This window comes from Prunus mume, linkage group LG1 (genome assembly GCF_029339155.1).
Source record: "Prunus mume cultivar Tortuosa linkage group LG1, ASM2933915v1, whole genome shotgun sequence".
NCBI lineage: Eukaryota > Viridiplantae > Streptophyta > Magnoliopsida > Rosales > Rosaceae > Prunus > Prunus mume.
Window position 1 is genome coordinate 1,081,777 of NC_142698.1, and position 70,038 is coordinate 1,151,814.

Sequence of the window (70,038 nt, forward strand, 5' to 3'; positions counted from 1 at the left end):
ACATTAAAACCAAACTGAAACTGAGGGAGAAGGTGCTTACCTGAACCTTTTACGAAAGATTGAAGAAAGTAAGCCTTCTTAGGAGATATTCTTGAACCAAAGTCTGCAAAGGTATCTTCTAAACTTCGGGCACTTTTGCCAAAGCCAAAGAATGCAGTTAAGACATTGTCACCCAAGTCTGCAAAGCTACCTTCTACACTTTCAGCTTTAGTCTCAGCTTCATACTTGAGTTCCAAGGGATTGCCAAAAGCATCATGATAACACACATCGGACAATGACTTAGCACAAGCACTCTTTGGATTCTCAGCTTGTTGCTTTTCAGCTTCCACATTCTTATCTTTAGCAGTCTCAGCTTCATCCTCAGTTGAAGGTAGCTTTGTAGAACTCTTTGGCTTCTCAGCTTGTTCCACATTCTCATTTTTAAGAGATTTCTGAGAAGACTAAGAAGAAGAAACTGCTGAGGATATTTGTTGGAAGCTCGGTTGGTGACCTTGGCCCTCTTCTTGAAGCAGAAATAGGGATTGTCATCAATCTCGATCATGCCTTTACAGTAGGCTATCAATTTGGGGTGACTTTTATGCCACTGTTGTGGGCAATCATTCAGAAAAGCAAACAAATGAGAGAAGGTATAGGTCCCTTTGGAAATCAAAGACTAGGACCCTTTATCTTGTCGACGGTTGGCATGAGATAATTACGTTTATCTTTGGAGCTTGTGGTGCTAGGAATGAAAAGCCACCTGACGATAAGAAGCCATCTCATGGCAATATTCTTGAATCTAAGTCTGCAAAGCCAAAGAATGATGGTGTTAAGACATTGTTAGATTCTCAGTTGTATTTTGATGGTTGTAGTGATATTTTTGAACCTAAGTCTGCAAAGCTATCTTTTGCACTTTTGGCACTTTTGCCAAAGCCAAAGAGTGCTGCAAAGCTACCTTTAGCTGAGAATGAAGATACATTTGCAGACTTTAGTTTAAGAATATCGCAGTGAGACGGCTTAGCACAAGCACTCTTTGGCTTCTCATCTTGTGAGATCTCAGCCACTCTTTGGCTTTGGCAAAAGTGCCAAAGTATGAATAACTTTGAAGGACTTAGGTTCAAAAATGTCACTACAGCCATCAAAATACAACCGAGAATCGACAATGTCTTAACCATCATTCTTTATCTTTGCAGACTTAGGTTCAAGAATATCACCAGGTGGCTTCTTATTCCTAACCACATGCTCCAAAGACAAGCGTAATTATCTCATGCCAATGTCGACAAGATAAAGGTCGATCTTTGATTTCCAAAGGATCCTACCTTCTACGTTTGTTTGCTTTTCTAAATATTGCCACACAAGATTGCATAAAGTCACCCCAAATTCATAGCCTACAGTCAAAGGTGATAGCAATTGATGACAATCCCTATTTTGCTTCGAGAAGAGGCCGAGTCACCGAGCTTCCAACAAATATCCTCCACAATTTCTTCTTCTTACTCTTCTCAGAAATCTCATTAGAAAGGTCCAATTTTATTTCAAAATCTGCAAATTGAGATAAGACTTCCTGTACATTTTTATGTACAAATCCCACTGCAAAAGAAAGGAAACACAAGTCAAAACTACACTTTTAATAGGTATGTCAATCATCAAATCTTTGGTGTAAGAATCACAGCAGGAGAAACTCAACCCACATGCAATAAGGAGGAGCTCTCTTCTAGTATCACACTCGTCCTTGATTACAGGAACTATGGGGAATTGATCAGCAATGACTTGCCGGCTGAAAAAAGCTATTGCTAGTTCCATGGAAATTCTATATCGTGGTTAAACAAACTGAAGGTGGGCATCCCTTGTCAAAGAGCAGCATAAATGATTGAGCACCCTCTCCTTATGGACATAATGTGCCTGGAATAAACACAGATATTTTAAAAATAAGACATAATGTGCAGATTCAAATTGTTTTCCTTGACAACAAATAGATGAAGTTTGCCTACAAAAAATAAAAAATAAAAATAAAAAATGAACAAACTCGATAATTGAGCTGTTTTAAAAGTAAGCATGATCAACAATACTTGATAATGATTGGATGAATATTTTTCAACCCATTGGTGAAATCTGACATCTTTTTTTACAAAATTCTTCAACTTCTCAGCTAGGTAGTAACTGAGAGTAATGAAAGGGGTATTCCCTGCAAATGCAAAAGTAGCGTTCACATTCGAGGGGCCTGTTTCGTAACAAAGCCATACTTCACGGCTTATGATAGGACCCGCCGAAATCCTCGAAGCTGGGCCGGATCCCGTCTTGTCATGACATTCACCGATGCCGGGACACATACTAAAAAATAAAACCGAGACTTTCTACAAAATTTTTGCAGTCACCCCTGTAAATTGTACAAACCCAACAAAATTCAACCTGCATAACATACAATAATAAAGATACCAACCAGCAGCATGCTTTCAACACTCAACAATAGAAAGTAAATGGCCTCCGGCCTCAAATAAGAACCTAACATGGGTAATAACAAAGCATCTAACAAATTTAGTTCAAAACAGTTCGAGCCTCAAACACAACTTGCACGTTTCCTAGAGCCACTACTGTATGGGGGACGCAAAATAGAAAACATGAGTGGACAAAAACAAAGCTTGCATTTAAAATAACATAATAACCCCACCGTGTAAAAATAATGCTCAAGACATGCAGGTTCATAATTCATAAACAATATTTCTCTAAAACCCATTGAACCCAAAATCTCAAACCACAAACTCCATTCCCAAAATTATACTGCTCTTACCAACCCACTACATATATATATATATACATATATATATATATACATATATAAATAAATACATCTGTAAATATCCATAATACTCCTCACAATCTAACCGCAGATTGTTGGCTAGCTCGCAGGATTTTCCTGGTGCTATCCTGCGTCTAGGGATAAGCGGTCCAGCAGAGGGGATGAAACTTCATAGCTCACATGCCGGAAATACCAGCGCCCGTGTAGCTCACATACTAAGTCCTACGTCGTAGACCATCATCACACACCAGAACTCACAGATGCGCGTGTAGCTCACATACTCTTCCCATACGCCGGAACTACCAATGCCACGTGTGAGACGAATAATCACATGTTAATCCCACACGCCGGAACTACCAGCGCCACGTGTGAAGTCTAGTAACTGGGGGTGGTACTTCCATAGTGTAATCATACGTTTTCTCTCTACAACCCCTCATACTCAAATCCTTCTACAATCTCACCTCAACAACTCACATACCCCACACATAAACCATATAGACAATATAGATAGTATTTCCCAAAATCCATACAAACATACTCTCAATACTCAAATATGTCAAGCCCACAATATATTGCCAAAGCGCTATACGAACATCAAATTCCAAATTTGAATATTAATACATCCAATATACCATTTAAAACATTATGCATAAATCTTTCATCAATAAAACCATGCGTATTATTGAAAACAAAGTCCACTCACAAATAGTCCCAAGCTGCCCGACCCTGAGAGGGTTCGCCTGCTAGTCGATCGGCGGAGCACCTATTCCGAGATACGAACCCTTAATTAATATTAAAGCACTTCGAAACGGAAATCACAAATTAAATACTTAAATCCCCAAGTTCTCAATGCGTGTACATAGAACGAGATATCCTAAAGTCCGGTTACAGGTTTAGGAATCGCTCACAATTGGACGATTATCGCTAACCCACAAACTTTGAATTATTGAATTGGAACATCCGGGGGTCCGATTCACGATCCGCGAAATCCTACATGATTCTAGGACTACCTAGATCAACATATTTTAATTGGGAAACGATCCAACGGTCAGAACCTATTGAACCCGGATAATGCACAATATGCGAAATCCGTTCGATACTCAAACAACTTCCGAAGTGAAATCCAAGCACACCTATGCGCTCGGGACAACACAAGGATTACAACAGGATAAAAATGTGGCCTCACCACCTTGCCCACGCGCCGGCAGCGCATGGGTGTGTCGAGTAAATTTCCGGCGACGGAAAAACTCCACACCCCCACTCACCCTTCCTATCCAAGATACTTCTCGAGGCAAGGATCACTTCATTCAACTACGGGAAGGTCCAATTTGGACGGCAACCGGCCGGAATTTCACTTTGAAATCCGACCAAAACCTAGATTCCAAAATCGGTATCCTAGACTCAAAATCGATCCAATCGTATGCAACAGACAGCTAGATCTCGGAAAATAGATTAGAATCCATACCTCACCCGTCGGAATTGTTGGCCGGAGGAGAGAGATCGAGCGGTGAGAAGTTCTGTCAAAACCGGCTTCGTTTTCTGCAAATTACGGACAATACCGGCGGTGCCAGTGGCTGGGACCAGTCGAGGAAGGAAGGCGGGAGTGGCCCGGTTCGTTTGGAACCGGTGCCGTCAATCGGGGTGGCCGGAGATGACGGTGGTGTGGGTTATTCTGTTCGGATGAACAGTAATCGGGGAGGGGAGCTCGCGGGAGAGAGAGAAGACGCACGGAGGAGAGAGAGAGAGTGAGGTGGAAAGTGAAAAATCAGATTTTTACTCTAACCCTTTTTGAAATATTTACAATTTTGCCACTGGAAGTAATTTGATCGCCATTTCTTTGTTACAACTCCAATTCAAGCCTACCGCATGTCTACGGATTCATCTCAGTACGACCTACATAACCATACCACTCATTGTCCCCAAATCCTTTCGGAATGTTACATCATGCTATCTCATCATCCACAATTTCATCCTCAAATGTATTGACTGTTGTCTCATCATCCACCGTATCATCATCCAATGTAGACCTGACAAAAGGAACAAGAAGGATGAAAGAAATTTTTGAAAGAAAACGATATCCTCAAATACAATATTAAAAAAGATGCTGTGGAGATGGCAAAGATGGCTCCTCCATTTCACTAATTGGATGGTATAATCTGACCAATATGGGCTCAACGACATGGGCTGGTCCTAGGCAATATAACCACTAACTCAATTCCACTTGAAGTTGTGTATTGTATTTTGACCAGTATACAAAAGTAACAAAAGTTGGGCCTTTGAAGGAAGTGGACCGGGACTCATAAGCCCCATAAGAAAAGGCAATATAATAAAGTTTAGAAATCCAATGGTTGTTATAAAACTAAAGAGATTGTGGAGACAATATAGAGAAATTAAGTTGTAATAGAAATCTGATGTTTTATTGAAACTTTTTCTGTATATTACAATGAAGGGAGGAAGTCCACTTATAGGCAAAGTCTCTTCGCTTTCCGTGGATGTGCAACCATGTCTTCTAATATGTGGATTTCACTTCCACAACACTTTCATCATGATATTCTTCATTATTTCCAAATGTGTGGGCTCCACTCAAGACTTTAAAACACTCTCCTGATTTGTACCACTTTGCAAAGCCCAAGCGAAGGTGTTGTATAGCAGTATAGCTCAGAAGTCCAAGTGTCGTATCCACAGAGAGTAGTGTAAAGAAAACAATAGAGTTGAGATAAAACAATTAAGATTGAGAAGTAGAATTATGCAAGATTTGATTTAGAGAAAATTCAATTGATTAAAACACTAAGGCATTGGGGTTCCACTTTTAACATAAGCATGCAACTCTTATTAATTTGATCTACAAAACATTTCCCAATTGTAGTTGTTCAAAATAATTAAAACTCTTTTTAATTTCCTTTAGAAGTATTCTACATAACTTGTACCATTGGCAACAAACTATCAAAAAATAATCTTCATCAAAATTATATCTATCTTAGTAATTATCTCATCTTTTAAAAGCATGAAAGTTTTTACTACATAATGCGAAAAACATTATTGAACCCATGAAATAGATTATCAAACATTCATCAATTAATTAAAAAGAAAAACTACAAATTCCACTTGAACAAAACTCAAATTCACATTAAAGCTTAAGTTTGGATCAAACTAATAAAAATTATATACTCATATTAAAAGCTTTCCCCCTAGCCTTAGCTAGGGAGTTAGTTCTGTTGGAAAATTTAATATTAACTAATATTGATTTCCTTATTTGAATGGAAATTAATAAAATCCATTGGGTTAAAGACATGACCCTTGGGTTAAAGACATCTTCACATGGGGGGTGACACCTCTTCAAACCAAGGGATGCATTGTTTGGGGTGACAACTATTCAAACCAAGGGATGCATTATTTGCCTTTTCAGATAGGGATATCTTTTTGGAAAGGGTATTTCATCATCTATAAATAGAGCAATCCTCCTGCAGTTTTAAAAATTCAGTTTAATTCTCTACATACAGACTTTCACATATAGAAAGCATTAGAGTTTTCATAAAGAGAGGTTCCTGCATAATTTGGTTCAAAGTTCCTTGTGAATTGCAGGTGTTTCTTTCACAATGAGGGGAGTCGTTGTATCCTGGGAGGCAAACACTAGTGAACCATAAGCACCAGGTGTGGGCGTAATTCGTCTTAAGGTCAGAGTGTCCAACACTTGCCTCGACTCAATTAAGGTTCTTCTAATTCAATTCTCCTTTCGTAAAAATATGTTTTATGTGCAGTATTTATTTTATAGCAATTTAGCACTCATATTTCCAACAATCTTAAGACGAATTATATGTGTTAATTGCTATATACATTAATCTGTGTTTAATTGCCATATACTTTAATTTGTGTTTGTGCATTTAAATGTTAACGTTGCAAATAAGACGACGTTTTTTTATTTGTGTGCGTCGTTATAAAAAATATTCAACAGTACCTCCGTTTTTTAGTTGTTTAAGTCACTTATCCACGATGGTTTTTTGTTACTGTCGTCTTTTTAAATACAATGACGGTTTTTTCTTCTGCCGTCGTCTTTTACTGCGTCTTTTTCACTTTTTGTAGTAGTGCTTGGTTTGAAGAGTTGTCCCCCATGTGAAGATGTCTTTAACCCAAGGGTCATGTCCTCAACCCAATGGATTTTATTAATTTCCATTCAAATAGGAAAATTAATGTTAGTTAATATTAAATTTCCAACACAATCTTCTATGATGCTAGATATCTCATAATAGTTGACGTAAATTGTGCATATTATCATAGCATTCACAGCAGGCGAAATCCACATGAATCGAAATTAATGAATATGGCTTTCGTATACATGCAGGTAGCTGCAGGAAAATATTCTTGATCACAATCCTTACAATTGTGTCAGCATGCCTGGCAATACTACTTTCGGGTTCCTGTGTCTATCTTGCAGTGACAAAAAGAAATAAAGAAGGTAGTTATGCTTAATTATGAAGAAAAAAAAAAATTTACTTCAAACCTTACCTTACATTCCTAATTGTTTTCTTAAAGCAGTTGGTTTTTTTTTCAGGAAGAAATTATCGAAAAGCTCAGGACCCCTATATCAGTTTGGCAGCTATACATGCAGCTACTTCCAACTTCTCTGATTCAAATAAGCTTGGAGAAAGCTTGCACATGTGCTTGCTTAGTATTTTATGTGACTCGAAAGAGAATCTGGTGGTAATTTCTCAGGGTATACTAAATGACGGAAGGGAAGTGGCAATCAAGAGGCCTGACTTCTTTTCTTATGAGAATCCAATCCAACCTAGTTAGTTTCATATTTATTTTGCTCATACAGGTATTTGTAATTAAGAAAGATACGAACATTTTAAGTTATTTGATGGAATTATGTTTAATATGAGTCATGTTCTCTTGGACCCTATGATTCAAGAAAATTGTGGTCAACCACCCTTAGATCTAATCTAAAGATTCTGAAAAAAAAAACAAAAAAACAAAAAAAACTGATTTAAAAATTATAATATCATCATTTTTTTACTCTGTATCAAAACACTATTTTGGTTATTAAAAATAAATTTTAAAAAACCCAAACAACAAACGCCATCACCAGATTAAAATAGTTATTCTATTTTGTATCAAAACACTATGTAGTGTACATTGGTGCGGAAAAATGGATGTTACCCAAAAAAAAGTACAATCTTGTTTTAGTTTTGTGAAACACAACGTTCAACTTCAAATTTTGTTTGATTTCTTGTTTCAATATATTTCTCCTTTCTCATTGGGTTTGGCCATTGTAATCTCTTGACCCATTTTTCCTTGCCACCAGTGGTACTATACTTTTGGACGAATCTTGTTGGAATTACTATTTCAGAAACGATGTTTCAAGTGCGATGTTTACTTTCGCTACTCCTTGTGCCCCGCAAATAGAGTTTGTATTGGACTTTCCACGCCCAATATATTAAAGGAGTGTCTTATATGCGTATTGCGGGCATAGATACCGGTGTCCAAATTGACCTTTCTTTTAGTAGTGTCTTAGAAATAAATAAAAAAATTAAAGATTGTGCACGTGACAATATTTATCCTTAAACTAATTGTTTTAAGCTATCGCCCACTTAATGAGAATTGTAAGGAATAAATATGAACTTTTTTGTAAATTAGGGGCAGGTATTTGAATTATGTAAGACTTTCCCACTGTGAGAATTTGATGCGAAACCAAGAAAGGCTTAACATGTATTCGCCGATGATTTCTTTGTCCCTTGAACTTCCTTCTTCTTCCTCCTCGATCCTTGCAGAATAGACCGGAGTAAATTGACCACACCCAGGGGGCGTTGGCCAAAGACCCTCCGATGCCTAAGTCGGGCTTAATTGGATCTTGAAAGATCACACAAAGTAACGAAAATGATGGAGGTCTTCTCTCAGGGAGAGCGGATGGCTGGAGCCGTGTGAGAGAGAGAGAGTGAGAAGGGGGGGCGCGGCAAGAGAGAGAGGTGTGACATCAATTTTGTTAGGGATCTAGAATTACCTTTTGTGTGTTGTATAGCCATGTATTTTTAGACTTCTTGAAGGTTAGGGTTTGAAGAATAATTCTTTATTTAATTAGGATCATTCTTATCCAAAAATAGAGATTGGAATTATCAATGAGATTTGGTGGAATCTCAACCTTGATTTGGGGAGATATTCCCATTAATTATGGTAATTAGTTGACCTAAGGAATATTCCTCTTCCATGTGTCGCCCATTTATTGGTTGCTGAAATATATGCTCTCGCACGTCCTATCTCAACTGTATCGCACACCTTTAATATCAACTTCTTTTATTAAATGATGTACATACGAAGAAGACACGTCTCCAATAAGTTTATATCTACACTGCTCCTGGTTATGTAAACGAAACTTTATAAAATAAAAAATGTGATCATGCTCACTTGAGGGAGAAACACTCTCATGCAACGGGGATTACACTTATTGCTATTCCCAACCAAAAACGTAACGGCATGTGGGTTAACTTTTCATGTATCATTGAGTTATTGGCCTGGGATAACAAAACAGTGTTATCCCCATTACAAGAATATTTTTTTTGCATTTGTGGGGTAGAAGAAAATTGGCAGAAAGCAAGAAAAAAAAAAAAAAAAGGAGAAAGAGAGAGAATGGGAAAACTATGGGAAAATAGAGAAACAGAGAGAGAAGGAAATAAAGAAGAAGAAGAAAAAAAAAAAAGAGAAGGAAAGAAAAAGGAATAATAAAATAAAGATGAGAGAATAGTGAACTCGGAGAGAGGAAGAAAGAATAAGAAAATATTGTCTTATTGAACTATTCTCTAATATTATATGCAGCTGTCCACAACACATATGGCTATTTTTTTGGAACATTTTTGGGTAGGTAACAACCTACCTTGCCCTAACGCAAGGGCTGACCTTGGGTGGTGCAAGTGCGCACTTACGAGGCCCCCTGAAAAAATTTATTTATATTATATTATAGGGAGTTTCACTAAAACACCCAAAATGGGGGCTGAAATTATAAAAAAACCTAACACCCAAAACACTTTATAAACACACCCAAAACCTATCATTACACAACTCAAAACCCATTTATAAACACACCCAAAAAATATACAATTGTTGATTTTGGGGTTGATTTTGGGTGTGTTTCTATGTTTATATAGTGTTTGGATTTTTTTATAAATACATGTCTAGGATTAGGTTTATTTATAAATTTGTATTATATATATTAATATTGTAAGCATTGTATATATAGTACAAAGTGCTAGATATTTGCACACGAATATGTCTGGTGGAGTTGGCTCCAGCGCTGTCTATTTAACGAAGTGCTAGAGTTTGAATCTTATTGATGTTGGTTTATTTTGCCTGTTTTTATATTATTTTTGAGTTATAACTAAAATTTTTACGTAATTATTAAAATTACCAAAAAAAAACCAGAAAGCCTTTAAATAAAAGGAAACATCGAAGTGGTTATATTATTTTTGCATTATAACTAAAAAATTTACATAATTATTAAAATTCCCAAAAAAAAAATAGAAAACCTTTAAATAAAAGGAAACATCGAAGTGGTTATATTATTTTTGCATTATAACTAAAAACTTTACATAATTATTAAAATTACCAAAAAAAAAAAAAAAAAACAGAAAGCCTTCAAATAAAAGGAAACATCAAAGTTAACCACAAGAGGCCTGGGAAGAGTTTATATATTCCCCCAAACACTTTCTACTCCTTACCTATCGTTCTTTTAAAATAAAATAAAAAATAAAAAAGTTTTCTCCTATAAGAAAAGTACTTTCTTCATTCAAAACAAAAAAAAAAAAAAAAAAAACTTCATGGCTTATTCTTTCTCTTAATTTGTGATTGACATTTGTGTGCAACTACTCTTTAATTTGTGATTGCCAATTTTTTTTCCTATTAAACAAGGGACCTTATAGGGGCATAAGGAGCTTATTTTTGTACCAAACATTTAATTTTATCAAATGGAAACATTTAAATTTTTATGAATTTGATATTATCATTACATACATATTGATGGTGACTTTTAGTTATAAAAAAAATGTTATGACATTAAGTTATGGCAAATTTTTATTTATAGTATTTTCGTATTAGATTATGTGATGCCCCAATTTAAGTTTCAGCATGTGCCCTCAAAATCTCGCAGAGACGACCTGCTTTAAGCGCACGACCACCACCGCCATTGAGTTCAAGATATAGTCATAACTTGTTGCATTATATTTGTTCTAACTACAATATTTATATCCTATAACTTGAATTCGAAAGGCAGTCGCATGTGTGAAAAATAAAGGGAGATTTACTATTATACCCAATATAGGAGCTCAAATTAGTTTAAAAAACCATATATGAAATAGACTTTAGAAACACACCCAAACTTCATTTATAACATAACAAAAAGACTTTTAACTTCTTTTAAATTACAAAACTGCAATTAATTTCTTAAAACAAACTCAACCTCAAAACCTTATAAAAAAAAAAGTCCAAAACACTCAATAGGGCATCAAAGTAATTTAATAATTAAAATTAAATTCAATATGGCCAGCTATCATTTTTTTTGTTTTTTTTTTGGATTTGTTTATAGAAATTAAATGGTGTAGAGTTTATTTACAATTTTAGTGCTAAAAATAGGTGTATTACTAAATATCTTAAAAATAAAACCGAGAAGAAACTGATAGTAGAAACTAATACTTGTTTTGAGCCAACCATGTTTAATAAAAATGATATATATATATATATATATATATTGGCTGACTAGTGTTATAAAAAAGCGATCCAATGATACACATTTATTTTTAAAAATTAAATTCACTAAAAACAAAAAGGCAAAATCGAATCTTTGTGTAAAAAGAAAAAATAACTAAAAAAACTTAGAATGACTAGCTGTGCTAAATGTGTAAAGCTTAGAAATTGGGGTCGAATAGGGTCCTGAGAATCCAAGTTTAAAAACTAACAACTGAATTTCTGAGTGCACTGAAATTGAGCATATAAAACGTCAGCATAATGGAACCAAAAAATTACTGAAGTCAAATATACGTAAAACATAAAACTAATTAAAGAAAACAACACAAGAAATAAGAAAGACTTGCCTACTTAGCGTAGTCTTTAAATGAAAATCCAAAGTTGACATGTATTTGTTTTTTATTATTATAATTTTTTTACAAACAAAAAACTTTACAATGAAGATCGTCGAGAGATCTTTATACCATACAAATCAAAATATAATCTATATAACACTCTTTCAGGAAAATAACACGGAACTCGTATAAGCATGCCCATATTTTGCTAGAATATTAGGCCGCGTTCGGTATCGTTTTCACGGCCCGTTTTCTGTTTTCATTTTCTGTTTTCTGGCAAAAACCTGTTCGGTTGGAACGTTTTTGTTTTCCCTAAAAATATTTTCCAAAAACAAATCCAATTCATGAACAAAAGTTGAAAACGAAATTATGTTGTTTTCGTTTTCAACGTTTTCATTTTCAGTCCATACTATAATTCATTTTTTCCATCTCTCTTTCTCCAATCAACATCGATTCTTGTCTTTGAAATTCTCCATAGCTATTCTTCTTCTTCTAAAATCTCTGAGATCGTGATTTACTTATCAAGCACCAGACCCAAAAAAAAAAAAAATCAACTGAGGAGCACCACTGTGGAAACCCATCTCCCCCGATCCAGACCCATCGTCTAGTTTGCCGCACCGGCACCTCCAAAGCACGATCACCACCAAAGCAATCGAACCATAACTGCCACAAACCCAGTTGAACCACTATCACCACCCAATCGAACCACCACCAACCATTAACAAATGAAAACAGAGAGAGGATGGGTATGAAGAGAGAAGAAGAACAGGAAGAATCAGAGAGAGGAAGAAGAAAATAAAAAATAAGAGAGGAAGATGAAGAGAAAGAATCATATAGAGGAAGAAGAAGAGAAGAGAAAACAGAGAAAAAGGAAGAAAGAAAAAAGAAAGTCTGGGAAGGAATAGAAGAAGAAAAAAGGAAAAGAGAAAGAAAGAGAAAAAAGAAGGGCACGGGCCTGGGAAGGAAGGAAAGGAAGAAAGATAAAGAGAAAAAAGAAATGAGATAAGATAGTTTGTCTTAAAAAAAACATTAGAATTTTTTATTTGTTAAATTATACATTTTTTTTATTGTTTATAAATTTTTGTCTTCGAAAAATAGCAGATTTTTTTTATTAAAAAAAACTGAAATTAGCAAAAATACAATTGAAAATAAGTCACATATTATTATTTTCAAATTATACTACCACATTTTCATGCTTTTGTTTTCAAGATGTTTCTAATTAATCTACAGACGCATTTTCATTTAAACGCAAATCTTTTATTCTTGTTTGCAGATTCTCTCAAAATATTCTCGAAAACACTTCTCAAAACGTACCGCACTGACTACTTAGCCACTTGATTTGTTTCCTGACATGCATGACACAAAGAGAATGAGTTAAAATTTTGAAGCGGCTTCTTTGGACCAGTGTGCGAAGCGTTCAAGGAGTGACATGCATCTGTTTCTATTTTTGCTTTGAATTCATTTCTCTTTGTAAGCGAGCACGGATGGAATTGGAAAACTCATCTAGGCTTTTGGTTTGGACATGTAAGCCTTTCTTTCTATGCTTAAACACATGCACAAAGACACCTGTTTGCTATCAAAAATTGAAGCTGGCAAAATTCATCATCCAACCTAACTGGCACTCACATTTTCTATCCTTAAGAAGCACAATAAAAATTAAGCTTCCTCTATCCAATCTATCAAAACCATGGCTTCTTCTTCATCTTCTATGCTGCTCTCTCTCTCTCTACTTCTCCTTCTACCGTATATTACTTCTTCCAATATTATCATCATACCCATCTCACATTTACCCAAAAACCCACATCCAGATCCTTACCAGCACCTCAGCTACTTAGCAAATTCCTCTTTGAAAAGAGCCTACCACCTCAAAAATCCCCAAACTACCCCTCCTCATACCAACCCCAAAATCCCACTTTTCTCCCACGGCTATGGAAGCTACTTCTCCATTCCCCTGAGCTTTGGCACCCTTCCCCAAACCCTCCCCTTCATCCTGGACACTGGTAGTGATTTAACTTGGTTCCCTTGCGGCAAAAACTACCAGTGCGTCAATTGCTCCACTCACCTCAACAACACCGCCAAAGTCAAATCTTTTATTCCCAAATTGTCCTCATCTTCCAAAACCCTCGCCTGCTTGAACCCCAAATGCGCTATGGTTTTCCCGAAAATTCAATGCCCATATTGCAAACTTGGTTCGAAAAACTGTACCCGGAGATGCCCTTGGTACACATACCCCTACGGCTCTGGCGACACAGGTGGAAGTCTACTCTCTGAAACGCTGCACCTCCCGAACCGACGCGTACCCGATTTCCTTGTGGGCTGCTCCATTCGCGCTTCCGACCAACCCGCCGCTGGCATTGCCGGGTTTGGCCGCGGCCCAGCTTCTCTCCCCTCCCAATTGGCCATCAAAAAATTCTCCTACTGCCTTCTCTCTCACCTCTTCGCCGACACTAACAAAAGCAGCTCACTGGTCCTCGTCGGCGGAAAGGACTCCGTAAAGAAAACTAAAGGCGTCAGCTACACGCCGTTTGTGAAAAACCCAGAAGTCCCCGGAAGGGGGCATTTCCTCACCTATTACTATGTCGGCCTCCGCCGCATCACTGTGGGAGGGCGGAGCGTGAAGATTCCTTACAGGTACCTAAGGCCTGACAAGAACGGCTCCGGCGGGACCATAGTCGATTCCGGGACCACCTACACGCATATGGCGCCTGAGGTGTTCGAGCGCGTGGCGGGAGAGTTCGAGAAGCTGACGAAGGGCTACAAGAGGGCGGAGGAAGTGGAGGCTTTGACTAGGTTGAGGCCGTGCTATAATGTTTCCGGGATCGAAACGCCGACGTTTCCAAGCGTGACGTTTCACTTCAAGGGAGGGGCTGAGATGGCACTGCCGGAGGAGAATTACTTGGTGCCGGCCGGTTGGGAGGTGCTGTGCTTGACGATTCGGGGTGATAATTTGCCTATGATCTCGTCTGGGCCTTCTATAATTCTGGGGAGTTTCCAAATGCAGAATTACCATGTGGAGTATGATTTGCAGAATGAGAGGTTTGGGTTCAAGCAACAGCAATGCAACTGATGTCTTTTCTTCTTCTTTTGTTTTTTTTCTATCGAAGAATAAATCTGTGCAGAATGAGAGAACCAACCCACCTGGTTCATAAAGTACGTGAATAATAAAAATAAACATCATTTGCACTCCACAATCATCCTCCACTTTTATATTTCATTATTTCAAGAGAGCTGTGAATCGGTTCGGTAGAGACCTCAATCCGTTAATCGTAACAAACTTTCGATAGGACAAAACCTATAAGAATTATTTATCATGTAGCATTCCACCAATGACTCCTTATTCAACCAATCAGATGTTGACATGTCTATTAATAACTAATAAATTTATTGTGTCAATAGTAATTCTATTTTGTATGGTATCGGACAATTGTTGTCTAATTCACCATTATCAATCTAATCAAGAAATAATGCGCTGTGAAGAGAGAATGCAACTGTGGTTGTATGGTATCCAGGGACGGACCGTCGTTACAATTAACCTGGGCTATAGCCCAGGCAAATTTTTTTTAAAATAGTATAAAATAGAAAACCCAGCACACCTCCCCCAAGTTCCAATCTACCCATGTAAATAAATGGACCCCAACTGACCGATTTCCCCCAAGTTCCAATTAATCCATGTAAATGGATCCCAACGGACAGATTTACTGCATTGATTTGGTGGAGTTGCGAGTGAGGCACCTTCCCTTTTTAGTTCACCCCATGTTCAACCACACTTTCTAATTTTATTAACATTTAACACTTCACATAAATAAAAACAAACAAAAAATCTTCACATACAGAAATAATTAACATTAAAAACCACACTTCCCCGTTAAATTTCTGTTTAAATTAAAATCACACCCCATTTCTCAGCTTTAAAGTTGTAATAATTTTTTGTTTAATATTGTAAAATTAACATCAACAAGAATTTTGAAAAATTATTTGAGTATGAGATGTACATGAATTATTCTATTTTAGAGGGGAAATTTTTGGGTTTAAGTTATTTGATATGGACTTAATAGGTTTGTATGCAAGGTAAATTTAGCCCACCCTATTTTGAATGGGTCCGTCCCTGTAGTATCGTAATTCATTAACGATATCATCAACATCTGGGGTGAAAGCACGGAGGGATATTCCATTCATGTCAACATAAAAGTTATCAAACTCCATGTGGTTTGACTTTGGTATGCTCATCTCTCTCTACCATAACTTTGGCCACCATTTTAGGGTACTTGTTAGCCAACCAACGAAAAAAAGATGGCACTCCTATCTCCCTCGCTACCTCTTTTTGATTTCTCAGGAGTAAGGTCATAAATATCGAGGGTTTAAATATCGGTGGTTCAAAAACACGGAAATATTGATGGAAATATCGGGAAAATATCAATATCGATAAAAATTGGATAAAAACCACGAAAATTATGATAAATACATGGAAATTTTTAATGAAACTTTGTAAAAAGTTTATTTAGTTAATCATCTATTATTTTAACACAAAAGATTAGAAGGAAATACTAAATATCCTAAGTCCAACTAGCCAACAAGCCCAACAAGCCATACTAATAATATCCCAAGCCCAACAAACCATACTAAAATACTAATATCCTAAACCTATCTATCTAATCTCATCCATCAACATCAGTCACTTTATTCCTTTCTTTCTTTTCTTTTTCTCACTTCACTCTCTCTTTCTTTCTCTCATTCTTTCCGTTTCCACCTCTTTTCCTCTGAGTTTTTTTTGTTCTGGCACTTTCCTCCCATTTCTTTCTCTCCTCTCATTTCTTCTTCGTTTTCTTTTTCTCTCTTATTCTTTCTCTTTTCTTTCTTCTTCCTCTCTTTCTCTGATTTTCTAGTACTCTGATTTTTTGTTCTCTCGGTTCTATGTTTCTATCTCTCCCTCTATATCTCTTTTTTTGCAGATCTGGGTTCTTGAATATCTTGGGTTAAGTTCTTGAATATGATTTTTTTATTGTTCGAATATGGAATCTGATTTTTCATGCAAATTTAAAGCTCAGTTGAGGTTCAGATATGTTTTGCTAGATAGTTTTTTATTTATTATCTTTTAAGGTTCATAACTTCATATCTGGTTTTCCTTGTATGGACTCATCGATTGGTTACATTGATGTTTCTAAAAATATCAATTAGAAGTTGGAAGCCAGGAGGGGTTCGAACCCCTGTGTGAGACGTTCAAGAGAATTATTTCATTTTTGAAAGTTCATATCAGGATATTATCAATAATATCGCGATATGTTGACCGTTTGCAGCTGCCATTTGAACAAAAATATTGGTACCAAAATTATCGAGAAAATTATCGATAAATTGACGATAAATAAATGGAAACATACTAAAATATCGCTGCCCCTTAAAAACGATAATTTCGCAAGAAATATCGACGAAATTATCAATATTTTATTCTCTGCTCAGGAGAGTTAGCTCAATAGTTTCAATTCTTTGTGTCTTTTTCGTTCTAAGCTTTTAACTTGCTTATATAGTAGCATGCATGTTTCAATTCTCTCCTCATCTCCCTTTCTCATTTCCTAGTTTTCTTCCCCTTTCATCTTCTCTCCCCATATTCGTTTGGATTTCAGGTCCTCTTGTTCAGATCTATCTAGATCTTGTCTTTTGTTTGTTTGTTTGTTTGTGTGTTTTCTGTTATAGGCCCTTGGTGACTTTTGTTGTTCTTGGATGTGTCTTGCTGCCGCTGGGATGGCTGAGGTGTGGTGTTGTCAACCTAGCTTTTTTCTTTATTTTTTGTTGTGTTTTTGAAGCAAGTACTACAATCCACTATAGACACCATCATTTTATTGCAGCTTTTGGTCCACTCACATGGATTTTGCTCCAGTTCAATGTCTGGAGTTGGAAAAGTGATTGTTGCCGGTTTGTGTGGGATCCGGTTTTGCTTATGCAAAATAAGAGGTTTAGTCATGATGGTGTTACGAGTCTCTTTGGTTTGCTGGAGAGGATGTGGTGCAGTGTCCTTGTTTCTGTGTTTATTTTAGTCTAGTAATTCTCATAAACTCAATAGGAGTTTGTTGATATTTGTATTTAGTGTTTGACTTTTTGATGTGGATTTGCCGTTACTAAAAGTTCTTTTGTTTGCCGAATTAGAGGTTTTAGGTTTTTCTGGCATGCGTAATTCTCCCAGATCAAACTAATTTATTTTTGTGTTTGGTCACTGGAGATGTTGTACTCATATTTGGCATTATGACTACTCTGTACTTTTTTTTGTGTTATCAATAAAATTACTATCACTTTTAATATTTTTTAAAAAAAAAGAATTACAGTATATCATTAAATGTAGTCTTTTATTATTTAATTGCATATGGGTATAATTGAAAAATTAAACAAACTTTGTTTTGTGATAACTCAACCTGATAGTTTCGTTAACTCCATGAAACGTTTTGTGATAAAAGCCATTCAATAAACTTCGCATAAACCAGAATTTGACCTTTCACAAATTCAGCTCCAAACATTTGCACATTTTGGCACCAATATAGCCGTAATTAGGTTTGATGAAGACAACAATAATAAAATAATTTATTTGTATACCACTAATAACTACCTGAGTAGAACCTTTAGATAAATTAAATTCATATTCAAAATCTGCCTCTTGTCACTTTTTAAAGAAAACTACATTTTTTTTATACAGCTGGACTTTTACATCCAATTTTACCATTTACAACAAAATTAATAAAAGAAAAACTACAAAGAAGAAAATTGCACCAGACTCCCACCCGACTGAAATTACCAATTCCCGTTTGCCGCTTCCTTTCTCCGAGTTTCTAATCCTCCTTCCATCTCTCTCTACAGTACCAGCAACTATTTTATCTTACATTTGTTGTTTATTCCCACATTGAAATTCTGCCCATTTATTCATCTCCCTCAAAATAAAAAGAATAAAAAATTGAAAAAACTAGAATATTGTACACCAACCACTGCACTCAGCTTTGCCTCCCCTGGCCATCACCCCCGCTCACTCAGTCTCTTTCTCTCATTTAGAAGAATGAGATCTGTGTATTCCAATTGATCCCAAGTCAGCTTTTGGGTAAGTCATATTCAATTGAATGAGATCTGCATATTCAATTAAAAAGTGTAAAGTTTTCTCATATGTTATCGAGAGAGGACAGAAAGATGTAGGGAAGAGAGTGAAAGAGTAGGGTGCGGCAGCAGAGGGAGATAGTTTTGGTTACTCATTCTCTATTTTTCTTTTTTCCATTTTTAAGATTTTATTTGAAAGGGTAAAAGTATAATTTCATATCCAGCTGTAATTAATTTTAACTTTTAAATATAAAAATAGACAAATGGCAGATTTTGAATTGGAGTATCACCAAATGTGGTGATACCATACCATTCTATAATTTCTCCTTAATTTCTTAAAAAAGCAAAAAAAAAATGAGACCCACACATTTGCCACATAACAATTAACAGACTTATTAACGATTTGAGTAATGAAGATTCTTATTTGTAAGATTTCCATAAATTTGAGTACCAGTTAAACGGATCTTTAAAAATTGAGTATGAGTTTGTAATGACCCCATAATTTGGGTAATTTACGATAATTGATCCGATACATACTAATGAAAATGCTGCTCCTTCTATAACTTATATGTTATTGGTTACAGAGCAGGTAGAAGTACTAGTTTGTATATGAAAGACGAAATTAGATGAAATGGAGCTAAATTAAATGCATCAAGTATCAAATCTAATTAAATCGGTTGTTGTCCAAAATGTGAATTTAGAGCTAGATTTACATTATCGCACTCCCAATATAGTTCTCTACTTCGATATGTTTTTCATTCAATTTTTACAAATCAATTTATTCTCATTCTTCATATCCTAATTACGATCCTTATCATACTATGTTTTCAACACGTGACAATCATGCCTTTGTGATACAAGATATTCTTTTTACGATTACGAGAAAGGGATGAAATCACAACGAGTACAAAAAACAAATTATTTGATAGTGAAAGCAAATGAGTGGTCCGTAATATCTAAAGAAACTTCAAAACTTTACCATCACCACATCAAAGTATTTGTGCTTAATTTGAATTCTCATCATAATGAGACGTGCAAAAAGTTCAAAGTGGGAGTCATAGAAGAAAAGCAATCTCTGTACTTATGTGGCTTGATCATCATAGACTGCAGAGGATACTGCCAATGGAAATTAAACTGACCAAGGCAACCACATGCAGATGCAGGCAATATCTCCTTGTCATTGGGTAATATTGTCTCGTAATTAAGTTTAAGTTACAAAAGGTAATACAAATTGAGTGCTAATATTTTCACACGTATCCTATTTTCCCACTCACTTTATCTTTAAAATTTTTATAGGAGATATTTCTACCTGTGACAAAAGACCCCTTGGGCTAGAAAAACTCATTCCACCAATCAATTGTAGCCCGGGTAGGAGGCGGGCTCTACCAAGACTGGATAGGTCCAAAGGCAAGAACAGCTCGAGCTGTTGCCTGAGGGCGCTGATGCCATCCTAACGTCAGCAAAGATATAAAATGGAAAAATAGCAAAAAAATCATAATTTTTTTAAATATGTATATATACCTAGCAATTTTTTCTTTATTAATGTCATATGTATAAATAAAATTAATCCCATGTGAATAGTAATTGTTGCTTTGAATGCAATGATAGGCCCATCATCACTTGCCTCTTTCCGAGGCCCCACCCAACAAGCCACCACCCAAATAACACCAGCCACCTAGCAACCACCATCTACCCACAACCCCAACATCACGAGAAAGACTTCCATGACATTGGAATAGTACTATTTTTCTACTCTTGCCAATAACGCTATGACACGCTTAATAACTTCCACGTGTCATGATTATTGGCACTGGGATAACAAAATAGTATTATCATTTTGCCCATGCATTTAAAAGAAAAGTTAACAAAATTGATGGCATGACCATTTGTCATAATGCTACTAAAATTGAAGGACCACGAGAACGATTTTGGTAATTAAAGGACTCAAATGCAAATCGGGTCTAAGTTCAGGGACTAATAAAACGAATAACCATTTTTTCAAATTTACATAGTGGTTGGGGAAATAGGACAGAGGGTGGAAATAACAACACCCTACAAATTTAACCTACAAAACAGTGTACATCGAACATCGATCATAGTATATATCAACTTCTAAGCAAATAATTAACCAATTAACACACAATTAATGAATCCAAGAATACTTTCAAGAAGAGATGAGATGAGATGAGATGAATCGAAGAATATATATAACCCAAATTGGGCTAAATAAGTCTGCCAATGAATTAATTAAGGTCACGTACAGGTACAAATACAAAGCATATATCCAGAATCTGCTATGATAGGCGCCGTGGATGTTTCTCTTTTAGCTTAATTAATCAATTAATTAGGTCAAGCCAAAATTGTCAAGGCGTGGAGATCGGGGTGGGAGGTGGCCAGAAAATTTTCTCACTCCAAATGGAAAATCTATCCTCCTTCCTTCCTGCTTCTAGATTATAAAGACGCTTTCTAGTCCTAGAGATAGATAATAAGGTAAAGGACCAGATAGCCATTACGTCTAATTGAAGTCCTATGCTTCTACGTTACCTCTTATCTTCAACGTCTCATTTTGAGCCGCGATCAATGTTCAATTATATATATATCTTATGAAGCCAAGCCACCATTTACGACCAATAGCAAAGCAACACTTTAATTAATTAGTTGAAAACTAATCCAAATTATAACATTTTAATACAATATATAATATTATAATATTATTTAACTCAAGTATAGTAACATGGATCTGAAAATATATTTTCATGCTACTCTACTTCTCTTTGTGCCTGTATACAACTCCAAGTCTCCTTATGCATCAGCGCTATGCCGTCTTTGCCACGTCCTATAACTGTGTCCTCTGTAGAAAATTTTCAGTCAACAAGCTTATAAAGTCGTGAAGTTTGGCTGTTTGGTAGTGGCATACAATTCAACCCATACAGTTCTAATTATCTTTCCAAAGGGTGTACTAGTAATTCCAACACCAATTGTTGACCGAAAAAAAAAAAACGTAATTCCAACACCAACCTCCGCCCTATATATATACATTCAAGCACCACCACTTCTCCAACACCTCCATTGACGACTTTAATTGTTAACTATCGCAGATCATAGAGATAAATATATTACAAATCATCACAAAATGGAGAAAGTGCTTGTGGGCAAAGTGCTTCTGACGATGATGATCGTCTGTGTGGTGGGCAGCGCTTCTGCGCAAAGTGCTTCTAACGTGAGAGCCACGTACAACCTGTACAATCCTCAGAATATCAACTGGGACTTGCGTACTGCGAGTGTCTACTGCGCAACATGGGATGCTGATAAGCCATTGTCATGGCGCAGCAAATATGGATGGACTGCCTTCTGCGGACCCGTTGGCCCTACCGGACAAGATTCTTGTGGGAAGTGCTTACTGGTAATTAATCATTAGTACTAATTAGTTTTGTTGATCATCTTCTAATTATCTTTCAGTAAACATAATTAATTAGTACATACATTAATTTCTGCAATTTATATTTGTTAATCGAGGTATATTTATATATGTAAAATTGATATTATATGCAGGTGACGAACACGGCCACAGGAGCGAAAGTGACAGTGAGGATTGTGGATCAGTGCAGCAATGGAGGGTTAGATTTGGACGTGAATGTGTTTAACCAGATAGACACAAATGGACAAGGCAATGCCCAAGGCCACCTTACTGTCAACTACGACTTTGTTGACTGTGGCGACTAAACCTTAAACTTTAAGCTCTAAACCTTCAACCAATAAATAAGTTTCAATGTTGTAGATGAAATAAGTTCAAAGTGGGATCGCTTCTTGGATTATAACAAGAAGTACTGTTATTGTTGACTGTAAACTTGAAGCTTCTGGAATAAATGATCATATGCATTAAGAATTACCCCTCATTTTCAAGCTGTCTCTTGTGTTTGGGTAGTGTACGTAACAGGCCTGGTCATATCTTCACCTAATTCTTGATGATCTAGTTTGGTCTTCTCAATTAATTGGACTTCATCTGCCTGATGAGCTTGTACGTGGGCATTCTTTTTTGAAAGAGCTTTCCAATTGAAAATGACGATAACATACTAAATTTACATACACTACACAAATCTTTAGGACTCGAATCCAGCACTTTTTCTACTATACATGGCACTCTTTAAGTTCCAAAGGACTAGTTTGTTCTTAGGTCTTTGGGATTTGGGCTTTGTTCTTAGGTCTTTGGGCTTTGGGCTTTGGGACCGATTTAACCAAAAGAACGAAAGAAAAGCAAAATGGGCAGACTTCAACTGAAACAAATATATCCACTATGATTTACTAACCGATTAATTGACGACATTTCATCAATTGATTGGGTATATATTGAATAACGTAACACTAATTTCGCATCAGGTAAATTTTTATACAATTGCATGTGTAAATTTTCCATCAAAATATGGTTAAAGCCCAAAGTAATAAAAAACAAAATATAGAATTCATCACTTACCAAATAATCTTCTTCTGGAAGAGAAACAAAAAATACACATTTTTTTTTTTTACACAACGGCGGTAGTGTTTTATTAATGAGGAGAAGGAGTAACAGCTACAAAAAAACCAAACTATGTCCTAGAGGATTAGATGAGTACTCTACACTAAACGAAGCATAGTGGTCATCGATCTACCGAAGTAGCCTACCTTCTGATTGATTTATAAAATCATATCTCCAAGGATATAAAATGAACGCCCAAATATACTCCGACTTAATTACCAAAAATATGGAATTGCAGAGATTGTGAAGCATAGGAAATAGCTAGCAGATCGAAAATTCTTCATCCTTCAGCCGTAAAATACAAAATAGATGGAATGTGTACAAAACAGTGCTTTTCTTGCTCTTTTGGCAGCCAAGCAAAGAGGGCTATGTGTTAACTAGCTACCAGCGGGGCTTACCTTCAGTATCCCAACTACGTGGAACAAAGTGCGCATTCCCTCTGGCTTGGGATGAACGGTTAGCAGCAAAAGGTGAATAATGCTTCGAGGAGTCCTGATGGCCTCTACCGCGGCACTGACCATGTTGCCAAGCATGGTTTGTGTCAGGTGTGAAGCCATTTCTAGACGGCCAGAAAACATTGTTTGCTGACTGAACTCTTCCATTAGGCCTCCAGCCCTGGCTTGATGACGACTTCGATATTTGCAAATCTCTAAGGGTTCGTATTTGATCTCCTGAACCAGAACCAGCAACTCTCCACTTTTCATTACAAACAGGTGTCTCATGAAGAGCGGCTTTTTTGTATGCTACTGCACTGTTCGCTGAATATGAGCCAGATGACATTACTCTTTCACAATGTATTCTTCCTGGAGCATGAAATCGGTCTCCAAAATCAGGACTTGCAATTGCTTTCCCTCTACCATAACCCCATCCAGTGCCAGAAAATTTGTGTATCATATTCGGAGAGCTAGAAGTGAATCTAGCATTGTTCCGGAAGCCTTGATTTCCCATATTATCTGGTTTTCTAAACCTTTCCTGAACAAGCTGACTGCTGCATTGCATTTAGTTCTTGAACAATGAGTTTAAAGAGAAATTCGTAGATATAGATGTGAATAACAAATGAAAGACAGAGCAAGAAGCCAAAGAACCTGGAGCTGGGTGTGCTTCCCTGATATTCGTGCCATAGTTTTGTCTCCATAAGATCGTCTTCAGTGATTGTCTGCATATGTAGATGGAAAATGTTACAAATTGGGCTTAATTATAACATGCCACTGAATTTCTCTTATGCTAGTTGAAGGATAGTATATTAGGGAGTGAGGACATTTAACTATTGAACTCGAAAATGCATCCCAACAATGTAGTTAGAATGCCAAGAACTCATTAAGCCAGTGCTAGCAAGGAACTAATCATATCCGCAGTGGCAGAGCAGGTAAACCATCACATTAAACAAATACGAAAACAAACATATATGCACAAGACCATTCAAGCTGATGAAAATAATTGCAAATTCTGAAAGTTCGGATACCTTGACAGGAAACTCTACACCAGCAAGTAAACGAGGCACATGTGGACCATCGTTTGGAAGCTCATATCCCACGCATCTATAACATAATCAAATTCATAAAACTTATCCTTCAGGACAGCAAAACATTTACAAGATCAAAATTAACAACTCGTTAGTTTGGTTACTCACAAGACAGAGTCTTCTTGAAGTTTATGATCTCCTCCTTTAACACTGGAAGCATTCTCATGAAGACGTAAAAAACCACTAATTCCAGAACCGAAAGGGGGCAGAGAACTTATCAATAAACATTAACATTTAGAAAATACTGCAAAAGCGGTCCATGAAAGAAAAAATAAAAAGGCAAAGTAACAAAGACAAGAGTTTAGAAAGATAATTGACCTACCACAAACTGTTGTCAATCTTGATGGGGCAGTTTTCCTTTGTAAACAGTGCGACAATCTGTGATGCCATATTGTGTGTGCTTAGCACAAATAAGTGATCAACTTTCTCTTTATTCCTGTCTCTGTCTTCCCCCTACGCATATTGTAACACAAACTGATAAGACAATTTAAATATAAGAATGGAAAAACATCTCATATCTTTAAGAAATTAAAATATATAAAAAAGTTTCATACCACCAACTCCTTCTCTAACTTTCTCGTTTCAGATAGAAGCCGTTCTTCTTCTATAAAAGGAAGTTTGCAAATGCCCTTTTGGAGATGATAAAGTCAAAAACAATTTTAGAATGTAAAAGAGAGAACAATCACTAGATGTGAACGAAAATGCAACACCAATGAATAACTACCAGAAATCATACAAGGAAAGAAGAGAAGACAAACCTGCCATGTAAAGCGTTTTCCATCCATATCAATTTCAAAATCTATAGATGAAACAGAGCTTGCAATTAATTTCTATCAGATCCCATGGACTAACATAACTGATATTACACAATGTGTACTTACCAGAAGGGTAAAAGTCAATAATGGTAGAACTCTCATCTGTCATAAGTGTCTGATAAACTTTCGGAAGTGCATGAGCACTACAAAGAAGAACGAATGTATTATTTTCTTGGAGAACTTGGTAAGACCAAACTTACAAAACAAAGAAACATAGTTACCTTCTGGGTGGTAACACAGCCATGAGAGTATCGATAGGTAAGAATGGGGAACCTTTTTCAAACTTAGGTTTCACCTGACCAAGGCCCTTTAGGTCGGAAGCAAATGGCGCATAGTGGAAAGGATAAAACCTGATAGGATATTACAGTGAATGTAATGTAACACTACTTTTCATACCAATATCAAGTAAATAACTGAAGTCCATATTACATATGACTTACCATGTCCATGATGGGGGACCCGAAAAATAGTAGAAGAGAACCCAGAGCAGTCCTTCAGTGTAGTATTTAACCTAAAGTACATCAGCAATTGGAATTTGCAAATAAGGGGAAATCTAAAATTACATAAATAAATAAAATCTGTTAAATACACAAGTAGAAAATGTACTACCAAAACCCTAAAACCCTATTGGAATAACACAAGATTGCATCTAATTTTGTGTAGGGTTTGCAAGCAATCAACCAAACAATTTATCAAAATTCAGTAAGATGAATAGTTTTGGTGCGGTCTTTGGCCCTCCATTTTACAAAGAAAAAAGTGCAGCTTCTGTAAGAAACAAAAAAGAAGAACATCATGTGGACTAAAGAAGTATAAGATAAAATTTATGAAAGCCACACGTACTACTTCCTTTCTTTTGCTTTCAATATCCCCTGGCCCTTCTGCAGAAAATTTGTATTTGTAATATCTTGCCTTGTAGCCTGCAGCAGCATATCGTACCTGTGGAAGAAATCAGCAAAGCATGTAAAAATATTTGTTTATATGCTTGGATGTAAACGTTTCACAAGGTATTACGAGAAAGAATATTGAAACTTCAAGAAGGGAATGCTTCATACTTTGTCTGTCCCTAAATCACCATTCTTAAACAGATCAGATTTCCTTCTGATGCTATCTTTCAATTTCTGCTTAAACTCCTTTGTATTTTCTATTATCTGCAAAAATTAAATATAAATGACACCAAAACCCCTTCAGCAGGTCACAAAGTACATGGTAAAACTACTTTATTCCATATATATATATATGTGTGTGTGTGTGTGTGTGTGTGTAATCAAGCAAAATAACCTGCAGATACTCCCTGCCCCACTCCCGAAAACAAAAAAGAAAAGTAACAATGGAGTGTTTGATAATGGAATCTTCAATTTAAAGCACATAGACAAAGGAAAACTAAATTCATTTCCATGAAGAATAATGATTGATAAGATGACTCCGATGAGTTGCTAGAAGAATTTAAAGTATAAGCCTATCTTGAAATTCTTCTAGAAACTCGGAGTCATCTTATGAATCATTATTCATCATGGAATACAAAAGAAAACACACACAAACAACAGCGTACTTGAGAATGCATATTTTCAAACATCCCAAATGACGGAGCTTTGGATTCTTCTCCATTAGGCAATGCACAAGTACTGCTTGAATCAGTAGCTGAACTTCCAGCATCAATTTCTTCCTCTAGCTGGCAACCAATTAATTCAGCATTTGTTTCATAATGGGAAAAATAGACAAATACACGCAATATTGTCAGTGATGAATGATACTTGAGCAACAAGCACTTACAGAATCTTTATTAAGGCAAAGACGTCTGAGTTTACGCTCACGTAGTTCTGATCTTTTCTTGAAAATTTTATCTTCATAAGCACCAACAAGAAGAATAAATTTCTCAACCCTGGATAGTTTGATGAATCCTGATTTCTTGTCATTGACCTGCTTTTGAGCATAAAAGAATTGGCATGGTCATGATCTTATCTACATTTTTTTTTCAGGTGAAGAAATGCAACTGAAACAAGGCTAATCATGTTATACCCGGAGCATATCAACCATATAACCCCCGAGATTTTTGAATTCCTTCTTATAGATAGTCATCAGCAAGTCAATTGCATTCTGGAAATGAGTAGTTATCACAAAAAATTAGTCTTGAGTTGAGCTTCATACATTGTATTCCCATCACTACATATCAATGAAGTTTAGCGTAGAACCTCATGAATTTCCAAAGTTGGCATGTGGGGCAGAAAATCATTTCCAGCAAAAAAGCACATAAATATAAAATCATCAATTATACACTCAAGATCAAACTTGAAATTCTCAGGAGGATCATTGATTTGCATATCAAGCTCCAAATATTCCCTCAAAATCCAAACATGCAGAAGCTGAAATTTGGAAGGAAAAATAGAGGTGAGACAACAGAGCAATATTCAAACTACAGGTGATGGATAAGAGGACTATTTCAAATACCTGGTAGGGCTTTTTTACAATGGATGCTTTTCTGTTGCCTGACTTTACAGAAGACGGAGTCATTTCTCGAACAGATTGACAGTTTGCATGTTGCTGCTCCTGGTTTAGAACATCCTGTATCCAGAAATTGAAGTACTTAAAATTTCATCAGTTATCAGAACCTACAACCCGGATTAGTATAAGGAAAGATTTTATAACCCGGATTTTGGTTCCTAGTGCATTAGCTAGGCAGACCTCACTCAATTGGGGTATTGATTATTGGAAACCTTAAAAGCCAATGTGACCAAGAAACCACCAAGGAAACTTCTATATGAAATTTGAAAAATGCAAAGGACTTGTAAAACCTCTCTCAATATGGAAAAATGAACTTCATGTGTTGCCAAAGCCAACATTATCAAATCTGCATCCTGCATGCCAATAATTCACCACAATGTCAGAATTCAATTGTGTGTGTTGGGGCGGAGTTTATGAAAGACAATCTTTAAACAGAAACATGTTCATTCCCATATAGTTCTTTTCCTTCTTCCTGATTTTCCAACTATATATTATTGTAGCAAAATTAAATATGGAAAACAAAAAATTACAAAAACTATTAAATAGTTGTGTTCAGCAAATAATCATTCATACCAATCCATACAAGCAATGGCGGGTGTTTGGATCATACGAAGAAAAATTACGCTGCTGGCGTATGAAAGACATTATTTTGTGTTCCCCTTCTCCAGGAACATTGGCATCAGAAAGAATCACCTAAATCAATAATCATGAAGTTAAAACAAAAAAGAGATGAGAGAAAATAAAAAATGATGGATCATGTGTTCGTCAAGTTGAAATTAGAGTGGCACAAATGGAGCAGACCTTGATGTCCCTCCAGCCTGAATCATTGTTCAAACGTAAACTAATATAGCTGCGAAGAGCATTCGACAATTTGTACATAAAATCAGTTCCAGGGGTGATTATATTTGAATCTAAGACTTCGTTTTCCTTTTTTGGTAACACTTGTTTGCCTTCCAATTCAAACTGTCTTCTCAGCTTCTCTTCTTCAGCATCCTATACAGTTGATACCAACATTTTGGGGTATAAATTTACGTATTTGTATGAACATTAAGCGGGTACAAGAAATTTTGTGTGATTCAGAAACATAATATATTAATTAAAAGCTTAAAACCCACAGCTAATTCCTTGTCCTTGGCAGACTTGAAACGCCTGGCACGTTGTTGATTCATTTTAGCCCTTGGAGCGACTCCATCTACAAGAAATCATCAAGTTTATATCCTTATATAAACTACTTCAATTTCAAAGTATACATAACGATACGCATATCAACTAAAGTAAAGAGATGATCAAGAGAAAGCAAAAATCTTACAAAAGTATTATAACATAGGAAAAATAAAGTAAAATTTTGTCACCTATGGCCATGTATAAAAGCTTCCTCGGTCGAACAATGTTGAAAAGTGTGTCAATATATTCAAAAATATTGATGAACACCTCTTCAAAACTAGTTGGTTGCACCTGAATAAATACAGTAGAAATTAAAATATATAACTAAGGATAAAATAAAACAAATTTGAAAATTCTTATAGCTTGTGAAGAGAATATATAGGAATTAATAAGTTCATACTCCATCTTCATCTGATTCCGGGTGAAAGCAGGGATGGATAATCCCATTCATGTCAAGATAAAGGTTATCAAACTCCATGCCATTTGGGTTTGGTGAGCTTGTGGACTCATCTCTCTGGTCGACAATGGCCTTGACCACCACTTTGGGATACTTGTTAACCAGCCAACGGAAGAAAGAAGGCACCCCCATTCTCTCTCTCTCTCTCTCTCTCTCTCTGTGTTGGAACTGAACTTGCTTCTTTCATACAAGAAGAGGGTGAGCTTATGAATCGATTATACTTTGTATTGCGCGAATATTAAATGGGAAAAGTTTGGCTCCATAAAATTGAAGATGAGTATGTTTTGACACTTGTGAAAATCTTTTAACTTTTTTTTGCTTTTGAATTCCTTTAATTTTCCTTTCAAAATTTGACAAGTGTCATAATTTTATTTATTCTAAAAAGGAGCTCCTCCTTAAATTTTCGAAATATTTTTGCTCACAGCTTTAATCTAAAGTGTATCCTCATTATCCTTCTTAATACTTGACACGTGTCTATATGTATAACTATATTTAGTTTTTTACTTTGTATTTATGGAACTATTGTCTATAGTTATGCATATAAAAACATATCAATTATTGAAAAGAATAGTAATAATACACTTTGGATTGAAATGGTAAGCAAATATACTCTCTTAATTAAGGAGTCCAGCTATGGAGGAATGTAAAAAGACTTATCTTTGCTTTTACTCAGATTATCTTTGCTTTTTTAAAGAGCCAGAATAATCGTAATAAAGACGAATCTTGTTGATATGTTTAGATAGACAGGTAATAAATAATAAATTGTTATTAACCAGACTCTGTAGAAATTAAACTCATTAAGAAATATCTCTAGGAAATATCAACTGTCATGATTTGCACGAGTTCCCAATGGGCATAGGACCATTGACTTGATTATGGCTTATCACTCATTATTTATGTGTGGTCCCAAGGATGTAATCATGTCGTTATGGGGAAACTTATTAATCTCTTTTTAACTTCTCTCTTTTACTGTTAGTTTGTGATATTTACGCTAAAAACTCCTACATTTTTAACATTTTTATATCTTTATATTTTGTTTAAGTTAAACTTTGTGAATTTTTATTTCTCTGTCTTTTGTCATGTTTGAGTTGGGTACCTTAATATTAGATTTTGTGAACCATTTTTGTATTTCTTCTCTATGTTGGAATATAAAGTATTAATTTTTGAGTCTATAATAATGTAGATGATGAGATTAGTATTTAAGTATTATAAAATATGAAATTGTGGACAATTATGATTATAACGAATGGATATATTATTAATCAATATAAAATGTTAGTGTCATATTAATTTAGACTATTTTTAAAAAATTTGTGAAGGCCCCCCTCTAATTTGAAATCCTGGCTCCGCCACTTCGACACGTGTTTATAGGCATAATCATGATTATATAAATTAAAGTAAAATGTTAATTGCGGTTATACCTATGGAAGCATGTCAAGTATTAAGTACAGTAGTGAGCATACACCTTTGTTTAAAGTGGTAAGCAAACATATTTTCCAAAAAAACAGCAAGCAATTGCTTCTCAACGACATGAATTTAAAACAGAAGAAAAAATAAATAAATATAAGTGCAAATAAATAAAAAAGGACACTTGGGTAAGCCAAAAGCAAGGCCCATTCCACAAGAAACCAAATTAAGGAATACTAAAATTGAAAAACTACTCACTCAACTCAAAAAAACTAGGGAGATTCACTATTATACCTAATATAGGATCCCAAATTATAAAAATACCCTATATGAAATGGACTTTAGAAATACACCAAAAACCCATTTACAACTTAACAAAAAGCTTTTAACTTCTTTTAAATTACAAAACTGTCATTGATTTCTTAAAACAAACCCAGTCTCAAAACCTCATAAAAAAGTCCAAGGGCATCAAAGTAATTTAATAATCAAAATTAAATTCAATAGGGTCAGCTATCATTTTTTGGGTTTGTTTATAGAATTAAATGGTGTAGGGTTTATTTATAATTTTAGTGCTAAGAATGAGTATATGACTAAATATCTAAAAAAACTATCTGTAACCACAAACAAACTTAGATTCGAGATTTACAAAATCCGATAACGAAATTGACGATTGATGAAGGCCACAGACAACGAGAGAGAGAAAAAGAAGAAAAACAAAAGAGAAGTAGAGAGAGAAACAGAGAGAGGAAAAAGAGAAAAGTAGAGAGACGAGAGAAAACAAGATGGAAGAAAAAGAGAAAAGTTACATGAAAAAGAAGTGGAGAGAAAAAAAAAGTTAACCACATTATATCCTCTAAGTTTGGGGCATTATCGAAATGGACTACGGAGGTTCAATTTCATCAATTTACACCCCAATATTTTAATATTCAATCAATTTTCACATTCCGTTAATTTAACCGTCTAATTGTTTGTGAAATTGATGATGTGGCAAATTACGGACCCACTTTGTTTTTTTGTTTTTAAATTAATTTTTTAAAATATTAATGTTTTATTACTTTAAGAAATTGTTTAAGAGTAATTTTCATTTTACTATATTGAAGTTTACCGAGTTTCAATCTTTAATATATCAAATTTTTTTTTTTTTGTCTCAATCTTATATTGAATGTTTATTTTTGTAACACTTTCTTACATCTGTGGCCTGTAGGTGCTTCCATCAAGCCCAAAACGACAGCAGCGACGCCAAATTTCTACCCAATCACGCCCGCGACAACGAAATTCACGCCCACGACGTCTGACCGTTCCATCCAGTCGCACTCCTTCCCACTTCAAGAAAAAACACTCACATACTCACAAGCATAACCCTCGCCATTTCACTCTGAAAATTCGCTCTCTGAAAATAGAAAAGCAATCAGAAAGCAACGACCACCAACATCGACGAAAACAAGCGCTGCAACTCATTCTCAAACTCTGAAAAGAAAAAAAAAATGTAAGAAACTCTCACTGCCTCACTAAATGAGAAACTATATTGCAGTCACTAATGGGTCTGACACCTTTGCTTTCGTTTCTAAATTCTTCTTCTTCGTCCATTGCGCAAACTAAGCAGCACGTTTCTTTTTGTATTTCTGTTTTGCCTTTTGGATTTGCATATATGTTGTTTCTAAATGATTTCCTACACTACATAGTAGTTTTAGGTATTTTAGCTTCTGGAAATACATGGTTTTATACTTCCATGCTTGAGTTTTTCGAGTTAAGAAGAAATTTTCGTTCGGGCATTTCAACAAACACGTAGAAGGCAAAGTATATAACAGATTGTGGGGTGAAATTTTTGTTTCAATTTCGAACACTACACAGAAGTTCTATTTCTGTTGGGTCTTGTGCATTTCAACAAAAATGCATGTAGTTTTGCAGTTTTATGATTTTGCTAAATTTTGATTAGGGTATCCCAGCTTCTAGATTTCAACAAAACCATGGGTTTATGCTGTCAAGAAATGTGTAGTTTAACAACCACTTTTGTTTATGCTCGAGTTTTTTGGGTTATTCCATGTTGTTTTTGGTTTTCAGTTACTGGTTTGATTGGTTAAGGATGTTTCCTACTATCTAATGGCTTGTAGTTTTTGGTTTTGAGTTGCTTTATAGGTTGTAGAGTCCGTTACTACTTACTACAAAAAATACAGAGGTGTTTATGAAAAAAGACTTAGCTAGTGAACCTATGAAGCTCTTTAAACAGATAAACAATGTTTTCTGAATCTTACCAGACTATTTGAGGAAGCAAGAATTGTAAGCCAACTTGGGTCTTCTTCAAATCTGTTTTCTGAGAAGGAAATACAGAGAAAGAGGAGAAGAAAAGAAAATAGAATGGGAATCTGTGCAGTTGTTTCAGAGGTTTTTGGAGGCGTCGGTTAATAAATTACACCACTTCTTTATTAATAGAAGAGAAATGTAGCATGCATGCACCCATGATTGTTCAGTTACTCAACTCTATACCATCCCACATAACTTATCAATACAAAAGTTCCTTTAGACCTTTGGAGGAGTGTTGGCAAAGTTCCATTGCAAATGCGTCATGCCTGTGTAGGTTCTATCACCAGCTACTTGGTCGATTGGGACAGCATCAGAAACTTCTTTCAGGTCCTCTTCTCCAAGTTTCACCCTCAAGGAGCCAATGTTTGCATCCAGGTTCTTAATCTTTGTTGTCCCTAAGCAGTTGAAAATTCAAAGCAAATGAGCAATATGGACTATGGACATGGAGTGTAAGAACTTTTCTTCGCTCGACTTGAGTTAGTGTACAACATGCTGTCACTCAGAAGCATAATCAAAGTTCTGCCTCTGATTACATCTTAAAACTATTTTCAAAGAAAAAACAACTTAACCAAAAGTCCTTAAACTAATTCACCTTAGGCACGTTTGTTAATTTAAGTTGCAGATAACAAAAGTGTAATGATAGCTCACCTGGGATGGGCACAACATCATCTCCTTGGTGGAGAACCCATGCTAGTGCTAGTTGAGCAGGAGATGATTGGTGCTTTTTTGCAAGGCTTTCTATTTGATTGTAAATGTTCTTGTTCTTCTCCAAGTTCTCGCCTATGAACCGAGGATTTGAGGCCTTAGAAAACATAAAAAAGAAAAATGGATCAGGTTTCTGAACATTCCTTCTCCTAAGAAATAATAAATGTAAGGAGATGAAGTAAAGTCCCCTCAAAGCTTCCTCATGGAAAGATGCACAAAATTAATCACAGCTTAAAGAATATAATTGGGAACATTTGGTTTTACAATGAACTAAGCAGAAAAATTGGTGAAGAAACATTTACCAAGAAGCTATTTGCAGGCACACTTTCTAAAACTGCTTTGCCACCGAAAAACCCACGACCAAGAGGACTGTATGGAACTATACCTATGCCAAGCTCCCTGTATGTGATAACATTACACCATCCAATGAGATAATTGACACATATTAGAGTTGTAATAGGTAGAGCTTGAGTTTGATTCAGAGGACCAATTTTGCATAGCTCAGATAGGATTTTGAACATGCCTGCAAAGTGGAATAATCTCTTCCTCAATATCACGAGTCCAGAGAGACCACTCCATTTGTACAGCTGTGATGGGATGAACTGCATGTGCCCTCCTTATTGTGTCCGGGCTAGCTTCTGATAAACCGATGTACTTTACTTTCCCTTCTTCCACCAGTTTCTTCAGCTCACCAATCTAAACTCCAGAAAGAAAACGAAAAGGTATATAATCAAACTAACATGCAGAGTTCATTATGCAATTGCGGTGGTTGCAGCTGAATAAGGAAAAGAATCACATACAGTTTCCTCTATAGGCACCGAAGTGTCCACCCGATGTTGGTAATACAGATCAATGTAGTCCACACCAAGACGCTTCAAGCTAGCTTCGCAGGCTGAACGGACATACTCAGGAGTACCCTTGATTACGATAGTAGGAGGGTCAACGGTTCCGGTAATACCAAACTTTGTGGCTAATTGAATTTTTTCTCTTGGCAACTGCTTCAAGGCCTGGAAAATTAAAACTTTGCAATTAGGCTCGCAGAAAATCAATAGAAAAGTCCTTCGTTACTTGTAAGGCAGCTGCAAGTTTCTTCTTCTTGACAAGAATAGAAACATACAAAACATTGACTTGTGGAGTTCGTGTAATCATTCAGAAGTCGTTGACAAATTCAGAAGCGGAGAGACATGCATACCTTCCCAATAAGAATCTCATTCAAATGAGGTCCATATACATCAGATGTGTCAAAGAAAGTGATTCCTTTACTGAAGGCATCTTTGATTATCGAGATTCCATCCTCATCAGCGACAGGAGAGTTGTAGACTCCAGACAAGCCCATGCACCCAAACCCCAATTTTGAGACCTGAAAGGAAATCATAAATTCTGAACTAAAGCAGGAAAAACTGTTCCAAGTTTCAGTCTTGGAATCTGAATTCTCTTCCCCTCGGCCATATTATTTTTCCTATATGTAATTTCTTTAGATTCCTTTCCTTTTAGATCAATCCCAAATATAAATTGGATTTGTTAATACAAAGTCTACCCTGCGTTAGGATTAAATCATTGGATTGTTTTCCACCCAAGAAGTCAGCTTTCTGGAAAAAGATGCAACTGACTGTGTTTTAGAGTTGTAATTTGAAAACTATGAACAGGAAAGGATAAGTTGAAGAGTAAGATGTACGTACCTCAAGTCCTTGATTTCCCAATTTAACTCTAGGAATTTCGACTGTGTTATCTTCAGCCATCTTTCTAAACTTTCGGCTCTCTGTTTTTTTCTCCTCCTCTTTCTAAAGGTTTTTTAGGGTCCGCTCCTCCCAGTTTGGTAGACTGTCTTTTTTGGACAAGGAGGTTGGTGGATTGTTACGTCAAAAAAAAATTTAAATCAGAAAAAGTAAAACTGACGAGTGTTGCACCAGCCGGGAATCGAACCCGGGTCTGTACCGTGGCAGGGTACTATTCTACCACTAGACCACTGGTGCTCTCGGTGAACATAAATAGGCATTAGTAAAATATATTAAATAAAACTAACTTGTATAAGAGCATCTTCAAAAGGTATGTGACAAAAATGACAAAAATTGTAGGAAAAAATTATTCCAATTGAGTCAAATCGTACATGCATTTATAGGTTAATGACAAATATTACTTCCATACATTTTCATTCTTAATGCCCTTGCATTTGACATCTCGCTTGGTGAATTCAACAAATAGCGTGACACATACGTTAGAGATTTCCGATTAATAATGTAATTAGCATTTCTATACATGTAATACTATTTTCCTTCTTTCGTAAGACTGTTGAGCAAGCTTCTTTTCATTATTTACTAACATCTCTTGGTCTTTGCTAGGGGAACATTAACAAAATTCAAGTATATATTTGACATGTGTTTGGATCGTGTTTGATGAAAAGCGTACAGCAGATCTATATATACGGTTTGACGATGTTTGCATTTTGGTCATCCAAGAAGTCAGAGAATGATGACTTCGTATCTTGAAGACTAAATTACGTTAATCATAGACAGGGGATTTATTAACATATAAGAATTTGAATTCCTTTAAATCATATATATCCTCCCAAAAAGAAACAAGAACTCAAAAATTGAAAAAGCAAGGGGATAATTAAAAGAGAAATCAAATTAATTAAGAAGCAGTTGATCTGGGTGCTAGCCCTCCTCTTTACCAAAACAAAACAAAAAAATTAAGAAGCAATCTCCACATCGCAATGATCCACCGGCTGACCCTTGATGAGGTTTGGACCACCGTTGTTCAAATCCCCAAACCTGATATTCGCCGGGCAATGCACGTACAAGTGATACTTGGGCGAAATCCAAGTCCCTACTTTCCACTTCACGTCCCCTTGAAGCTTGATATTCATCAGGATAACCCCAGCATGCCAATCTTGATCCAAAGACTGCTGCGAATATGGCGAAATCGGCATGTCGTAGCCAGTCAAAGGAGGTGACCACACCACAGGTTCCTTGTGTCCTTGGTACGTAGGAGGCAAGAGATACGCCATTGTTATCTGCTGGTCTCGATATGTGGCGTAGACGTGGAGAGGCTGGTACTCTACGCCTATCCGAGAATTAGGGTTTCTAGAGGACAGTGTGACCTGCATGATGATGGTGATGGCGTAGGGCGGTACCTTGGAGACGTTGAACTGATAAACGGTGACGTCTTCGAGGTTGAAGCTTGGCTTGGAGGGGTGGAGAATGAGGAACACAACAAACACTAGGAGGCCAATAAAGACAATAAGGCCACCGGTGCCCCATGCGAACCACTTTAGTTTCCTGCTGCTAATGCAGCCGACGTTGACGTTGGCTATCTTTTCACTCATGGCGGGGAGTGGATTGCGTGGCGGCGAAGGGATCCGGATTGAAGGCAGAGATATGATCTCTAGCTGAGGAAAGTTGTCGAACTAAACGTATGCGGACTAGTGTGAGATAACTTACCAACAGGGAGTTTGATAAAGGGTCTAGTGTGAAAACATATAGCGAAACAAAGTTAGAGTAAGCAAAAATAGAATTTGAGTAATACTTCAAAAAGGTTTGATAGAATCCGATGCATTCACATTCCCACGATTATATAATTCCATGAAAAATTCATGAATTCCTACAATAAATGTTTTCCGTTTTCCTATGAAGAAAATAAATTTAGCTATCTTCTTTCTTGAAAATAACAGAAAAAGATTGCTATGGAAAAATATGAAGTCAACCTAATATATCTAGTAATCAAAGCATGAATCAACTATTTTATGATTGAAATAAATGAATTAAAGTTCGGCAAAACTACTCACCGGATGCATGATCATCTCCATGACTGAACAAAACGTTTGAATATAGGAGAGCAGCCGTACACGAAAGCTCTGCAAACTATAAGATTTAACCCTAATTGTACACAGTATGTACAATGGATAGTTCTCTAGTATATATATAGCGATTTTTATTGTTATTTTTTAAAATAACTTGACGCATTCTTCATGGAACAAATCAGGAATGATTATTTTTTCCAAGCAAGGATTGAAGAAGAAGCAATACCTTAATAAATGCGATTTTTTTCTGTCAAAATATATATAAGATGATTTGTTTCCATTTTTGTTACAAAAAAGTTGCAGGTCGGTTGTAATTTTCCTTGTTTTTCAATTCAATGCGATTTTCTTTCAATAAAAAACTGTCTAGTGGATATATCTTTGGATGTCTGCCATCATTCATTACTGGGGGATCTTAAAAGATATTTCCTTTTTTTTTTTTTTCCTGTTTTTTTTTTTTGTTTTTTGTTTTTTTTTTATTGCGATGTGTTGCTGACGTGTGTGATGAGAACCGGACACTCTTGATGAGGTGTGCCGTAGACCCTTGACACGGTACGTGTTAACAAAACAAATAACATAATTAGTGGGACACAGAAAACACATTTCTTAAATTCTCTAGCTAAGGATATCATCATTTGTGGCTCATGATCATCTCAAAGAACAAAGGCTTTGTCATGCCACACAAGCTAAGGATATCCTAGAACAAGACTTGATCTTGCCACACAAGCAAAGGATATCCCTTCAGACCAATTGGCTTGCTTATTATGTACCTGTTTGTAAATTCGTTAAAGCACGTCTCCTTAAAATCGTATTGCACGCGTATAAAGACGCAGCAAGATCTTCTTCGATCCTTGATCGTCTTTTATTTCTTTTATCTTTTTCATAATTTCATGCTTAAAACTAGATGATATCCTTTACAGGAAATATTTTAAATCAGAAAATAAAGGGACAAACTAGAAAAGTAGGGGGTTCAATAAAGCAAAACTAAAAGATGAAGACATCATTGATGGGAGATTTCAAGCACGGATTTTTCCAAACAGCTAAACTGTGGAAAATGGAATGACCAGAAAGAAAGCAAAGAATCTAATGTGTTTTCTCTTTTCAAAGCCATGAGATGAGAGTAGTTATGGAAGTCTGATTATTTTCTTCATCTATTGGACTATGCTTTAAATTTCTTTGTTGAATTAAAAAATCTAGCGAAGAAACATTTTATGCATATTTCTTTGACGAATATTGTGCGTTAGGCCCAATACCCACACCCAATTAGGCCTGAGAGTCCAATATTCGGCTTCAAACTCTCCTTTTTAGGCCTAACTCCAAATTTTGGAAATTACAAATGGGCTCAGCTCGAATGAGATTTTTTTATTTTAAATTTTATAATATGTATTTATTTCTATAAGTGACAGTAGGAGAGGAGAGTTTTTTTCACACACACTGTCAAGGTGTTATGAAAATTCGAATGAAGCCTATCGAACGCCCTTCAATGAATAAAGTAGTCGAGATGCTCGTAGGATAAATTGAGAGCCTCCACATGCCTCCAAGGCCTTTCTTATATCCACAACAAATTCTTGCAGATGAAGTTGGTGTGGACAATCCAAGTCCCTGTGCATCAGGTGCTTCAGAATCTGTAGAAATTACTTTTATTGCTGATGCAAATGAAGTGAATTAATATTAATCAAGATATGGATCTATGTAAGGGAAAGTTAGCAGCTTTACTCTGTATTTGATCCTAGCATAAATATGTTTACATGTTATAATTAATATATATATATTATGTTAATTAATCTTTTATAAATGTTTAGTTTATCATGAAATTCTCAACAACAAAAAAACAGCCTTAGCCCAGTCCAACTTAAGTAACCCAATGTAGCCCAACCCAGCCCAACCCAATTCTATACAACACGTTCAAGCCCTAATAGTCCGGCCCGTGTGAGTGGGCAACGAGGTAGTAAAACCGACCAAATTAGCCCGAAGAAATGCCTAAGTCCTAAAAGCCCAACTTGGTCCCATGAAAGGCCATATAACCCACTTTCCAAATAATCACTAATGCAGAAAATATTTCCTGACATGAGGAGTGGGTTAGAGAGATTCTCAACCTTAGGTAGTTCTCTATTGTGGAACAAGTGTTTAATTCTCATTGAACTTTCTTTGTTTTATTTTTCTTTCCGACCTTTTTTTCTTTTGGAATTGGATGAGTACCACATAACATGAGTGGTCAAGTCTTCCTCTACGTTGCCTGCACTTGGCTTCTTGCTTCACTAGGCCCAAAAACCTCTTGGAAATTTCATTAGTCTTCTTCATATGAAAGGAAATTTCCTTGGGGTGGCTCAGAATGTGGACAATGATAAATAGACATAGTTGTGTTTGAATATTAATCAACAATTTTGATCACATACTTGGTATCTTCTGCACCTTTGAGTTTAGTGGAGAGAATGGTCTATTCCCTTGAAAACAATATATAGACTAATTTATTGTCATGTTGATGGGAGTGGACCAAGAATCATTTATCTGGAGATATATATAAACTCAAGAGCTATAAAAAAATTAGCCAAATAAAAAATCGTTTATTCATTTAATTATTATCATGAATTTTTATTATTATTTATATGAAGTAATATGTTCATCTATTATTCTTTTATCGCAATTAGATGCCGAGTGCTACTATTTCCACCATCCTATCCTATTTCCCCACCCACCTTATCTTCAAAATTTTAAGGACAAATTTAGCCCTTTGTAAAGTGACTTTTAAGGACTTATGCCACCTTATTAAAATTTAATCAAATGGATTGAAATTTTTTCATAATTAAAAAGAAAAAAAAAACTCTAATGCAACTTAACAGTCTGAACCATAACTCCTGCCGTCATTTACCTCTTTTTTTTTTTTCTTTCTATTTCCTATCTCTTCAACCTCTCCCCCTTTCCTGTTTGTTTTGTTTGCAACATCTTCCCCCAATCATTTTTGTTTTTTGGGTCAATATCTCCCCCAATCAATAAAGTCTTCTTATGCCACCTCATTTAAATTCATCCAAAAGCCAAAAAAAGTGACACATCACACTTCAATAATTAAAAAACCAATTGCCTCACACTTAAAATAAATGCAAAGGACCCACTAGTGTAGTGGTTTGGAGAATTGTCACCAAAGGCCATGATTCGAGTCCTAGTATCTATGTTGTGTGTGTATTTAGTATACTATTGCCACTCTCAATAAGAAAAGTCCTTAAATAAATAAATAAATAAATGGAAAGAAGAATTCGTTCTTTCTTTCTTTTTTCTGTTATAGCTTCTCCCTCCCACAAATTCTCAACTCTTTCTTCCATAAATTCTTATTCATGCTTTCAAAATGACACCAACAATTGAATACCTTTTTTTTTTTGTGCTTAATATGTTGAAGAATATGAGTCCCACATCTGGAAACTCGAATAAATAAAATACAACATATAATGAATGGTTCTACTACTAATATCACTGAGGCCTTTTGCGATAAAACCCCACCCTTACATCGGGCTTTGTAGGTGGTTAAGTTGGGGACAATATCGGTGTTGTTAGTAGTGGGCACGACCTATATCTCCAAATTTAATATGGTATCGAATGGGTTGATTGACTGAATTGGGCCTCTATCAATTTTACCCTACCCTTTACCCAATATGTGGTGCTCACGTGTTGGGCTTGAATGATCGACTCCAATACGGACTTGCTTCCACGTGTGGCCCACTATGTGGTGGTCCCACGTGAGGCGTGTTGAAGAATATGAGTTCCACATCGAAAACTTGAACAAATAAAATACAACATATAATGAATGGTTATATTACTAATATCACCGAGGACTTTTGTGATAAAATCTCACACCTATCGGGCTAGGTGGTTAAGTTGGGAACAATATCGGTGTTGTTAGTAGTGATGACCCATCTCTCTGAAATTTAACATAATATTTTTCTTATAGTAACAAATTGGAAGATACCTTGAATTTTGGGTGGGTAAGCACCGAGACACAATCAAATCTCCAATCTTGGCCACAAAAGAAATACAAAAAAAAACATCTCTAGCTTATTATAATATATATGGGAAACTACCGAAGATTACTTGTGAACTTTATTAGGTTTTGATTAATGGGCAAATTGTCAGATTTGATTATTTCATATGTTTTTCTTTTAAAACCATCGTATCTCGTACTTGGAATGGAGGAAGAAAATCTTGTGTATGGTGAGAGAAATTGCAAGATATTGAAGCAAAATTGAATTGAGTAACTAAGACACTTGTATTCTTTAAACATGTTGCAGTGTGAAATTTGAAGAACATGCCATAGCTATGAGCTGCTGGATCTTCTTGTATGGTTTGGTTTGCTTTTTGAAGGTGAAAGGGGGAGGCGATGGGAAGAGAGCAACAATCTGTTTTAACGTTTCGTAAAGTTTGTTTTGGGTGTGCAGCCATTTTGTTTTATTTAAAAATAATCTATGTTTGATGTGTCAATTTTTTGGCTTTTGGATGAAATTTAAATAAGATTGCATGCTAATAAGAGTCGAGTATATCATGATAGAGAGAAATCTAAGAAGATAATTCAGATTCATTTTAATGATACTATTAAGTGGACCCAAACCACTGATCGGCATTGTATTAAAAAGTCCAAATAATCGTTAATGCAGAAAATATTTCCTGACTTGAGGAGTGGGTTGGAGAGATTCCCAAGTTAAGTAGTTGTCTATTGTGGAACAAGTGTTTAGTTCTTATTGAACTTTCTTTGTTCTATTTTTCTTTTTGTCCTTTTTTTCTTTTGGAATACGATGAGAACCACATAACATGAGTATATGGTCAAAGTCTTCCTCTATCTTGCCTGCACTTGGCTTCTTGCTTCACTAGGCCCAAAAACCTTTCGGAAATTTGATTAGTCTTCTTCACCTGAAAGGAAATTTCCTTGGGGTGGCTCGGAATGTGGACAATGATAAATAGACAAGTACCTCTCATAACAACTGTGTTTGAATATTAATCAACAGTTTTGAGCACATACTTGGTATCTTCTGCACCTTTGAGTTTAGCAGAGAGAATGGTCTATTCCCTTGAAAACAATATATAGACTAGTTTATTGTCAGTTATATGTTGAATGTTAATTCATGATATAAAAAATCAACGCTTCGGATTATTTTAATAATATTATTAAGTAGACCCCAACAATTAGTTAGCATTGTATTAACTCTTTTTTTTTTTATATATCTAGCAAATACATATTATGTGGTGTTATATCGGAAGTGGAGGTTCGGTGGTGACACCCTAGGCAAAGATATTCAATTTGTTTGGCTATTCCAAAAGCGATCTTGCAACTAAAGAATGAATTCTTATAGCATTAACGTACGTGCTCTTTAATCTTATAGTATGTATAGATCAAAATGTTGGCACGAGTCCTGATTTCCTTGTGCAATTCACGTTGCCTAATTAGAGTAGTTACCTAGTTAGGATTCCTTGTAGGAAAGTCAACCTGTACTTGTATAAATATCCTCCTTACGGAGAAATATGAAATAATTCACAATCATTCAATCCTGTGTTTTAAGTCAAAAGTCCAACCATAAGTCCAATTTTATTTTTTTTAGTTACTTTTTTGTTATCATCTTTTATCATTTAAATCAAAATTAAAATGTAACAGGTTTTATCATATGATAATTAAATGTGGGAGTCATTTTAGTGATATCGATCGATATAATTCATTTCATCAAATTAATGCAGAAAATATTGTTTCCTCACTTGAATGGGTTGGAATGAAGTAGTTGACTAAAAGCATTGTGGAAATGCCAAAAACTGGAGAAATTTCAGGCCTACTAAATGGTCCAAGTCTCTCGTTGGTGCCGACAAACGTTTTGGACTATTCTGGTGTTTTAGCATGCATACAGTATAACAGTTTTAGCATGCATACAGTATAACGTTTTGGACTATTTGAAGTTTTGAGCGCAATACTCTGACTAGTTTATTGTGCTGTTGATGGGAGTGGATCAAGAATGATTTATTTGGATATCTAAACTACACGACCATTCAAATACAAAGGATCCTATCAAAAAAAAAAAAAAAAACCTAAGGGGAAAAAATATATATTTGAGTTTTTTTCACTATATCATCACATAATTTGAATTATTCATTTTTTAGGTAATCATCGTTTATAAGAAGTATTGAGTTCTTCTATTTATTTAAGTAATTTTTTTTGTAACAATCATCTTTGAGTAATGACCTAAATCATGAATCTTTTGGTTAATAAGATGACATTGTGGAGTGGACATAGACTAATGGCTAGTGTTGTAATATCTTAATAATAAGATGTTAGAGCTTTGGATAAAAGCTTAAAAATATTGATTAAGTAGAGGGGTTCACAGGAAATATTGACGTACCCTCATCTAAATACTTACATGTTGAAGAAAAATTAATATTACAAGGAGTTTGTAGTTCTAATGATTAAGATCATTTATTTTACCACGGAAGATCAATATTATTCGATTCTTCTTCCTTCATAAGTGTTTGTATGAAAAAAAATATAAATACTAACAATTTTATTCACTTTGGTATATGCTCTACCACAATATGGGTCACCCTTTTTTTCCTTTCTATAATTCAAAATACACCATTATATATGAATATATAGAAAAAGAGACACCATCTTAGTCTCAATTATAACATGTACTACAAGTTTGATGAATTATTGCTATCTAATTAATACTTCACATTGAAATTTATTGAATTCAAACTAGTTTCTTAATTAACTAGCTCTCCTTAACACTACAATACCATAACAATCTTATTATAATAACACTCAATGACTTATCTCAGAAATGAGTGGTATAATCCATGCAGGAACATGTGCTTCTTCAGCATAGAGGTCTGTTCATTATCACCTTCAACTCGAAGTGCTCGCAAAAGGATTAGGTGGCATGGCTAGATTACCTTCTCTTTCCAACATTTGAACTACAACTTTCATTGAAGGACGATCTGTTGGATGCCATTGGATGCACCATAGACCCACAATTGCAAGTTTCCTAGCAACTGTTACATCTACTTCGTCGTCACCGATATGGATTCGTAGGTCGTTGCCTTGCTCTAAAAGGTTATAGATCCATTCTGGGAAGTAGACATGGCTAGTGGCGTCTTCCATGACTTTAAAGTTTTTTTTGCCTCCAACCATTTCAAGCAACAATATTCCAAAACTATAGACATCCGACTTATAAGAGACATTGCCGAAGTTCCTTGAGAAGATTTCAGGTGCAATGTAGCCCATGGTCCCCCTAGCTGTAGTCATCGATATTGCACTTTGATCCTTAGCACAAAACTTGGCTAAACCAAAATCAGAAACTTTTGGAGTGAAATCTTGGTCTAGCAATACATTTTGTGGTTTGATATCAAAGTGCAGGATTCGTTGGTCGCATCCTTGGTGAAGATATTCAATTCCTTTAGCTATTCCTAGAGCGATATCTTGCAACTTATCCCAACCAATGAATGAATTCTTATTATCTGCTGATGATAAGAAATTTTGCAAAGAACCATTTGGTAAGTATTCGTAAACAAGAGCACGAATAAATCCGTCGGCACAAATTCCAACCAAGCGAACCACATTGACATGGTGGATTTGACACATTGTCCCCACTTCGTTTATGAAATCTTCCCCTTTTTCATTTGAATTGTTGAGCATTTTCACAGCAACAAGTAACTCGGAGGAAAGCTTTCCTTTGAACACTGTTCCGTAGGCACCTTGACCCAACTTTTCCTTGAATTGACTTGTTATCCTCTTAATATCAGCATAGGAATATCTACTTGGCTTCATCGCTCTGTATTCATCCAAAAATCTTTCAATTCTAAGCTGATTTTCTTTTTCCTTTTTGTTTGAGTTGTAGACATAGCAGATTGTCGTCCCCATCGCTATTAGAACTAAACAGAGTGCGGAAATACCTGCAAATATTATCTTCTACACTGAGAAACCCACAACTTGTGGCTAGATACAAATAATTGGATATAGTGCTCTAGAAAGCTATTCATAGGTGCCTTTATTGGAAGCGCTAGATTTCTATTAATTAAAAATTCAAGTGCCAAGAAACATTTCTAACTTTTTCTATGAAATGTTATCAAAAGTGTTTTTAGCCATTAATTTAAATGCATTTCCAAGCCAATGGGGTATAGCTTAGTTGGTTGAGCTTTTTCATCTCCACCCAATGAATACTCTCTCCCCCAATCGCTTGTACTAAAAACTTGAAAAGGAAAAAAATAAAAAAATAAAAAAATAAAGAACTTTCAGAATATATCCTTAATTTCCTGTACTGGAGCCCCCTCCATTTTTCTTCATAAAAGAAGAAGAAAGGAAAACAAGAAAAGAAATGAACGTCTACTGATAGCTCACCTAATATCTTCAGGGTTGTTCTTCCAAAAATACGACCTGTAAAAGAAGTTCGTGAAATAAAAATCAATGAAATCCAAAATTATAGTTGGCATATATAGAATCCCTGGTCCCATGTTGGAAAGTAAACTTGGAGTGTAATACCTTCACTGGAAGGAATGGACCAATGCAGCGTCAGACCATCAGAGTCCCATATTCTCATTTGGTCTTGGATTTGGGATGCATCTGCAGGATCTGATGTGTAGGAATGAACCTTGATACAAGACACTAGGGGCAGTTGATCAAGGGTACAAGAATCCTCAATGACAACATATATATGGTTGCCAGGATGGTTTCCATGGCAAGGGCTCACTCTCGCCAGACAAGATGGACCATATCGGAAACAATCTTCATCAATTACTGAACAATATTCATCTCTTACTGTTGACGGTGGACAACTGAAAAAGGATGCGCGCCCTACGAATTCAAAGGGAGAAGAACCATTGTTGTAAAAGATCTCGCTCGGCGAGCAACTATCAGAAAGTCTTGCTCCTATTGCATGAGATCTGTAGTTGATTTCATAAATAGAGAGCTTAGCTGACGATGGCATTTCGAGCACAGTGCGGTTGTCATCAGTGCATGATAGATCAAAGCCCCGGATGCCACAATGGATTGGCTGCCTACCTTTAACTCGAAATGGGAATCGGATGGCTGGACCTTCCAGGCCACATCTTGTTTCTCTGCAATCTTCATGGCCTACTACTGTTACTACTACCAAAGCCAACCACCATAAGAAATTCATGATGAGAACCTTAGCCACACCACACCACACCACAAGTATTCTTGAAGATGATATGATATGGACTTGGGTTTCTTCTCTTCAAATATTTTGTATTATTATTTTTAATTGGGTTAGGACTTCAATTTGATTACTTCAAGATGACATAGGCCCCACTCCTTATAGGTGTTTTAGTCAATGGAGGGCGGGTCATGCAACCCCGTTATTTCTCATCTGATTATCGACACAAAAAACTATCCACACAAAAAAAAAAAAAAAAAAAAACCTTATAATTATCTCTTTAAAGGGTTAAACTGTACTAAGTTGGAAATAGATCTTCAATTCTTCCGCTCTGACATCATGTCCAGAGGAAGTCATCTATCTGCTGCATACACAGCCCTCCTCCTTCATCATCTTCTTCTTCTTCTTCCTTCATCTTGTTCCCAAACAGCTTCCAATAATATTACAGATAATAAAGATGATATCTCTGATTGTACCCGTTCTTGTGGAAATATTAACATAAATCCCCCATTCCGATTGAAAGGAGACTCTAAACACTGCGGCAACAAAAGCTTCGAGCTATCTTGTGAGGCAAAGGGAAATGGAACTACTCATCAGGCAGTTCTATCCTTGTTTTCAGGAAAGTACTACGTACATGCAATCAATTACAATAACTTCACAATCCGACTTGTGGATGCTGGTGTTCACAAGATCAAGGACAACTACTTCTCTCACCCACTCTACTCCTTCACCCAGTTCAACTTTTCATCTTATGACTCTCTTTATATCCATTTCTCAACCTCAACTTATATCTATGGCGACAAATTTAATGGTTATCGAGATTATAAAGCATTATCAATGCCTATAATTTTCCTGAGCTGTGAAAATCCAATGAATTCTTCTGATGTCATTGTTGAAACAGCTCCATGCATCAATGGGATCAGCAGCTATTCTTCTTCCAATTCCTCTTTCTCCAGTTTAACAACGTATTCTTATTTCATGCTTGGGCGTGGCTACAATTACAACGTCAATAATAATGGCCCAATTCCATACGATTTGGGGGATTCCTGCAAAATAACACTAATGGCTATGGTGTCCCCTTCAACTGAAGAGGACATGACATCCTGCAAAGGAATATATAATGAAATGGCGTATGGCTTTCAACTGTCATGGCTTGACCAGGCATGTATAGGAAAGTGCAGGTCAGAGGAATCTTGCATGCTGAACAGCAACGGCAATGGAATCTACTGCGATCTCCCCCCGTCAACGACCATAATACCAAAAGGTTAGACAATTGCCAAACCTAGAATTATCTAATATATATTCAGTTAAAGAAGCTGAACTTGGTCTATAAGCTAACTTTACTGTTATCCCTTGCAATGTAGGACGTTGGTACGTCAAGTTGATGGACAATTATCTGGGTGAGCGGATCCCTCTAGTCTCCGTGGTTAGTTTGTTTTGGCCTTTTCGCTTGATAGGCCTTTACCATTGATCGATTTCTTTACTTCTGTTTCAGAACACTTTATTGACCCCATATATAGCCTCCTCCACCTTGATAGGCATTTCCCTATTGGTTCCACCAACGACTTTCGTAATCGGCTCGTGGTCTGTTCAATCATTTACCCCGGTGAGAAAATATGTTGATCACTGAAACATAATTATTTAGATTCGGAGGCACAATATATAAAAACTTATGCTGTTGCGATCGAGAACAAAACACATGCATGCAGGATTGAGATGGATTTGGAGAGGAGTACATTATCATTATATATATTTTTTGAGAATATTATTATTTTTGTGAACCTTGCAGCACTATACCTAGCAGCCAGATTTTCAATTGGTTTTCTCGTTGTAACTGCACTTCTAATATACAAATGGCGAAGGAGGCACTTGTCAATGTATGACAATATAGAAGACTTTTTGAAGAGTAATAATAATCTCATGCCAATACGGTATTCTTACTCGAATATCAAAAAGATGGCCAAAGGTTTCAAAGACAAATTGGGAGAAGGAGGCTATGGCTCCGTATACAAGGCAAAGCTCCGCAGCGGTCGACTCGTAGCCATCAAGATGTTATGTAAGTCCAAAACGAATGGGCAAGACTTTATCAACGAAGTTGGTACCATTGGAAGGATTCACCATGTTAACGTGGTGCGACTTATTGGCTTCTGTGTTGATGGTTCAAAACGTGCTCTTGTATATGATTTCATGCCTAATGGTTCTCTTGACAAATACATTTTTTCTCAACAAGAAGCTATCTCTTTGAGTTGCCAGAAAATATTCGAAATCGCACTTGGAGTGGCTCATGGGATTGAATATCTCCATCGAGGTTGTGATATGCAAATTTTGCACTTTGACATCAAGCCTCACAACATTCTTCTAGACGAGAATTTTACTCCCAAGGTCTCTGACTTTGGGTTAGCAAAGCTGTACCCATTGGATAATAGCATTGTATCTTTGACTGCAGCAAGAGGAACTATGGGATACATAGCTCCAGAACTGTTCTACAAAAACATTGGAGGTGTTTCGTACAAAGCTGATGTGTATAGTTTCGGAATGCTACTGATGGAAATGGCTGGTAGAAGGAAAAACCTGAATGCGGGAATAGAACAATCAAGCCAATTTAGCCAAATCTACTTTCCCACATGGGTTTCTGATCAGTTGAAGGCAGGAAAGGACATAGAAATAGGAGATGATGCAACAGATGAGGAAAAGAAGATCATAAAGAAGATGATGATGGTGGCTTTATGGTGCATACAAATGAAGCCTATCGAACGCCCTTCAATGAATAAAGTAGTGGAGATGCTTGAAGGAGAAATTGAGAGCCTCCAAATGCCTCCAAGGCCTTCCTTATACCCACAACAAATTCCTGCAAGTGAAGCTGGTGTGGACAATCGAAGTCCCTGTGCATCAAGTGCTTCAGAATCTGAAGAGATTACTTTGATTGCGGATGCAAATTAAGTGAATTAATATTAGTCACAATGTGGATCTATGTAAGGGAAAGTTAGCAGCTCTACTCTGTATTATCGTAGCACAAATATGTTTACATGTTGTAATTGATTTAAGCAAATAATCAGCCTCTGCCTTTGGTTATTGTTTGAGAAACTGCCTGCCTAAAATGCAATGACTTGAACTTTGATGACAATTAGGTTTACACAAATTGCCCAAGAGAAACAATTCATTTGTATATGGATATGTTATCCAGTGGGCTTATTATGCTTGAACCACACACAGGATTGAACGGTGTTATGTTGGGTTTTAAAAAAGCTGTGCAAATAGCAAACACATGACTGAACCACACACAGGAACGAAGAAAAAGCTTAAAGAACATTAGCCTAAGCTGCACAATCCACGTGGGCCAACCGTGGAGACCTTCCAAAGGGAAGTGCCAGTTTCACAAAATTGTAAATTCTTAACTCATTCCATACACAGCTCTGTTATTAGATTAGTGATCCCATCCCCAACCCTAAAAAAAGCTCTTGATTTTTGAACATATATCCCAACCATTTTCAAATCCACTAGGATCAGCAAAGCCTATAGATGTTCTAAACAACCACTCGTAAGGTGGATTCATTTTCACCAAAGCCAAAACAAGCATGAGACAGATGTTCTAAGCAACTACTCTGTTTCTTTCTAAATAATGTTGCCTCCATCAAAACACCAAGAGCCATTAAAGGCAAATGAGCTATACTTGACCTCTATAAAAAAGACAACAATAATGTAGTATTTTGCAAACAAACTGTAACACCCCGACTCCAAATTTATCCCATGTTTTAATTAATTTGAGCGAAATTAAGAATTTACCCGTGGGATAGGGGTATTATAGTCATTTTCTTATCTGAAAGGAATTTAGGAATTTCGGATGTACCGTTGCGTAGAGCATGGCGAGATGAGTTCGTAGACACGTAGTGGGCTTAAATCGGTGCTGTAACGAAGAAGTTACGGGCAAAACATCACCAGTGGCAAAATCGTAAATATTTTGAAATGGGTTTTTGGTTAAAAGACGGAACCGCCTCGCCTCTCTCCCTCTCTCTCTCCCAACGACTCCTCCTCTCTCTCTTGAAACTCCGGCCACCGTCCATGGCGTGACGGACCGGTGCAAAGGACCACCACCGCCAAGACTGCCCTTCCTCATCGGCCACGCTCCAGCCCCGAAAAATGCGTGTTTTGGCGGTTTCGCTCGAAACTCACGGCTCGATCTCCCTCATCCGCCACCGTTTCGTGATTGAGGTATAGATTCCTACATATTTTTCATGATCTAGCTGATAGTTGGGTAGGATTGCATCAATTTTGAGTGTAGGTAGCTCGATTTACGACTGGGTTCCTACGGATTTCGAGGAGATTCCGCCGCTTGGTCAGTTTTTGGGGTATGCCCAAGAACAAAAGTGACTCTAAATTAGGTGTATTACCTAGGGTAGGAATCTTGGCCCTCGATTCGGAAGTTTTCCTGCAATGCGATATCGCTTTGGACACCCACGCTGCCGGGCGTGGGCACCGTAGTTGAGGGTCATTTTTGTCCCACTGCGATCCTCTCGATGTCACGAGTGCGTAGGTGTGCTCGGATCTCATTTTGAGTATCGTTAGAGTCCCGAACGAATATCGCATATCGCGTATTTTCCGGGATCGCTAGGTTTGGACCGTTGGATGGTCATGAAGTTATTATATGTTGATCTAGGTATTACTAGGATCGTGTAGGATTCAACGGATCGTAAAATGGAGTCTCGGATACTCCGAAAATGCCAACCATAGGGCTAGGGTTTTAGTGATTGTGCGATAGTGCGATCGTGAGCGATCCGACCATCCGATTTGGACCAAACTTGTAGGACGTGTGTCCTAAACCTTGTAGAACCTATAGGAACTGTCAGATTGGAATTTGGAGATTGTGGGCCTCGCTGGCCCTTTTGACCCTAGGTTGATCGTGAGACTTCCGAGATAGTCTTACCTTTCGTTGAGGGTTCGAATGACCTTAGTGACAGGCCTTGAGCGTTGTTGAGTTAAAGGGATATTGTGGGTTTAGGATATAAATTGATGAATTTAAATGGGGGAGTTTATGCAATGCTTTATTGGTTGAGATTTGCATAGGATTAGAAATTAGAAATTATGTATTTAATTGTGTTGTTGTATAAAAGTAAATAAAGGGATCGAATGTTAGTTTACAGTGCTATACGCACTACCCCACGTACCCCCCCATATTGTGATTATGTTGAGGCCCTTAAACCCGTGGGCTGGTGAGAATGTAGCCCCGGTGTTGAGGTCGCACGCGCCTTTGGATTAGCGGTGTGTTGATGACCTACACGTGGCGGGTGCATCCCGACGTATGAGGGCAGATATGATTGTGTGCTGGTGAGAATGTAGCCGTGCCCGGTGTTGAGGTCGCACGCGTCTTTGGATTACCCGGCGTTGATGCACTCCATACACGTGGCCGGGTGCGTCCCGGACGCATGAGGAGATATGATTGTGTACGAGCTAGTGAGAATGTAGCTAGGCCTGTTGAGGTCGCACGCGTCTTTGGATTAGCCGGCGTGTTGACACACCATACGTGGCCGGGCCCCGACGATGAGGAGATATGATTGTGCGCGGGTGGTGAGAATGTAGCGCACTCCATTGTTGAGGTCGCACGCGCTTTGGATTAGCCGGCGTGTTGACGAGACCCCATACGTGGCGGGTGCATCCCGACGATGAAGGGAGATATGATTGTGTGCGGGCTGGTGAGAATGTAGCCGTGTTGAGGTCGCACGCATCTTTGGATTAGCCGGCGTGTTGACAGACCCCATACGTGGCCGGGTGTGTCCCGACATATGAGGAGATATGATTGTGTGCGGTGGTGAGAATGTAGCCAGGCCGGTGTTGAGGTCGCACGCGCTTTGGATTAGCCGGCGTGTTGATGCACTCTACACGTGGCGGGTGCGTCCCGACGTATGAGGGGAGATATGATTGTGCGCGGGCTGGTGAGAATGTAGCCAGGCCCGGTGTTGAGGTCGCACGCGCTTTGGATTAGCCGGCGTGTTGACAGGCCTCATACGTGGTGAGTGCGTCCCGACTTATGAGGGGAGATATGATTGTGTTCGGGTGGTGAGAATGTAGCTGCCCGGTGTTGAGGTCAAACGCGTCTTTGAATTAGCCGGCGTGTTGACAGACTCCCATACGTGGCCGGGTGCGTCCCCGACGTGTGAGGAGATATGATTGTGTGCGGCTGGTGAGAATGTAGCGACCAAGAAAGTTGAGGTCACACGCGTCTTTGGATTAGCCGGCGTGTTGACAGGCCCCATACGAGGCGGGTGTATCCCGTCGTATGAGGGGTGATATTGTGATTGTGTTTGGTGAGTTATGATGGATAAATCCTAGAATGTATGAATATGTATGGCCGTAATGGTTTATTTGATATTAAGAGCCAGGATAGATACGAAAGAGCTACGTGTGGCTTGATCCCTTAGTAGGGTACGAGGCAGCCTGAAGTTACTAGGTGCAGCCACAGATTAGACCCCACTTATGTGGTCTTATTGAGATTGGTTTGGACCTCGTTGTTGGTCCCGAAACTTGGTTGAATTGAGGCTCGTCCTGGGGACTAAGGGAGTGAAGGTGTACATGAACAGATTTTGAATTTGTTATATGCATGTTTGATGCATGAAGTTATTTTAAAAACATTGTGGGCAGTTCTGCTAGAATCATTTGAAGGCCGGAGGCCCTTTATGTAAATTGCATGAGACTATATTGTGTGTGCTGCCGATTGAGTTATAAAATGTGTTTTATGCAGGTGGAAATTTTGGGGAAATATTAAATTTACAGGGGAGACTCGCAAATTTCGCAAAAGTCTCAGGCCCTAAATCCTCTCGTAAAAGAGGACATAGTTTAAGGAGTGAACCCAGTGTGAGTGTGATGCCATGTCTCCGCAGGTTCGCCTGCTCCGGGAAATTCGGGCGGGTCCTGTCGGTATCGAGCCTAGGTTTAATTTCTTGTGGACCCCGCACCTTGTATGCATCCTTAAGTTGTGGGATCATGATGGGTTCCGTCACGGGAAGTCATCATTTTGACGCAGAGGACTCTTTGACATGGATGAATTTAGTTTATTGATGAGTACACTTAAGGGTGTCACGCTCCTAGAAACGTGTCTATGCAAATTGTCATATCTTAATATCCTATATATAAGGAAAATGGAGGAGCTGAAAGTATTGAATCCGGTAAGACGAGATGAAATTGTCAGAGAAAAGTGATAGACAAGTTACAAGGTTATGAAGGAGTTGTGAGTCCGACCAAGGAGGGTCGTGACAAATTAATTTGAGAAGTAGTAGTGTTGGGTGAAGTATCATTTCACTCGCGTGGGCTTGAATGTCGCGATTGACAGGAGTGGAACCTCATGATTCTTCTTCCTTGCTCTCTCACGCAGTGAATTTGAACTCCAAAATTTCTTGGAAGTCCGGCCATTGGGAGTTTGACCGGCTACTTGGGTTACTTCTGTCTACCCCTCTGAAATGGAACCAATATGAGAAAGAGGAAGAGGAAAGGTACATAGGCCGCTGAGGTGGAAGTAGAGCCGAGCTTTACCACGCATGAGGTTGTTGAGTTCTTATGGGCAGGAGGACATGGAGCTGATAAATTCGCTTCTAGAGATCCTCCATTGCCTGAACATGTTGCTAATTCTCGATTGTGTGCATTGTGCACGAAGTCGAAAATATTAAGAGCTCAACCTTTCTTTGAGAAGAGTGAATTCTCGAAGATTGAATCACTGGATTCCTGATCTGAAGGACGGCTTTAGTATAATCGAAATCACAAGTGTGGAAAAAGATTTAGATAGCCGTATTCCTCTTATAGAAGGAGGCCCGTGTGTGGTGGGAATACTACAGTCAAATCCAAGGATGAGACCTCGATGAATTTGGTAAACCTACCGTGGAGATGAAGAAATTGCTTTCGGGTCTCACCTCATGTGAGCACGTTTGAGTAGAAATCTTTCATCCGAATCAGAAATGGATCAGGGTAGAGAGAGGAAGATGATGATTACAACTCGGTAAAAATGATCCTTTCTGACATCCCTCTCAAAGAATCGTGTTGGCAATGTCGCTTATCGATTCTGAAGAAAGAAGGAAGATATCAACAAGTCAAAGAGTTGGATTCTCTTCATGGGAGAGATGGAAGAGAATCAAATTACAAATGGACGAGTTTAGCTTTCAGAGGAAGATTAAGCATTACAACAGTTATTAAATGATATTCTCAGTGGAAGAAAAAAACTTCTCTTTCTCTGCTTGTTTGAATAGAGCTAATGGCTTGGCTGCCAACCTGGTTGTGGAGGATGAAGCATGGGAACCCGAGTAGTAGATGTGGACACGTACCCACACCCTTTGGAGTGACAGGTATGAAATTTCAGGGATGAAATTTTTATAATGGAGGTAGTCTGTAACACCCCGACTTCAAATTTATCCCATGTTTTAATTAATTTGAGCGAAATTAAGAATTTACCCCTGGGATAGGGGTATTATAATCATTTTCTTGTCTGGAAGGAATTCAGAAATTTTGAATGTACCGGCGAGATGAGTCCGTAGAGATGTAGTGGGCTTAAATCGGAGTCTGTAACGAAGAAGTTACGTGCAAAACATCACCATGGCAAAATCGTTAATATTTTGAAATGGGTTTTGGTTAAAAGACTGAACTGCCCGCTCTCTTTCTCTCTCCCTGGCCTCTCTCTCCCACGGCAGCTCCTCCTCTCTCTTGAAACTCAGACCACCGCCCATGGCGGCATACGGATGGTGCCAAAGGACCGCTCGGCCGAGACTCGCCCTTCCCGACATCGCCGCCCACCGCTCAAAATGCGTGTTTTGGCGGTTTGCTCGAAACTCACGGCTCGATCTCCTCCTCCGCCACTTTCAGGTGATTGAGGTATAGATTCCTACATATTTTTCATGATCTAGCTGATGGTTGGGTAGGATTGCATCAATTTTGAGTGTAGGTAGCTCGATTTACGAATGGGTTTGGCTGGATTTCAAGGAGATTCCGCCACTTCGGCAGCTGGGGTATGCCCAAGAACAAAAGTGACTCCAAATTAGGTGTACTACCTAGGGTAGGAGTCTTGGCCCTCGATTTGGAAGTTTTCCCAATGCGATATCGCTTTGGACACCCACGCGGCGTGCAATGAAGAGGGCATTTTTGTCCCATTGCGATCCTCTCGATGTCACGAGCGCCAGAGTGTGCTCGGATCTCATTTTTGGTACTGTTAGAGTCCCGAACGGATATTGCATATCGCGTATTTTTCGGGTTCGCTAGGTTTGGACCGTTGGAGGGTCCTGAAGTTATTATATGTTGATCTAGGTATTACCAGGATCGTGTAGGATTCGACGGATCGTAAAATGGAGTCCCGGATACTCCGAAAATGCCAACCATACGACTAGGGTTTTAGTGATCGTCCGATCGTGCGATTGTGAGCGGTCTGACCTTCCGATTTAGACCAAACTTGCAGGACGTGTGTCCTAGACCTTGTAGTCAGCCTGTTGAGGTCGACGCGCGCTTCGGATTAGCCGCGTTGACAGGACACTCACGTGGTCGGGTGCGTCCCGACATATGAGGGGAGATATGATTGTGCGGGCTGGTGAGAATGTAGCCAGCCCAGAGTTGAGGTCGCACGCAGCGCCTTTGGATTAGCCGGCGTGTTGATGCACCCACACGCGGGCGGGTGCGTCTCGAACGTATGAGGAGATGTGATTGTGTGCGGGCGGGTGAGAATGTAGTCGCCCAAGAGTTGAGGTCGCACGCCTTTGGATTAGCCGGCGTGTTGAAAGACCCATACGTGGCCGGGTGCGTCCCGACATATGAGGAGATACGACAGCGCGGGCTGGTGAGAATGTAGCCGTGCCCGAGTTGAGGTCGCACGCCTTTGGATTAGCCGGCAGTTGACAGACTCCCATACGAGGCCGGTGCATCCCGACGCATGAGGGGAGATATGATTGTGTGCGGGCTGGTGAGAATGCAGCCAGGCCCAATGTTGAGGTTGCACGCGTCTTTGGATTAGTCGGCGTGTTGACAGACCCCATCCGCCGGGTGCGTCCCGACGTATGAGGGAAATATGATTGTGTGCGGGCTGGTGAAAATTCAGCCAGCCCAGTGTTGAGGTCGCACGCCGCCTCTGATTAGCCGGCGTGTTGACAGACCCCATATGTGGCCGGGTGAGTCCCGACGTATGAGGGGAGACATGATTGTGTGCGGGCTGGTGAGAATGTAGCCAGGCCCGTGTTGAGGTCGCACGCGATTTGGATTAGCCAGGTTGACAGGCCCTATACTTGGCCGGGTGCATCCCAACGTATGAGGAGATATGATTGTGTGCGGGCTGGTGAGAATGTAGTCCGGCCCAAAGGTTGAGGTCGCACGTGTCTTGGATTAGCCGGCGTTGGGATGCACTCATACATGGCCAAAGGCCCCGGACGATGAGGGGAGATATGATTGTGTGCGGGCTGGTGAGAATGTAGCCAGCCCAAGGTTTGAGGTCGCACGCCTTTAGATTAGCCGCGAGTTGACAGCCCCATACGAGGCCGGGTGCGTCCCGTCGTATGAGGTTGATATTGTGATTGTGTTTGGTGAGTTGTGATGGATAAATCCTAGAATGTATGAATTTGTATGGCCGTAATGGTTTATTTGATATTAGAAGCCAGGATAGATACGAAAGAGCTACTTGTGGCTTGATTCCTTAGTTGGGTACGTAGGCAGCCTGAAGTTACTAGGTGCAGCCACAGATTAGACCCCACTTAGGTGGTCTTATTGCGATTGGTTCGGACCTCGTTGTTGGTCTCGAAACTTGGTTGAATTGAGGCTCGTCCTGGGGACTAAGGGAGTGAAGGTGTACATGAACAGATTTTGAATTTGTTATATTCATGTTTGATGCATGAAGTTATTTTAAAAACATTGTGGGCAGTTCTGCTAGAATCATTTGAAGGTCGGATGCCCTTTATGTAAATTGCATGAGACTATATTGTGCGTGCTGCCGATTGGGTTATAAAATGTGTTTTATGCAGGTGGAAATTTTGGGGAAATGTTAAATTTATAGGGAGACTCACAAATTTCTGCAGAAGTCTCGTGCCCTAAATCCTCTCGTAAAGAGGACATAGTTTAAGGAGTGAACCCGGCGTGGGTGTGATGTCGGGTCTCCGCAAAGTTCGCCTCGGTTCCGGAAATTGGGGCGGGTCCTGTCACAAACTCAATTGCAACCATCACTAACCTGAAACAACAAAAGAATTGTAGTTAAAAATATTTACAACAACTTAACCTAAATCCATAAACTCATCTTACTACTAATTATACAACAACACATTCCTCGTTCCTAACTTGTCACAATTTCAGAGACTTCAATTGAAAGGTGAGAGATTAAAAAAATTACCATTTGCACCGGACACATTGCCCCTACCTCAAACAACAACCTGGCAATCTCTTGACCCGCCGGCCAAAGTACCCAATCCACCTTTCGATTTAAAGAGAAACCGTCAAGCCACTGCACAAAACCCTCAAGAGCTGCCGCCTCAGCCTCCACCCACCTCTCCGAAACTCAACCCTAGCCAAAAGCTTCAACCATAAGATTAGTTCTATATGGTTAGCATGCCAATAGTTATATAAATCTGAAAATAGATTTAATGTTATATTGCTTATAAACCTGAAAATAGATTTAATGTAATAATTTAAATTTATGCATTGAGTTATCAATCCATGGTGGAGCCGCCGTGGTCTTTATCTGTAAGGTCTCCACGGTGTAACCCACCCTTGCTGAGAAACCGTCCACAAGGCGTCCTTTGGGGGTTATTTGTTTTCATGGTAAGATGATGATGACCGTGCTATAAGGGTAAAGTTGGAATAGAACTTGTAAAATAATATAAATAAGAACCGGCTTACTACAACTTGGACCGGAACAAATTAATTCTATATGATAGTACTTTTTAGACATTTGAAGCTGTTAGGGAGCTTTTTATTTATATTTTTTTGAAAAAGAAGCCAATGGTTAGACTATTGTTTGAGTTTAAAAAAAGATATTTTTAAATTTTATTATTAGAAAGAAAAAAATGGGTTAAATTTGTATATAATAATAATATTATGTAACATTTTTTTCCCTAAAAACAAATATAATATAGTAAATGGAATAGAAATGGGTTGGCCCACTGGATCTCGGTCAGCATGGGCTATGACGGTGAGCTCGCGACGACCGAATTACCTTGGCCCGACTTGCCCAAAAATATAAGACTTGTTGGGCCCAACTTTAATTATGCTCTTTTTGTTCTGGGCCTGACTTAATAAGCTAATGAGTCAAACCTTTGAGCATTTTGTTATGTAGGTCTTAATTTAAGGTAAAAGTAGATGAGCAATGTGTTTTCAATTACTATTGAAATAAAAATAATAATATGACTATACGATTGAAAGATTTAATGTTGTACTAGGGGTGTGACACTAGCCTTAGGAAGAATATTCACATTATTTTTTTAACTTGAGGACATATAAACTCAAAAGTTCTCATGAAATGACCCGACCCAAATTCCACTTTGAAAACCAGGCCGAATCGCTTAAAACTGACATTTGCAACCGTGGGTCAAAAAGACCAAAATACCCTGCTAAACAATAACATAAACCTGAGCCCTAACTCGTGTCTCAGACTGATAATCAGAGGCTACCTACGCACTTTAAAGAGGATCTGCCACACGTAGTTCTTTCTTCCGCTCATGATCAGAATTCAAACTGCTTATCAGAAACCAAGTTCTAGGGTTGGCATTCCTGGAGTATCCGACTCGCTTTACGATCCACAAATAGTATACAATCCTGGACTTACCTAGATCAACATACCGAACATGACTACGATCCAACTGCTCAAACTCACAACTCAGAAATCACACACTAGGCGAGATCCGTTCGGGGTTCAAACGTTATCCGAATTAAGATCTGCAAAATCCTACGTGCTCGTGGGGACTAGGAGATTATTCTAGGACTGACTGTGGTCCCAACCCTGCTGCCCACGCTCCGCCACACGCTACCGGCAAGGCGTGGTGCCTAAAGCGATAACGCCTCGCCGGAAAAACTCAACATCTCGGCTCAAGACTCCTACCCTAGGTAAAACACCCTATTTGGAACAACTTTTATTCTTGGATCTACCCCAAAAAGTGGCCGAAAGTGGCTGAAACCGTGATCTCAAAACCGGCCGAATCCTAGGTTCGAAATTAAATCATACTCAACCATCAGCTAGATCATGAAAAATAGCTAGAAATCCATACCTTACTCGACTGATTTGGTGGCCGGAGGAGGGAGAACGGAAGCTCGAAAATTCTGCTAAAACCGCTTTTCTCGGCTAATTCCGCGTTCTCGGCGGTTTCGACTGGGGTTTGACCGAAGGAAGGGAAATCGCATACCATTTGAGTCCGTCCCATGGCCCGCCGTGGCTCAGGTGGCGACGGCGCTTTTGAAGCCACCGCCGGAGGGAAAATCGGGAGGCTCGAAAGTCATCGAGAGAGAAGATGAAGGTTTTTAAAAACTGACCTTCCAAATTTACTATTTTGCCCTCGAACTTATTTTGACTGTATTTCCTTCAATACAACTCGGATTTGGGCCCACTACGTGTCTACGAATTCATCTCGCTGCGCTCTACGCAACAGATAACTGAAATTCTCAAATTCCTTCTTGGTCAAAAAGTCAACCTTTGACCTAATAAAAATTCTAAGGGCATTTTAGTCTTTTCTTCCAATAAATTAATAATTAAATATTAATTTTAAGTTTGGGTTGTTACATCTCATGTATATGATAATGTGACAAATAAGGATTTATAATATAGATAGTTTAATTATTATGTTGTTTGAGTATCTATACATTATCATATAATACTTTAATGAGCATAAGCATTCAATTCAGTACATGTAAGAGTTAAAAGGGAGAACCAGTTGACCGGCCACTTATTTTGAATCATTGGATCATTAGTGTTAACATTGGATGGTATGATGATATTTGAGGTGTTTTTTTTTATCATATGCTTATTAGGCTTTAGGCTCTAAGTTATGAAGTGTAATCGGGATTTTTCTTATACTTATTCGACTTTAGAATGTAAGTTACAAATTTAATGGTGATATTAGTAATGTGTAATCCAATGTAACTTGCGTTATTAGCATTTGTATTGACAACCATTCAATTTCCAAACAGTGGCCAAGGAATTGCAAGGAGACCATGTAATTGCCGATTTTCAGCTGTTAATGCATGTAGGCTAGATAGGCCTAGAATGGCTGTGCAATTGCATATAAAATGCTAAGTCATATTGTGAACTTACATGCAATTACTTATATAATAAGTGGGTAATTGTAAACAGACTACATAACTTTCTTTTTACTCTTTTTTTTTTTTTCAATTTTGGGATTTGTTTTATTATTCAAGAACTCTAGTCATGATGAATCTAATTGGAGTATTTAGGCTTGTTAGTGGAGAACTGAGGTTGGCATCAAAAGAGAAAGAAGAGTTCTGTAACTGAGAAACCTCCTCCGGGTTTTGGTTTCTTCAATCCAAGTGGTTGATGGTTAACTTTTGCAAGCCACATGTCTTAGAACTGGTGTTTTCTTAGCTAAAGAATTTGAATACGAGTATTAACATCCAACACTCCACATTTTGCTGTATCATTTCTTATGTGCAACTGCATATAGTTTTGATGTAATTTTTGACCGGCACTACTACAAAAAGTGAAAAAGACCACCAGAAAAAGACGACGGTAGAAGAAAAAACCGTCGTTGTATTTAAAAAGACGACGGTAACAAAAAACCGTCGTGGATAAGTGACTTAAACAACTAAAAAACGAAGGTACTATTGAATATTTTTTTACAACGACACACACAAATAAAAAAGCGTTGTCTTATTAAAAATGTTTTCTTCAGAGTTAAAATCTGATAAAAAAACGAGGACAGTAGGTATGACAAGCGTCGTCTTTTAAAAATCAAGTGTCCTTTTTTTGCTAAAGACATGGTTGTTTTGAAAGAACTGTCGTCTATTATATGTAAAGATGACGGTTTTTTATTTTTCTTTAAAATGGTCGTCTATTATGAAGTAAAGATGACGGTTTGTTTTAAGAGAATCGTCTATTATGAAGTAAAGATGACTGGTTTTTTAAAAACGGTTCGTCTATTATGAAGTAAAGATGACGGTTTTTTTTTAAAAAAGGATCGTCTATTATATGTAAAGATGATGGTTTTTGGCCATTTGAGGTCGTTTAGCCTTCAAAAAACACATTTAAAAAGTTGAAAGTAAAGATGACGGTTTTTTTTTTAAAGGGTCGTCTATTATAGGTAAAGATGACGATTTTTATAAAAAAGGGTCGTCTATTATGAAGTAAAAATGACGGTTGTTTTAAAAAAAAGGTCGTCTATTATATGTAAAGATGACACTTTTTATAACAAACCGTCGTCTATTTTATGTAAAGATAACGGTTTTTTTTAAAAAGCGCCGCTTTTAAAACACGCTAAAAAATGGCCGCTTAAGTGAATTCGACTCGACAAATTTTCAAATTTTCACCCGTCTTTGAAAGCCTTATCTCTCATTAACAAGCATCGTCTTTTAAAACACGCTAAAAAAAGGCTACTTAATTCGCACTCGACAAATTTTCAGATTTTCCTCATCTCTGAAAACCTTATCTCTCCCTCCTTGAAACCCTCATGCACTCTCTAAAACACCCTCATGAAACTCTCTACAAAATCATCAAAAAATCGATATCAATGAAGGAGTTGAGAGATTGAGGTCTTCACATATCCATAAGATGTAGAGGGAGGTTCTGTATTTGAGAATCAAAGCTGGTTGAAAGGTTTGATTTGAAAGTCACCTAATCTCTCAATACCCTTCTATATCTTGCTAGTGAATTCTGGATTAGTCTCTTTATGCGTTTCTGGTATGTTCTTTGTCTCCCTAATTTCAGATTTTGTCTATCTTGATTTGTCTGGTTTGTTTACATATTTTTTTTATATTTATGGTTTCTTTTTAGATTTTCTAATTTGGTTATCAGGAGATGATAAGGAAGCTTGCAGATTTATAACTTTTTCTTTTGCAGGTTTTCTATGTGAGTCGTATGTTTTTTTGTTGTTGAAAATTTGTTACCTTCTCTTTTCACCATCATTTTATTTATATATTTTTCCTTTTGCATAGTTCTCGATGGTCTTTTTTATGCTCATTTTACAAGTTTTCTATGGAAATATGGTCCAATGGTAAAATTTCTCTTCCACCTAATTTTTTATGTTTATAATCCTAGCTTTTTTTCTCTCTTTGTCATTTTGATTTATTTACTGGGATGATGGAGGAGACTTCAGTTGTACATCATTTGTATGTTTGGATGAGGAATGCTTGTACTAGGAGTACGTAGGTCTTGTTAGGAATTACGTTTGTTGTAGAATAAAGATTTGTTAACTATGTAATAACTATTGAATCTTCAAGTTTTATGAAAGAAACTATTTTTGAGTGTATATATTCATTAATAAAGCATTATGGTTGGTTTTCTAGTTAAAATCGTTGTATAACATCACAGGAAATAAAAAAGAACTCAAATGTAGCAGTTTGGAAACTTATTGGACAACGGTTTTTATAATAAATCATGGTCTTTACAGATAATTAACGACGGTTTTTATAAAAAAAGGTCTTGTGATCGTGAAAATGACACGCCCCCATACAAGTAATGCCGCCAGATTTTAAGCGCGAACACCACTGCGGCAAGTTCCAAGTCATGGACAGGGTAATTTTGCTCATGCTTCTTGAGTTGCCTTGAGGCATAAGCAATTACCCGGTCATGTTGCATCAGAACACATCCCAAGCCTTGTAAAGATGCGCACTATATATGACAAAGTGCCCAAGTTATCCGGAAGAGCCAGTAACAGCAAGGGTTAACCGCTTCTTCACTCCTGAAAACTCGCCGCACTCCTCCGTCCAATCAAACTCACATCCTTCCTCGTTAACCGAGTAAGAGGTGCTGCTATCGAAGAAAACCCTTCTACAAATCGACGATAGTAACCCGCTAACCCTAGGAAACTCCGTATCTCTGTTACACTTGTGGGTTGCACCCAATTCACAACTGCTTCTACTTTGTGAGGGTCCACATAAATTCCTTCTGCTGATATAACATGTCCAAGGAATTCCACTCTATCTAACCAAAACTGACATTTACTAAACTTAGCATAAAGCTTCTTTCTTCTTAAAGTCTTCAATACTAATCGCAGGTGTTTCTTATTACCCTCCAAAGTTCGGGAATAAACCAGAATATCGTCTATGAATACAATCACAAAGCGATCCAAATAAGGTCGGAACACTCTCATAAGATCCATAAACGCTGCCGGTGCATTTGTCAATCCGAAAGGCATCACCAAGAACTCGTAATGGCCATAACGAGTCCTAAATGCTGTCTTAGGAATATCATCCTCCCGCACTGAGCTGATGATATCCCGATCTCAGATCAATCTTAGAAAAGTACTTGGCACCCTTCAACTGATCGAACAAATCATCAATTCGAGGCAAAGGATATCGATTACGCACTGTCACCTTGTTCAATTGCCTGTAATCGATACAAAGCCTCATACTTCCATCCTTCTTCCTTACAAATAATACCGGTGCACCCCAAGGGGAAACACTAGGTCGAATGAACCCAAGGTCCACTAACTCCTGCAATTGAGTCTTCAACTCATGCAATTCTGCTGTGCCATTCGATAAGGGGCTTGATGAATTGATCTGCTCTCGAAGAAGTTCAATAGTGAATCGGTTTCTCTGGGAGGCAAACCAAGAAGATCATCAGGAAAGACATCCAAAATTCACAAACCACAGGAATATCTTCCAGAGTCAAAGTGGACCCTTGAGTATCAATGATATGAGCTAAATATCCTACACAGCTCTTCTTGAGTAACCTTTGCCCTTACAGAGAAATAAAACAAGATGGGAGAATTCTAATGCTCTCCATGGAATACTACTTCAGGTTGTCCAGACTTTGAACACAACTTCTTTCCTGAAACAATCCACCGATGCACGATGCTTTTCCAGCCAATCCATTCCCAAGATAATGTCAAGGTCAACTAATTCCAAGGGAATCAAATCAGCTTCCAACATGGCATCACCCACTTGGACATAACAATCCGTGAAAACCATGTCCGCAAACAGTAACATCGCCTGTAGGCAACGAGATACTAAAATTCCCTGCCATGGGTGTCGGTCTAACACTGGCATAAGGTGAGAAACTATGGGCGATGAAGGAATGGGTGGCCCCGGGATCTATTAAAACACGAGCAAGGTAACCAAAAATAGGATCATACCAGTGATAACATCGGGTGTCGCTCGCGCTCCCGCCAGGTCATCGAATACCCGGCTTATGAGAGCGCCCAGATCGACTCCTCCGACTCTACCGCTGCACCAAAAGTGGACTGCACTCCACCACTGATGACGAACCCGCCGCATAACGATGCACCACTGTGGTCTCGACTCAGCTCACCGCTTTGCCCGCTGGGCCCCGGGCCTGCTATAGCCTGTACACCAACAACAAGAAGGGGGCACTCACCTATAGTGCCCTACGCCCACATTGAAACACGCCACCCGCCTCTGACTGCAGCCACTAGCCCGCCACGGCCGGGCAATCCTTCCTCACATGTCCCGCCCGCCTACGCTTGTAAATGTTACGTTAGAACGCCTCGAGGATCCTCGGGCGCATCGCCCACCGATTGTTGTCCCAAGATCGGCTCCGCAACGGCCGAGAAACTGCACTTCTACCACGGAACGTCCCACGCCCCTCCGCACCAACCAATACCGCAGAATCGAGCTAGATCCTCCCTTTGATGGACCCGATCGCCCACCAAAACCAGATGAGCTTTGCTTTGACGCCTACCAATACGCACTCAGATTATACGCCGCCACCCTGCCTCACGCTGCTGGGCAAGGCTCATGGTAGGATACGCCGTAGCAGACCATCGCCCAATATCGCCACGCACTGCTCAAAACGAAGGCACTTATTCGCTTCGTGGTACCACGTGCAAACCGACAGCTATTAAATTTGTGCTCATACTGAACACCGACATGGAACCTCGCCGTATGCGTAAACTCGCTTTCTTCGTAGTCTTGTAAGTATGCGATAGAATCATCAAAGAACGCCTGGAACTCTTCCTAAGTAATGACAAACAGGTTTATATACCTCTTCGAACGCTTCCACCAATAGTATGCATTCCTTCAGCAGGAAAGCGCTGCTTTAACCTTATCTCCATCAGACACCGGAGAACTTCAAATATCCGCCGACATCGGTAAGCCAAGCATCACCCAGCAGGATCGCAGACACCATGAAATTCTTTGGCTCTCAGCCTTTACCCTTTTATGTCTAAGCCTTCAAGTATTTCTTTCATGCAAGGCAAGAGACATAGTGCGGGTAAACCGAGATAAAAGACGCCGCAAGCCGGGCTCATTTCCTCCATCATGCTCCTCGGCAGGTGGAGATGGTGAAGATGGAGGTGAACGAGATGGAGAAGGTAGTGGAGGTGGAGGTGGAGGATTTGCTCCCCATCTCGGAACACGACCACCCCTCGTCCTAGGACGCTGAGGATGCATGATTCTACACAAAGGAAACCATAGAATCATTAGTTTCAACAATGCAACAAAAGCGCAAAGGTCGAAGGAAAATGAACCTAATGCTCGATATTGTACAAGCTGGCCCGTCCAAATTCCTCGAACTCGACGGACTCCGCTTGGTACCGACATCATCTCGATGCAGGCCCAATTACTAAAGATCGAGATTTCCTACCAAAAATTTGGCAGAGTCTGTAAATTGAACATGTCCCAATTGAACTGCTCCAAAATTTACAGCTTAAAAACAACTAATCGCAAAGATGCTTTACAGAATAATTTACAAACAAGGCCTCAAGCCTTACAAAATTTAAACCTCGTGGCATATACAGAGCATATCTAAGATTCAAAAATACAACCAAATATCGTTAATGAAAAGAAAGGTACCAAGAGTCTCTACACGTACTAATTCCAAGATGCACCTTATTCTGCTCAACAAAGTTTACCGCTATCGGGTCAGCGCAAATGAAAGTTGTGAGTGGACAAAAATCAAGTTTAGTTCAAGTGAAAACAAAATAGTATAACCCCCACTTTTTATATGCAAGGAAACCATAAGCATAACAAAACAACATAAACAGTACATGCAGACATATTAACACCTTTATACCGGATCTCAAATCCAGTAATCTGTGAATAATACTTCACAAGAAGCCCACCACTAATTTAAGAGTTTCAGAGGTTAGACTCTCATAAACATTCTCAAAGTTGTACGACCGGCGAGGAAGTAACCTTACCGAGAAATAGAACCAAGGAACATTCATACATACATACAATGATATACATACTAAATATATGATGTAATAGAATCATAATAATAATAACAATAATAATATTAATAGTATATGAATATAACCAATATTTAATTGTACCGGGGAAACAATCCAACCGGGGGACTGTTTGACTAGTCCACATGGCAGAGCCATTCCTCAATTCACCATGTGTCTAGGAACGAGCCGTCCAACTGGGAAACGAACTCTCAGCCAAAGACGTATGCCGACAGTCAAAAAGCTTGTACGCCTGAAATTCCAGTCCCTACGCGCGCAGACTACCCCAAATCCAGGGTCCACAACAACATCCCCTCATGGATGTTCTGAGTTCTCATACTTACAAAAGTACTTAGTATCCGTAACCAAAATCAGATCAGGGGAGGTACATGAAATAGTGCTTACTGCACTCCAACTAGCATATCAAATATTACCTTTCCATAGCTCATATCAACCATCACGTACCCCATGCATAGATGCATGCAAATATAGTTTCTCAGAAGTCAAACATCATAATAAGTTTTACAAAAGCCTCGAACTTTCATTCGAGCATATATAAATTCTTGATAAACATAATAAAACTATATGCCATATTTCCATAAATGAAATCATACTGAGTTTCAAAAGACAAGTCCACTCACAAGTAATCCCACACGCTTGACCCTTAGAGGGTCCCTGCAGATGCTTTGGGTCGAGTACTGATTTAGAATAGGAAAATACGATGAACGTCAAGCGCTTCAAAACAGAACTTTAAAATAAAACCCTAGTTTCCCGGGAGTTCCTATAGGTTTTACAAGGTCTAGGATACACGTCCTATACATTTGGTCCGAAACGGACGGTTAGATCGCTCACGATCGCACAAATGGACGGTTATCAAACCTCACCCTAGGTTAGCCTTTCCGGAGTATCCGGGACTCCGTTTTACGATCCGTTGAATCCTACACGATCCTAAGGGTATCTAGAGGACCACATTTCAGTTTGAAAACGATCCAACGGTCGGGACATATCGAACCCGAATAACGCCCAATATGCGATAATTAGTTCCATTGTCAAACGACCTCGGAATCGAGATCCGCGAAATCCTACGCGCTCGTGACAACCTAAGGATCACACTAGAATGATTTACAGCTCCACCTCACTTGCCGCGCGCGCCACACGCACAATGGCTGGCGACAAGCGGGTGTCCAGCGATTAGGCTTGGCCGGAAAATCTTAAAATCTACTGCCCAAGACTCTATCCTAGATGTAACACCCTATTTGAGTCACTTTTGTTCTTGGGCCCACCCCAAAAAGTGACGAAGTGGCGAATTTCATCGAACCGGCCAAAACTAATCAAATTAACTTTCAAAACCCCAAAATCATTTTAATCCTACACAACGGCGGCTAGAACGGTAAAAGAAGGAGAAACCTCACCAATTTACGAAAAGGGCGGAGGCGGCAAGCGCAACGACCGTAAAAATCCGGCTCAAACCAAATAAGCAGCGTGGCTATTTTGAGTTTTCAGTGGGAATCGATGGGTCTTGACCGAGCGTCAAGACGGCCAACGGACGATATTGGCCCTGTGACTTTGGTGGAAGAAGCGAAGAGAGAAAAGAGAGTGTCGGGTCGAGGGGGAAGAGAGAAACATCTCGGGGAGAGAGAGAGAGAGGAAAGAAAGAAATAAAAATAAAAATCTGATTTTATTTTGACAAAAACCCTTTTGAGTTATTTGGTTTTGCCACGAAAGAAATTTCATCGCCAAAACCTCGGTATAACCGATTCAAGCCTACCGCTTTGTCCACGAATTCATCTCAGAACCACCTACGCAACCAAACCACTTGTGGTCCCAAAATCCTTCGGACAAGAAAATGAGTGAAAGACCCTACCCCGAGGGTAGTTTCGTAATTTCGTATTTTAATTTAGTTTTTCCATTCGCATTGAAAATTAAACAGAGTCGGGGTGTTACATGAGTCTTAAGACCATGCTATTTGCTGCGCAACGTGCGCTTCCATCACATTCACCAATGAAGACCTCTTGTTAGGATCTAAACCACATAATCGTCCGCTTTTCGTGTCAAGGTATATGCGAAAACATCATGCCTAAATCCACGATGATGAAGTTAGGCATCACCATAGACGAATTGTCTCGCAGTCATCTCATAATTCAAGGCTTCAATCAAGGAGGACAAAGAGTCGGGCATGATCGAATTGAGCTCGTGATAGGCGATTTAAAGTCAAAAACCCTATTTCACGTGATTGATGCTAAGACCTCCTACAATCTCCTATTAGAAAGGCCATGGGTGCATGAAAATGGGATAGTGCCTTCAACCTTACATCAATGTTTCAAATTTTACAGAGGAGGAGTAAAGAAAATTCTAGGTGACGTCAAACCATTTACTGAAGCCGAGTCTTACTTCGGGACGCCTAAATTTTACATGGATGAAGACATGGTATCTGAAGTTATTCTCGTGGAGGTTCACTCGGACAGGAAAAGCCATGCCAAGAAGAGATGAGCATTCAAAGTGCCCTCCCGCTGTAGAGAATGTTTCGAAGAAGT

General features: G+C 38.1%; 7 protein-coding genes, 2 long non-coding RNA genes, 1 other non-coding gene and 3 pseudogenes across 19 annotated transcripts in view; 6 read left to right on the forward strand and 7 right to left on the reverse strand.

Moving 5' to 3' along the window:
• The window catches only part of LOC103343231 (multisubstrate pseudouridine synthase 7-like), a 4,735-nt gene extending 4,251 nt beyond the window's left edge, over positions 1–484 (reverse strand). Inside the window, exon 1 of the mRNA XM_089044048.1 lies at positions 41–484. The gene's annotated coding sequence lies outside the window, so the exon portion shown is untranslated. The remainder of the gene's footprint in view (positions 1–40) is intronic.
• Positions 485–1,434: 950 nt separating this feature from the next.
• On the reverse strand, positions 1,435–4,817 carry LOC148920628 (uncharacterized). 2 transcript variants are annotated; one of them, XR_016122093.1, is made up of 3 exons: positions 4,236–4,817; positions 1,665–1,875; positions 1,435–1,563 (listed from the first exon to the last, which is right to left on the reverse strand). It is a non-coding gene; the product is annotated as an uncharacterized LOC148920628 (long non-coding RNA). The 2 variants fall into 2 exon arrangements; XR_016122092.1 differs by lacking the exon at positions 4,236–4,817 and adding an exon at positions 3,474–3,508.
• Positions 4,818–13,434: 8,617 nt separating this feature from the next.
• On the forward strand, positions 13,435–15,023 carry LOC148920629 (putative aspartyl protease At4g16563). The gene has a single exon (XM_089044251.1). The coding sequence runs from the start codon at positions 13,520–13,522 to the stop codon at positions 14,897–14,899; it is 1,380 nt and encodes a 459-aa protein (XP_088900377.1). The 5' UTR covers positions 13,435–13,519; the 3' UTR covers positions 14,900–15,023.
• A 6,923-nt stretch (positions 15,024–21,946) lies between these two features.
• On the forward strand, positions 21,947–22,796 carry LOC103343233 (pathogenesis-related protein PR-4). Its single transcript, XM_089044217.1, has 2 exons — positions 21,947–22,303; positions 22,453–22,796. Exons 1-2 carry the CDS (start codon positions 22,034–22,036, stop codon positions 22,621–22,623), a joined length of 441 nt encoding a protein of 146 aa, XP_088900343.1. The 5' UTR covers positions 21,947–22,033; the 3' UTR covers positions 22,624–22,796.
• A 614-nt stretch (positions 22,797–23,410) lies between these two features.
• On the reverse strand, positions 23,411–30,145 carry LOC103344095 (5'-3' exoribonuclease 3-like). 6 transcript variants are annotated; one of them, XM_089042565.1, is made up of 23 exons: positions 29,814–30,145; positions 29,602–29,704; positions 29,365–29,441; positions 29,051–29,242; positions 28,823–28,942; positions 28,540–28,602; positions 28,196–28,309; positions 27,940–28,110; positions 27,767–27,844; positions 27,521–27,667; positions 27,300–27,419; positions 26,803–26,898; positions 26,591–26,686; positions 26,191–26,261; positions 25,972–26,100; positions 25,817–25,893; positions 25,694–25,734; positions 25,490–25,564; positions 25,258–25,388; positions 25,044–25,148; positions 24,876–24,951; positions 24,499–24,569; positions 23,411–24,398 (listed from the first exon to the last, which is right to left on the reverse strand). In XM_089042565.1, the coding sequence occupies exons 1-23, from the start codon at positions 30,000–30,002 to the stop codon at positions 23,795–23,797; spliced, it is 2,946 nt and encodes a 981-aa protein (XP_088898691.1). In that variant the 5' UTR covers positions 30,003–30,145; the 3' UTR covers positions 23,411–23,794. The 6 variants fall into 6 exon arrangements, with proteins under 6 accessions (XP_088898691.1, XP_088898683.1, XP_088898682.1 ...); XM_089042557.1 differs by having other exon boundaries at positions 23,411–24,401; XM_089042556.1 differs by having other exon boundaries at positions 23,411–24,401; positions 27,521–27,670.
• Positions 30,146–32,532: 2,387 nt separating this feature from the next.
• Positions 32,533–34,381, forward strand: LOC148920630 (uncharacterized). The gene is made up of 2 exons (XR_016125918.1): positions 32,533–32,763; positions 33,533–34,381. It is a non-coding gene; the product is annotated as an uncharacterized LOC148920630 (long non-coding RNA).
• Positions 33,677–36,123, reverse strand: LOC148920631 (putative aldo-keto reductase 1). 2 transcript variants are annotated; one of them, XM_089049741.1, is made up of 7 exons: positions 35,963–36,123; positions 35,476–35,643; positions 35,084–35,290; positions 34,807–34,979; positions 34,586–34,682; positions 34,227–34,380; positions 33,677–33,973 (listed from the first exon to the last, which is right to left on the reverse strand). In XM_089049741.1, exons 1-7 carry the CDS (start codon positions 36,020–36,022, stop codon positions 33,795–33,797), a joined length of 1,038 nt encoding a protein of 345 aa, XP_088905867.1. In that variant the 5' UTR covers positions 36,023–36,123; the 3' UTR covers positions 33,677–33,794. The 2 variants fall into 2 exon arrangements, with proteins under 2 accessions (XP_088905867.1, XP_088905872.1); XM_089049746.1 differs by having other exon boundaries at positions 34,586–34,678; positions 34,803–34,979; positions 35,963–36,122.
• Positions 36,124–36,185: 62 nt separating this feature from the next.
• TRNAG-GCC (transfer RNA glycine (anticodon GCC)) lies at positions 36,186–36,256 on the reverse strand. The gene has a single exon. It is a non-coding gene; the product is annotated as a tRNA-Gly (tRNA).
• A 603-nt stretch (positions 36,257–36,859) lies between these two features.
• On the reverse strand, positions 36,860–37,724 carry LOC103344029 (NDR1/HIN1-like protein 1 pseudogene; annotated as a pseudogene).
• A 6,966-nt stretch (positions 37,725–44,690) lies between these two features.
• LOC103344033 (rust resistance kinase Lr10-like) lies at positions 44,691–47,243 on the reverse strand. Its single transcript, XM_089049732.1, has 3 exons — positions 46,580–47,243; positions 46,439–46,474; positions 44,691–45,993 (listed from the first exon to the last, which is right to left on the reverse strand). Exons 1-3 carry the CDS (start codon positions 47,214–47,216, stop codon positions 44,948–44,950), a joined length of 1,719 nt encoding a protein of 572 aa, XP_088905858.1. The 5' UTR covers positions 47,217–47,243; the 3' UTR covers positions 44,691–44,947.
• Positions 47,244–47,550: 307 nt separating this feature from the next.
• LOC148920633 (uncharacterized) lies at positions 47,551–48,684 on the forward strand. Its single transcript, XM_089044615.1, has 2 exons — positions 47,551–48,477; positions 48,578–48,684. The coding sequence occupies exons 1-2, from the start codon at positions 47,553–47,555 to the stop codon at positions 48,682–48,684; spliced, it is 1,032 nt and encodes a 343-aa protein (XP_088900741.1). The 5' UTR covers positions 47,551–47,552.
• Positions 48,605–50,337, forward strand: LOC148920634 (rust resistance kinase Lr10 pseudogene; annotated as a pseudogene). 2 transcript variants are annotated; one of them, XR_016125906.1, is made up of 2 exons: positions 48,605–48,819; positions 49,003–50,337. The product of XR_016125906.1 is annotated as a rust resistance kinase Lr10 pseudogene, transcript variant X2 (transcript). The 2 variants fall into 2 exon arrangements; XR_016125905.1 differs by having other exon boundaries at positions 48,605–50,337.
• A 19,013-nt stretch (positions 50,338–69,350) lies between these two features.
• Positions 69,351–70,038, forward strand: part of LOC148920635 (uncharacterized) — a 2,605-nt pseudogene continuing 1,917 nt past the window's right edge.

Bases quoted from the DNA above. Each gene is read 5' to 3' on its own strand.
- LOC103344033 (XM_089049732.1), bottom strand. From the start codon at position 47,216: ATGAATTTCTTATGGTGGTTGGCTTTGGTAGTAGTAACAGTAGTAGGC. The intron at 46,475-46,579 runs GTATTACACTCC...CTTCTTTTACAG, and splicing joins GTCCATTCCTTCCAGTGAAG to GTCGTATTTTTGGAAGAACA. The intron at 45,994-46,438 runs GTGAGCTATCAG...TAATATTTGCAG, and splicing joins AACAACCCTGAAGATATTAG to GTATTTCCGCACTCTGTTTA.
- LOC148920633 (XM_089044615.1), top strand. From the start codon at position 47,553: ATGTCCAGAGGAAGTCATCTATCTGCTGCATACACAGCCCTCCTCCTT. The intron at 48,478-48,577 runs GTTAGACAATTG...CTTGCAATGTAG, and splicing joins AACGACCATAATACCAAAAG to GACGTTGGTACGTCAAGTTG.
- LOC148920631 (XM_089049741.1), bottom strand. From the start codon at position 36,022: ATGGCTGAAGATAACACAGTCGAAATTCCTAGAGTTAAATTGGGAAAT. The intron at 35,644-35,962 runs GTACGTACATCT...ATTTCCTTTCAG, and splicing joins TGGGAAATCAAGGACTTGAG to GTCTCAAAATTGGGGTTTGG. The intron at 34,980-35,083 runs GTATGTGATTCT...TCTGGAGTTTAG, and splicing joins CGGTGCCTATAGAGGAAACT to ATTGGTGAGCTGAAGAAACT.
- LOC103344095 (XM_089042556.1), bottom strand. From the start codon at position 30,002: ATGGGGGTGCCTTCTTTCTTCCGTTGGCTGGTTAACAAGTATCCCAAA. The intron at 28,310-28,539 runs GTTTTACAAGTC...TTCTGGATACAG, and splicing joins ATTTTTCCATATTGAGAGAG to GATGTTCTAAACCAGGAGCA. The intron at 27,845-27,939 runs GTTCTACGCTAA...ACTCATTTCCAG, and splicing joins CAACTTTGGAAATTCATGAG to AATGCAATTGACTTGCTGAT.
- LOC148920629 (XM_089044251.1), top strand. From the start codon at position 13,520: ATGGCTTCTTCTTCATCTTCTATGCTGCTCTCTCTCTCTCTACTTCTC.
- LOC103343233 (XM_089044217.1), top strand. From the start codon at position 22,034: ATGGAGAAAGTGCTTGTGGGCAAAGTGCTTCTGACGATGATGATCGTC. The intron at 22,304-22,452 runs GTAATTAATCAT...TATTATATGCAG, and splicing joins CTTGTGGGAAGTGCTTACTG to GTGACGAACACGGCCACAGG.